This window comes from Leucoraja erinacea, chromosome 29, assembly GCF_028641065.1.
Source record: "Leucoraja erinacea ecotype New England chromosome 29, Leri_hhj_1, whole genome shotgun sequence".
Lineage (NCBI taxonomy): Eukaryota > Metazoa > Chordata > Chondrichthyes > Rajiformes > Rajidae > Leucoraja > Leucoraja erinaceus.
Window position 1 is genome coordinate 11,627,989 of NC_073405.1, and position 60,714 is coordinate 11,688,702.

General features: G+C 42.8%; 1 protein-coding gene and 2 long non-coding RNA genes across 4 annotated transcripts; 1 reads left to right on the forward strand and 2 right to left on the reverse strand.

Moving 5' to 3' along the window:
- Positions 1–954: 954 nt before the first annotated feature.
- Positions 955–13,592, forward strand: LOC129711159 (uncharacterized). Its single transcript, XR_008725786.1, has 4 exons — positions 955–2,692; positions 5,315–5,502; positions 10,143–10,254; positions 11,509–13,592. It is a non-coding gene; the product is annotated as an uncharacterized LOC129711159 (long non-coding RNA).
- LOC129711160 (uncharacterized) lies at positions 5,499–17,975 on the reverse strand. The gene is made up of 3 exons (XR_008725787.1): positions 17,488–17,975; positions 15,247–15,338; positions 5,499–7,015 (listed from the first exon to the last, which is right to left on the reverse strand). It is a non-coding gene; the product is annotated as an uncharacterized LOC129711160 (long non-coding RNA).
- A 3,548-nt stretch (positions 17,976–21,523) lies between these two features.
- LOC129711161 (MAP kinase-interacting serine/threonine-protein kinase 2-like) lies at positions 21,524–49,392 on the reverse strand. 2 transcript variants are annotated; one of them, XM_055658615.1, is made up of 14 exons: positions 49,218–49,392; positions 48,750–48,919; positions 48,216–48,303; positions 48,003–48,104; positions 46,265–46,362; positions 40,116–40,195; positions 39,634–39,707; positions 38,741–38,845; positions 37,504–37,559; positions 36,423–36,518; positions 31,816–32,010; positions 28,244–28,408; positions 28,104–28,147; positions 21,524–25,066 (listed from the first exon to the last, which is right to left on the reverse strand). In XM_055658615.1, the coding sequence occupies exons 2-14, from the start codon at positions 48,798–48,800 to the stop codon at positions 24,817–24,819; spliced, it is 1,404 nt and encodes a 467-aa protein (XP_055514590.1). In that variant the 5' UTR covers positions 48,801–48,919; positions 49,218–49,392; the 3' UTR covers positions 21,524–24,816. The 2 variants fall into 2 exon arrangements, with proteins under 2 accessions (XP_055514590.1, XP_055514589.1); XM_055658614.1 differs by lacking the exon at positions 49,218–49,392 and having other exon boundaries at positions 48,750–49,203.
- Between the last annotated feature and the right edge of the window lie 11,322 nt (positions 49,393–60,714).

A 60,714-nucleotide genomic window follows, 5' to 3' on the forward strand; every position in this document is an offset into this window, starting at 1 on the left:
GAATTCAGAAGTTTGGTGACACTCGCTTCTCTCTCATAGGTGTTAGTAACAAATCGAGCGGCCTGTCTTTGGACACGTTCGATGGATGAAATGTTTTTATCTGTGTATGGGTCCCAAGCTGCAACTGCGTAGTCTAAATGAGGTCTAACGAGGGTGAAATACAGCTTCTCCTTGACAGAAGCTGAACAATGATGAAAGTTGCACCTCAGAAAGTTTAGGACACCTGTTGCTTTCACTGTTGCATGATGAGTCTGACCATTCCAACGCAGATCATTCTGCAATTTGATGTCAAGATACTTGACAGGTACTTGGTTTGTTTGGATTCTACAAGGGTGACACCAAGTATGTTGTAGGATGTGACGCCTGGATTCCTCTTTCTGGTGACATGCATGGTTTCACATTTGGAAGGGTTGAACTGCATGCCCCATTGTTGTGACCACTCGACCATAGTATCGAGATCCTTTTGGAGAGCATCTTCATCATCAGTTGAATTAATTGGACGGTACAGCAAACAATCATCAGCGAATAGTCTGGTCGTACTTGCGACTTTTTCATGGATGTCATTTATGTAAAGCAAAAATAGGTGTAGGCCAAGTACTGTGCCCTGGGGTGTACTGGGATGGGGAGGAGTTTGGAGATAACTGCCATTGAGGTTGTGGTTCTTACATCTGCCCACTATCCTCCTGCAGTTCCTCAAAGGTATCCTGGACTCTGGTACAGTAGAGACAACTATTGTGGAGTCACTTCCATAATTGCAGAAGCACCTGGGGGGCACAAGAAACTGCAGATGGCAGAATCTTGACAAAACACAAAATAAAGGAGGAACTCAGCGGGTCAGGCAGCATCTGTGGGAGGAATGGACAGACAATTTTTTCGGGTCAGAAGGGTGCTGACCCAAAACATCGTCTGTCCATTCCTTCCACAGATGCTGCCTGACCCTTTGTGTTTTCTGCAGACACAACTGCCTGGAATCCTGAATAACAATTTCTCACGTGATCCTTTACCTCCCTCCCTAAACACTCTTGCTGATTTCTCTTTTGTATCAGAGTTCCAATTGGTTCATTCAACTATGCAGAGGGTATTATGTTGACCAACTAGCATTAATGCTTTTTAATTTATTCATTGCAAAACTACACTAGGAGATATTTACTGCAACTTGAATCTAATATAATTTTGCAATAAAGACACCATCTGGCAAGTTCAGATGTGAAAACCACAATGAGGTAAGCCCATATGGTGTCCTTCATTGACACTTTTTAGATGTTTTCTAAATTTCCATCTGTTCCCAGTCAGGTAGTCATTATTTGTGATTATGTCTCACTTCTCTTTGCAGTTTTCTGAGACAATTTTAGGCTCCTAAAGAATTGAGCTTGTAAAAGCAAAGAATATTGCAACCTAGATTGTCACTAAAGCTTTTGGAGGGATGTGTAAGATTATTTATTTTGTGCCACTCTTGGCATCATTCCTCTACGATTGATTTGATTAACACTAACAGGATACAACGCCGTACTGACTGGTTGCATCACGACCTGGTTCAGCAACTCGAATGTTCAGGAAGGAAGGAGATTACGGAGAGTGGTAGACACTGCTCAGTCCATCGTGGCTACTGACCTACCCCCCCATCGAAGGCAGCCAGTATCAACAGAGGCCACACAACCCTGGCCACGCTCTCATTTCAATCCTACCATCGGAAAGAAGGTACAGAAGTCTGAAAACGCGACTACCAGGTTCAAAAACAGCTTCTTCCCCACAACCATCAGGCTCTTCAATACAACATAGAAACATAGAAAATAGGTACAGGAATAGGCCATTCGGCCCTTCGAGCCTGCACCGCTATTCAATATGATCATGGCTGATCATCCAAACCAGTATCCTGTACCTGCCTTCTCTCCATACCCCCTGATCCTTTATCCACAAAGGCCACATCTAACTCCCTCTTAAATATAGCCAATGAACTGGCCTCAACTACCTTCTGTGGCAGAGAGTTCCAGAGATTCACCAGAGATCTGTGTGAAAAATATTTTTCTCATCTCGGTCTTAAAGGATTTCCCCTTTACCCTTAAACTATGACCCCTTGTCCTGGACTTCCCCAACATCGGGAACAATCTTCCTGCATCTAGCCCCTTAAGAATTTTGTAAGTTTCTATAAGATCCCCCCTCAATCTTCTAAATTCTAGCGAGTACAAGCCGAGTCTATCCAACGCAACACCAACCTCAATTATGACCCGAGGGCTTTTTTTGCTCAGGTATTGCAGTTATTAATTTTTGTTTGCTATGCATTATCAAAGTGTATTGTATTTATAGGCCTGCAAGATCAGCTTGGCTAGTTTTCTCATGATTCCCAGGTCCCCACTCCGAGCTGTCTGTCCACAGTCATAATTAACTAGTCACAATGTATAAAACAACTAAATGCACACAATCGTATTTTAAATATGCAATATCTATGTAACTAAACAGATTGTTTTAAGTACACTTGACTGCAAAATGTGTTATTTATTTTTCAGTTTTCTGTTGCAGTTGCTATGGGAACCTTGTTGGTAACAACCAATCAAGCAAACATTTCAGGTTACAGTGAGCAGTCAGCACTATTGTAACAGTAAGCTACCTTTCAGTCTAAAATGAATTCTCTGGATGGCAGCCTTTACATCCCACGAAGAACATTAGAAGCAGACTTTCCACGGACTTCTGACAGGTATGACAAGTGTTGGAAGGAACTGCAGATGATGGACACAAAATGCTAACCCGAAATGTCATCCATTATTTATCTCCAGAAGTGCTGCCTGTCCTGCTGAGTTACTCCAGCATTTAGTGACAAGATTACTTGTTGCACCTTATTACTTGAAAGGAAAAAGTAGTCATTTTTAAAAAGATACACACAGAAATGTTTTTGCTAATAATGTTGGTCAAGTTATTTCAATATCTTGCACATGTATTTTACCCATATTACATCTGTTGGGCAATGTCTAGTCACAGTCGATACTGTTCAATCAGCCACAATATGTGTCAGCCTCTTGAGGGAAAACCTAAAGTTTAATTAGCTTTTCCTTTTATCAGATTAATCAGCCTGAGAAACTGTCTCAATAAACAAAACACAACAAGGTGCTGGAGAAACTCAGCAGGTCAAGCAGCATATGTGGAGGGAATGGACATTTGATGTTTCAGGTTGGGACCCTTCTTCAGACAGATTCCGAGCATCAAAACTTCCCACCTCCCCCCACTTCCAAAGGATCAAGCTTTGCCGAGATTTTATTAATTTAGTTTAGTTTAGTTTAGAGATACAGCACGGAAATAGGCCTTACGACCCACCGAGCCCACGCTGACCAACGATCCCTGCACACTAACACTATCCTACACACATTAGGGACAATTTACAATTTTACCGAATCTAATTAGCTTCCAAACTTGTATGTTTTTGTAGCGTGGGAGAAAACAGGAATACCCGGAGAAACCCACGTGGTCACAGAGAGAACGTACAAACTCAGTACAGAGTAGTCAGGATCGAACCCAGGTCTCTGGCGCTGTAAGGCAGCAACTCTACTGCTGCACTACCATGCTATCCTACTTTCTTCAAAATACATCACCTCTTGATTACTGACGGAATTTGATTATGTCATTGTTAGGGTCATTACTCCATCTTATTAATGTACCTTTGCAGTGTTTTTTTTATCTTCCAAAGAATTGACCATTCCACCTAAGGAGAGCAAAATAGAATTAATATTTCATGTCAATAATACATAGATGTGGAGTTTGGCCATTTTTTGCTAGTAACTGCTGGCAGTTGTTAATGAAGCCATTGACATCTATTTGTTTGTGTGCCAGAAATTCAGGACTCTCTCACTCATCTACTGTCAATCAAGAGAATCTTGAATTTATGTGTAGGAAGGAACTGCAGATGCCGGTTTAAACCGAAGATAGACACAAATTGCTGGAGTAACTCAGCGGGACAGGCAGCATCTCTGGAGAGAAGGAATGGATGATGTTTTGTGTCCTGAAGGGTCTCGACCTGAAACGTCACACATTCGTTCTCTCCTGAGATGCTGCCTGTCCCGCTGAGTTACTCCAGCATTTTGTGTCTAATCTTGAATTTATCATCCGTAAACCTCCAGCATTTCAATGTACCCTCTTCCTAGGTTTCGAGTAAACCCCACTGAATTCAGAGAGGGTTATAGGATTTATAGAGAAAAATAATTTCCTGTCCCCTGTATTTTGTTTAATGTGACAACATAGTTGTTATGATAACTTATGATTCTATTTGATTAATAACCATATTTATTTTCTGAAGATATTACTGACCCTACATCAGCCAATGACGAGAGAGTAGATTTTAATGGATATTTGAAACATCATAGCAACTGCTTGCCATGGAATGTAATTTGACATATACCAATTCTTTCTCTTTTTCTAGTGAAATAGTAGTTGTTTGTGTCAGTTGCCAATGATTGTCATCGATTACAGGTGTGAGTCTTGGGATTTAGCGTAAGAACTGACAAGGGTTACAGCAAATCAAATAAAAAGTTAATAGAAGTTAGTGATTTGCATGCACATTCAAAGCTCAAATTCTGACGAGATTTAGATTTAAGTAGAAATGTAGCATAATTGTTGTGCAGAACGAAAGTTTAATTTGTCTTGCTATCTGAAGTTTTACTCTGATATTAAATTACAGGAGCTCACACTATAAAACTGTCAGGATTATTTTGAAATTATGCATGTGTGTTAAAAGTATATAAGATATAAAAACAATTGAAGTATATAAAATTATGAGAAACATAGAGAGTGTCGATAGTCAGAACCTGTTGCCCATGATTGAAATGTCAAAGCTCGAGAGTGAGAGGCCAAAGTTTAGTGGAGATGTGCAGGGCAACTTTTTTTTACAACTTTTTGGGTATTTCAAATGTGCTGCCGAGAATGGTGGTGGATGAAGATATAATAGTGGCATTAAATAGGTTTTTAGATAGACACATGGATATGCAACAAATGGAGGAATATGGATCATGAGGAGGCAGATGAGATCAGTTTAACGAAGGTATTATATTCGGCACAGACATTGTGGGCTGAAGGGCCTGTTGTGTAAGAAAGAACAGCAGATGCTGGTTTAAATCAAAGGTAGACACAACATGATGGACCGTTCATTCTCTCCAGAGATGCTGCCTCACCTGCTGAGTTGCTCCAACATTTTGTGTCTACCTGAAGTGCCTGTTCCTGTGCTGTACTGTTGTATGTTCTATGCAGTTCAGACAAATGTAGACAACGAAAACAAGAATCTTATTTGTCTTATTTCCTTCCCCCCAGTGTATATATTTTTTTATTGTTTCAGGCTCCCACAAACTGATTATGTAACAGCAAATGCTGCACCTGTCATCAGAAATTCAGTTTACTGGAAGGTCTCAGAGACGGTTCCTGGACAGATGTGTTATATGGAACTGACAAACTGCAACAGCAGATTGACGTACAACAGATGGCTCCAGTCTTATCGCGAGAGAGAAAAGGCAAGCCTTACACCAGGTACGGTAACATAATAAGGGGTTTAGAATGATTAATTGCATTAATTTCATGGGAAGAATATTTAAGAATAAATGCCATTGAATGGTGATAAATTGTCACACTCACATTACTCCCATCACGTTGATAACAGTCATACTTAAGATAATATCATTACATTTGCCATGCGTATTAAATCAATTGCACACACCATGTTATTACACGGAACTCGTTCATATTATCTTCAATTACAAGGTAGGGCTGAGCTCAGACCTAGCTGGCGGTTCTTCAGAGGTTCACAGCTAGCGTTACAAGTCAAGTCCAGTCAAGTTAAAGGTAGACACAAAATGCTGGAGTAACTCAACGGGTGAGACAGTATCTCTGGAGAAAAGGAATGGGTGGCATTTCTGGTCGAGACCCTTCTTCAGACTTGAAGGTCTGAAGAAGGGTCTCCAGTCAAGTTAAGTTTATTGTCATATATGCACAAATACAGCGAGGCTCAGGTGCAATGAAAATCTTGCCTGCAGCAGCATCACAGGCAAATGCACAAAAAAAAATAGTTATACATAAATTATACATACCATTCTGCAAGACAGTAGAAAGAAAAAGAGTGGGGAAAAAAATGCGATGTTATTGCAAAACATATTTAGAAATTGAAACAAAGGTAGTGCAAGGTGTGGTCCGTAGTGTTCCATTGCCAAGGTTGTATTAGGGTTGTGTAGGAAGGAACTGCAGATGCAGGTTTAAACTGAAGCTAGATACAAAATGCTGGAGTAACTCAGCGGGACAGGCAGCATCTCCGGAGAGAAGGAATGGGTGACCTTTCGTGTCGAGACCCTTCTTCAGACTGAATGTCACGGGAAAGTGAAACGAGAGATATAGACGATGATGTAGAGAGATATAGAACAAATGAATAAAAGATATGCAAAAGAGTAACAATGATAAAGAAAATGGGCCATTGTCAGCTGTTTTCTAGGTGAGAACAAAAAGCTGGTGTGCTTTGAGTGGGGGAGGGATGGAAAGAGATGGAATGCAGGGGTTACTTGAAGTTAGAGAAATCAATATCATACCCCTGGGTTGTAAGCTGCCCAAGTGAAATATGAGATGCTATTCCTCCAATTTGCATTTGACCTCACTCTGATTAGGGTTAGGGTTGTGCAGGTTGGTTCAAGAACTTGGTAGATGTACATAAATAGCTGTTCCTGAACCTGGTGGTGTGGGACCTCAGGCTTCTGTACCATAGTAGTGAGAAGAGGCCCTGATGGTGAGGATCCTTGATGATAGATGCTGACTTCTTGAGTCGATGTCTAATGTAGATGTCTTTGATGGTGGGGAAGGCTCGGCCGACGCTTGGATCTCTGCAGACCTGCGATCAAACATGAAGGTCCAAATATGAAGGTCCAGTCTGAAGAATAGTCTCGACCGGAAACATCACCCATTCCTTCTATTCAGAGTTGCTGCCTGTCCCACTGAGGTCCCACTTTGCGTCTCTGAAGGTCCAGGATTTCCAGGAAGTTAGATGTTGACATATCTGACACTGTTCCAATACAAAAACATTAATTTAAAAAAAATTACACGTATGTTTCGGTACATATGACAACTAATCACCCTTTCCCTCTCTCCAGAGATGCTGCCTGTCCCGCCGAGTTACTCCAGCTTTTTGTGTCTATCTTTGGATTAAACCAACATCTGTAGTTCCTTCTCACACTCTTGATTCTTGTTTTGTCCTTGTGGAACTGGGCACCGAATTCCGAAAGGCAGCAAAGCAATGTTTATCTTCTGCCAATAGGTGGCAGCAATGTGCCATCATCACAAAACATCTGCAGCAGCAAACAATCTGGCAAGAGTCAAAAGACCGTAGAGCTGTATGATCTTTGGTCAAGAATGTTCCTTTGTCATATGTACTGAAAACAGAACAATGAAATTCTAACTTTCAGCGGCAGAACAGGTCTGTGGACATAAAGATAGATACAAAATGCTGGAGTAACGCAGAGGAACAGACAGCATCTCTGGAGAGAAGGAAAGGGTGACGTTTTGGGTCGAGGCCCTTCTGTAAACACAGTACACTCAAAGATGGCAAAATAAACAAACAAAAGTTTAATAAATTACAAAAAGCATTAGTGCAAAACAAAACCCCGAAGTTCCTGGTTCAACTTAGACAGTTCCTGGCTCGTAGTTTGGTTGGTGTTCGTAGAGTTCGAGAGCCTGATGGTTGTTGGGAAGAAGCTGTTCTTCCACCTGACCATTCACTATTTTCAGACTCCTGTATGGCAAGGGTGAAATTAAAGCGTGGCCAGGGAGGTGTAGGTCCTTGATGATGCCAGCTGTCTTTCGGAGGCAGAGACTTCAAAGTGCCTGCAGGAGGAATTCAGTGGGTCGAGCAGCATCTGTGGAGGGGAATGGGCAGACAGATGCTGACTCAGAATTAGTCTTAGATTGAGAGATGAAGGGTGATGAGCGAGTCAAGCTGGGTAAGGGGTTTGGGGGGAGGTGGTGGTCGAAGGCAGAGGCAGGTGGATGGATGGAGGCAGACAGGTCAAAGACCAGAGGGCATAGCTTTAAGTTGAGAGGGGCAAGGTTTAAATGAGGTATGTGGGGCAAGTGTTTTTATACAGAGGGTGGTGGATATCTGGAACATGCTGTCGGGGGTGGTGGTGGAGGAAGGTACAGCAGTGGCATTTAAGAGATTTCTGGATAGGCGCATGGATTTGCAAGGAATGGGTGGATATGGATCAAGTGCAGGCAGAGGAAATTAGTTTAACTTGGCATCACGTTCGGCATAGACATTTTGTTTTGTTTAGTTTAGAGATACAGCGCAGAAACAGGCCCTTCGGCCCACCGAGTCTGCACCGACAGGCGATCCCCGCACATTGACACTATCCTACTACTAGGGACAATTTACGCATACACCAAGCCAATTAGCCTACATACCTGTACAGCTTTGGAGTGTGCCGCAGGGCCTGTTCCTCTGCAGTACTGTTCTATGTTCTAATTGTACAATCACCTTAAAATGAACCTGCATTTATGTGGAGGCTTTCACATCCTCATAAAAATGAAACCCAATAAATTACTTCAGCGGTGTAGTCACTTTAGTTTAATAGTCCATCACAGCAGTCAATTTCCAAAAGTCACATAAACAGCGCGAGATCACATTGTATATATTGAGTTACTTTGCTCTTCATGGAACAAATAATGTCAACACGCCAAGCCAGCTAAGACATTTTAAAGATGCAATCTTAACAATGTTTCTCTAAACTGAAAAATGCTGGAAACACTCAGCTGTTTCTGTTTCCCTTATCTTTTGTTTTGTTTCAGATTTCCAGCATCTGTACTTTAAAAAAATTTAATGAACAATGTGTGTGCAAATTTGATCACAAGCTTATACATGGTCAGACACAACATCTAGTCCCTGAGACAATTCTATCAAAGCAAGCGAAACCATTATCCGTGACAACACCTGGTGTTAAACACAAGTTCACCCGAATAGAAGATTAGAGAACGTAAAACAGGACAGCACAGGAACAGGCGCTTCAGCCCACAATGTCTGTGACGAATATGGTGCCAAGTTAACTAATATTATCTGCCTGCACAGGATCCATAACCCTCCATATCCATGTGCCTATTTAAAGGCCTTTTACATGCCTATTGTATTTGCTTGTTGTTCATTAATCTGCTGCCACCACCATTGGTAGCGAATTCCAGGCACTCACTATACAGAACTTGTCCTCACACATCTCCTTTAAACTTTGCCTCTCATCTTAAAGCTTCTCACCTCTCGCAGCTCCAGGCTCTGGCATTTCCACCCTGGCTATTCCCACTGCCTACTCTATCTGTGCCTTTCACAATTTTATTTACTTCTATCAGATCTCCCCTCAACCTCCAGCATTCCTGAGAAAACAATCTAACTTTGTCCAACTTCTCCTTGTAGCTAATACCTTTAATCTAGCGAGTATTCTGGTAAACCTCCTCTGTACTCTCTCCAAAGTCTTCATATCTTTCATGTAATGGGGCAACCAGAACTACACAAAATACTCCAAATGTAGCCTAACCAAAGTCTTCTAGAGTTACATCATGACGTCCTGACTCTTGTACTCAGATTACCCAGAAGGGCGACACATTGGTGCAACTGGTAGGGCTGCTGCCTCACAGTGCCAGAGACCCAGCTTCAAACCTAGCCTTGGGTGCTGTTTGTGTGGAGTTTGCACAATCTTTCTGTAACAGTAAAATTTCCCATATTGTATATGGAGTGGATGAGAGCATAGGATAATGTAGAACATTATGGTCAGTGTGGACTCAGTGGATCGAAGGGCCTGTTTCTATGCTGTATCTCTAAGCTCATTACCATTTGTAGAACTGTTCCATTTCAAATCTGTGCACTCCAACATTCACTAAGGTGCCTGTTGATTTTTAAAACATATCTCGGTGAACAATTTGAGAGGACCAGTTTTATTAATTGCAAAATTAACTTGAGAACGGTTAGATTAGCTCAAATTCATTCCACTGTTTAATTCAGCCTGAACAAGTTGTTTCATTAACTAAATAAATATTTTTAGTCTTTCAATGTCTGTAGCACGAGTGTTGCACGTGGCACTGCAAGGAAACTGTTTGTTCTGTTCTGCTGATTAACAATGAACTGACTTATTGTGTAAATTTTGGTTCAATAGCCTACACTGTGCAGCTGAGAGAAACCAACTGTTCTTGTGCTACTCTACCTACACAGTCCCTATGGTATCAAATGAGATGGCGAGACATACCTGTTCCCCGGTAACAAGTTTGGTAAGTATTGTACTGTAAATACTACGCACAGGAATATCATAAGAGGTTGTATGCACCACACATAAAGAATTAATATTTAGTTTAGTTTAGAGATACAGCATGGAAGCAGGCTCTTCGGCCCACCTAGTCCACGTTGACAATCGATCACCAGTTCACACTAGTTTTATGTTATCCACATTTCTTATCCAGAATATCAGGTGCTGTTCCTCCAGTTTGCATGCGGCCTTACTCTGGCCATGGTGTTAGCCCAGGACAGATTGGTCAGTATGGGAGTGGGATGGGGGGGTTAAAAGGGTTAGCAACAAGGAGATCCAGCAGGCCTTGCTGGACAGAGTGCAAGTGTTTAGCAAGGCTGTCGCCTAGGCTATGCTCAGACTCGCTGATGTAAAGGAGGGCACATTGGGGAGCAACGAATGCCTGTCCCTGCCCCTCAAATGCCACAATCATATCTGCCTTCACCACCACCCCGGCAGTGCGTTACAGGCACGCACAAGCCTCTGTGTATAAAAACTTGCCCAACACATCTGGTTTAAACCTCTTAGCTTAAACCTCTTAAAGCTGTGTACTCGAGTCTTTGACGTTTCCACTCTAGGAAAAAGATTCCGACTGTCTAAAGTATCTATGCCACTGATACTTTTATATATTTTGTATTAGGTCTCCCCAAAGCTCCAGAGAAAACAAAGAGCCGGTTGTCAAAAGGCCTCCTTTGGAATTATGAGTAAAACACAAAGTTCAGGAGGAACTGGTCAGGCAGTATATGTGGAAAGAATGGACAGTTGACAATTTGGGTCAGGACCCTTCTTCTAGACCCTGCACAGATGCTGCCTGGCCCACTGTGTTCCTCAAGTTTCCTTTGTACTTTGTTCCTTGTGTCTCCTTTGTACTTATAATATCTCATAACTTTAGTTCCTGATTTATCTAGACTTTCTTTTGCACTATTTTGGTCTTTGCTCATGCAATACAGACTTTCGCCTTTCACTTTGATTTCCCAATAATAAATTAAAGTTGATGTACACAACTCAACCACATCCACAGGCCACTATTCTCAGCAAAATTAAAAATGGCTGAACACATCCCCTACTTCCAGCTGGCTTTCTTCTCATCAGAAAATCGGGCACTGCTGCTCCCACTATTATTATGGGCGATAGGATTAGGATAGGAAAGAAACCAATTTTTACTTGAACTCTTGTTTTTCACGACATTTTATCCATTTGTATGTTTTTCTAATAATTGATTCTTTTTTTCACCTTTCAGTTTCGATCATCACAAGTTTGGTGGCAAATAAAAATGATCCACTCCACAGGCGACAATACAAGGCACCAACATTCCACTATCTCCTCATATTTAATATTCAGCTAATAACTCCATATTCAGCTAATAATTCCACATTCTGCTAATAATTACATTATTGATTGGACTGATTGAAAGATACCAGGTGGAAACAGGCCTTACGGGCCAACGAATCCATGCCAACCATCGATAGGCCCATCAGGCCTGGATAGAGTGAGCGTGGAGAGGATGTTTCCATTGATGGGAAATCTAGGACCAGAGGCCATAGCCTCAGAATAAAAGGACAAAACTTTAGAAAAGAGATGAGGAGGAATTTCTTTAGTCAGAGGGTGGTGAATCTGTGGCATTCATTGCCACAGACGGCTGTGGAGGCCAAGTCAATGGATATTTTTAAGGCGAAGATTGACAGATGTTTGATTAGTTAGGGTGTCAGGGGTTATCGGGAGAAGGCAGGAGAATGGGGTTGAGAGGGAAAGATAGATCAACCACGATTGAATGGCGGAGTAGACTTGATGTCCCGAATGGCCTAATTCTGCTCCAAGACTTAACAACTTATGATCACCCATTCACACTAGTTCTATGTGATTCCACTTTCCCATCCCTACACCTCAGGGGCAATTTACAGAGGCACAAGTCTTTGGGAGGAAACCAGAGCTTCCAAAAGATCATAAGATCAATGAGCAGAATAAGGCCATTTAGCCCATTGAGTCTACTCCGCCATTCAATCATAGCGGATCTGTCTTTCCCTTTCAATCACATTCTCCTGCCTTCTCCCCGTAACCTTTGTCACATTTACTAATCAAGAATCGATCAATCTCTGCTTTAAAAGTACCGAATGGTAATTGACTTTCACTGTACCTTAATTGGTACATGTGACAATAAACAAACTTTGAAACCTTGACAATGAATTCTACCAATTCACCACCCTCTGGCTAAAGATATTCCTCCTCATCTCCATTCTAAAGATACTTCCTTTTATTCTAAAGGGGCTGTCCCACTTGGGCGACCTAATCCACGAGTTCTGGCGAATTTGCCCTCGACTCATACCCGCAGCATAGTCGACACGAGGTCATAGGAGGTCTTTGTAACTCTCCTTCATGCTCGAGAGTAGTCTCCGTGTACTCGAGGCCTCAGCTAGGTCGCGGCGTATTTTTCAACATGTTGAAAAATGCCCACGAGTAAAAAAAAGGTCGCCATGGAAAAAATCAATGGTTTTTTTTTAGTCGTAGTATGTCAGCATGTTAGGCGTAGGTAATCGAGGGTAGTCAAAGGTAGTCGTAGATAGTCTTCATCATAATCGAAGGGAGGTCAAAAGAGGTCGTTTTCACTCTCCACTATTCGGTGTCCAATTTTCCCCGAAGTTAGTCGTAGCTAGCGAAGCTAGTCTTCAACATGGTCGAAGGATGTCTTCAACATTACATTTTTTCAAACTCTCCTAAACTCTTCTAAACTCGCCAATTAGGTAGCCCAAGTGGGATAGCCCCTTAAGTCTGTGTCCTCTGATCTTATACTATCTCATTGCTGGAAATATCCACATCGCGAAGGAAACCCAGGGAGAACGTGCAGACTTCACAAAGAAAGCACCCAAGGTCAGATTAAAGCCAGTCTTTTGATGCTCTGCTACATGATTTAACCAGTTAGTTCCAGAGTTTGTTAAGTTTCGGAGCCTGCATCAGACTGTCATCAAGGTATTCAGCAGGTATCTTTGTTACTGTAGAAACAAAGAACTGCAGACGCTAGTTTGCACAAATGGACACAATGTGGTAGAGTAATTCAGCAAGTCAGGCAGCATCTCTGGAGGGCATGGATAGCTACCGACCCAAATCGTCACCTATCCATGTTCTCCAGAGATGCTGCCTGACTTGCTGAGTTACTCCAGTACTTTGTGTCCCTTCGTTACTGTCTCTGATTCTCCTCATTCCGGTGTTGAATTACCTTTTGTGAATGTACGGTGTCTGAGTTACTGTTTAGTTTCACTGTAGTCAATGTAAATATATGACATTATGCATATGGATATGCACTGTTGTTACATAGTTTAATAAAGCAGTTGCACATATTCTTTGTGTTTTTCTATATATTCTGAAATCAGTGTCAGTGGCAAGAGATGTGCATAATGAACCAACAGCTTTAATTACATCAAAAGCTGCTATTGTTCACCCTTTTAGGGTGCAGTATGATTTCCATGCCACATATTTTAAGCATTTGTAAGGATCAAAGAAAATATGCCACTCTCTTAATTAACATTTACATTTTTTCTGTTTCATTTTTAAATTAAAACAATAATTGCCATTGTAAGTAAATGCAGGAGTGTCAAATTACCTCCAATGTACACACATAATCTTCAGTGTGCCATATTAAATTTAAGCAATAAATGTTAAAAATGCAAGCTAACGGTAAAGGGAGATTTATAATTATGAATTATGAATTTAATGTGCATAGGCAAGAAAGGGGCATTATAGATCATGTGTGAACAGATGAAATGAGCCTTCCTATCTACATATCCGTCCAAACGTCTTTTGAAAGACATCATTGTATCTGCTTCTGCCCAACACCCATCGTGCTCCTGAACAGTACAAAACACTAACTAAACCATGAACGATGGACTGTCTTTGGTTACACTAAAGCCTTCGGGCTTTTTTGCACTAGAATCGGGGTTATTCATTTATTGATATTTTTGTTTATTATATATTTTGTGCGTGTATTATGTTCACAGGCCTGTTAAGTTGCTGCAAGTAAAAATGTTACTGTTCCGTTGTCAGTACTTGGGGTTAATTCTGTTTCCCTCTCCAGACATGTTCGCTGGTCTGCTGAGTCTTTCTAGAATTTTCCATCTTTTTAAAAATCCGATGTGTGCACTTGGTGCATTTCCATTTATTTTACCAGCTGTGCTACGGCATCGATCGGACGCTGAATTATGGACAGTTTTGTGTTTCACGAGCCAGTGAGCATCTGCCCGATGTGACGAATGGGCTCACACAGACAATGAAAGAAGTGGCTCTTCATTGATCCTTACGCCAGAGAGGTTAAATGTAAGGTGGCAAACATTCAATTAGAAATCGACAAAGGGCCGCAAATTAGGGAGCTGGGGAATTAAAGATTGCACCTTGAGAGCATACAATGATATTTTTCTGGTTCACAGTGTCTGAATCTAAATAACTGATCAACATTGGGAGACAAAAGACTAGACACTCCTGGTTTTAAGAAAGGAGAACAGAAATGATTGATGGAATAGAAAATGAATATGTGGAATGTTTTAAAGGAGACATAATACATTTAATGAGGTAGTGAGAGACTCGTAGCTAAAATATAAACAACTATTGCGAAGGATGGCAAGTCAGTGCAATTATAAATACACTGATTAGTTGAAAGCAGCAGTGTGGAAACTGGCCTACCAAGTCCACGCTGACCATCGATCATCTAGTTCATTTTCTCATTCACTCCCTACACACTAGGGTCAATTTACCGAGGCCAATTATCCCAGATATCCGCATGTGTTTGGGATGTTGGAGGAATCCGGATCACCTGGAGGTAAGCCACACGGTCACAAGCAAGAACACGCAAACTCCACATAGGCAGCACCCGAGGGCAGGATTGAGCCTGGGTCTCTGACGCTGTGAGGCAGCAGCACTACCGGCTGTGCCACCGTGCGGCCACTTTTTTTAAAATGTTACATTAAGTGTTACATTCAATGTTAAATCTTACCTAAGGACCAAGAAGACCACAAAAAGCTCCAGGGACTGGGTGCCAAAGCAGGATGAAGATGATAATTCCCATTGTTCGACTTTTATTTGCACCTGAATAAGAACAGATTGTGGATTGAAAGATTTAGAGTCTTAGAGTCTTACATCACTGCAATAGGTCCTTCAACTTACCACGTCCATGTGTACCTCTGTGCCTGTCTATACTAATAATCAAATCAGATCAAGTATTTATTTTCCTGCAATGAGCCTCTCCACTAACCATTCTTACACACCTCAAAGCACTCCTAGCCCAAGCTGTTATTGTGTTGTGACCCTGGTAAGTACAATCAAGTGGTGTGTTCAATTTCCTTGCTCTTCATTTATTTTTAGGCTTTTAATTAATTTCCATTAGTTTAAATTATTTTAAAATAAATTTGTTATGCTATAATTTTCTTTTGAGTGATTAATTTACTTAAATCAAGTTGAATGTTTTTTAAATATCTCAGATTAATAATAGTATTTAAAAACAGTGGCAAAAGGGCAGTCGAGCTGCTGTCTCACAGCACCAGTGATCCAGGTTCAATCTGACCTCAGATGCTGTCTGTGTGGAGTTTGCATGTTCTTTCGGTGATGTAGGGTGCTTTTGTCACATTGCTATCTATCTTGCTGTCATGCACCTGTGGTCAAACAGTCCAATAATGTGTTAAAAAAAAATTAAATAATAATTAAAAAATGAGAAGGAATAAAAGCTAGTGGTGAGGCCAGACCCGGGGTATTTTGTTCAGTTTTGGTCACCCTGCTAGTTAGAAAGTGTGCAGTGAAGATTTCCGAGGACTCGAGGGCCTGAGCTATAGAGAGAGGGTGGGCTGGCTGGGACTTTATTTCTTGGGAGTGCAGGAGGCTAACAGGTGATTGTGTAACGGTGTACAAAACCATGAGGAGACTAGATAGGGTGAAAGCACAGAGTCTTGTTCACAGGTAGAGGTATCGAGAATAATGGGGTTTAGGCGAGAGGGTAAAGATTTAACAGAAACCTGAAAGGGTATGGATCACATGCAGGTGGAGGAGATTAGTTTAAGTCAGCATCATATCCGGCACAGATATCCGGGACCAAAGGGTCTATTCCTGTGCTGCAATGTTCCACAAACTATGCTCTATGTTTATTCTGGTCAGCATGGGCAAGTTAGGCTGAATGGCCTGTATCCATGCTGAATGGCTATCTAACTGTCCATCAATAATTCTATATGTAGGCTTGGATATTTGAAGTTCCACTTGCAGATTTGTAAAATGTGCTTGATTGAAAGCGACAACACAAAAAGATAGCCATTACATTGTTAGGCACACCAATTGACATTTAAATTTAGGATATTTTGAAGTTCAATACATTTTAAACATTTAACAAACTGTTCATTTGTGAAAATAACTGTGCATCTTATCAGAAAACACCAGAGGGAGCTACATGTTGACTGAGTAAAAGTTTAACGTTCAGTATTATCTCAGTGAAGGGCGGTTTCCGATTTTGTCTTCCAGAAAAATGGGACAGAAAGGATTTGTAAACATCTCTTTGTGGATGAGGAGAACAGTTGCCAAAGAAATCTTATTCTCTGCAAAGAGGGTAGTTGAGGCCAGTTCATTACATTTTTAAGAGGGATTTTTTAAAACATCACCTTTGGCAGGTCGGGCTCGAGCTGGATGATAATCGTTATTAAGATTACGCAGGCTCGATTCTTAATGGCCTAAAATGCAACTCTTCACAGTGCTATATCTATGTTTCTTTGTAAAATATTGTGCATCTTATCAGAAAACACCAGAGGGAGCTACATGTTGACTGAGTAAAGGTTTAACGTTCAGTATTATCTCAGTGAAGGGCGGCCATTTTGTCTTCAGAAAAATGGGACAGAATTTGTAAACATCTCTTTGTGGTGAGGCTGCAGTTGCCAAAGTTAATGTTATTCTTCAAATATTATTGAACATTACATTTTAAATGTATTTTTAAAACATCACCTTTGTTCTGCTCGAGCTGGGCTAATCGTTGAAGATTACGAGGATTCTTAATCATTAAAATGAACTCTTCATATATTTCTTTAGATATTATAATCAGAGAAAATTTAAATGTGGTATGTTTAACAAATATGCTGCCATGGGGAAATTATAACATTTATCACCATGCAATAATTACCAAAATCAATCCTCAAAGTTTTGACTTATTTCAAAGGATGTTGGCTTTGTAAACTGAATTTGTAAATTCTTAGTTTTATATTACCTTTAGGAAGTCATAGACAAATGATGCAAAAGGACTTAAAATGCTGGAGTAATTCTGCAGCCAGGCAGCATCTCTGGAGAACATGGATGGGTGATGTTTCGGGTAATGACAAAATAGGGTCTCAACCCGAAACATCACCTGTCCATATTCTCCAGAGATGCTGCCTGACCTGCTGATTTTCTCCAGCACCTTGTGTCCTTTTGTGTATTAACCAGCATCTGCATTTCCTGTTTCTACATAGGCAAATGATGTTTCATGACTCAATCCCTTTGCAAAATAAAATGAAGACCGCCTGCCAATTATAGACAATGAAGAACACACGTCTATATAGTGACTAGCACTGACAGCTCGTATAGGAGCAAGTTATCAATAGACACCTGAACATCTAGATCAAGTTCCTTTTTAAGTCAGATGTTCTAGGTTTTATGTTAGAGTCTCTTCCTATAGTTCAGGCCCCCGAGCCCAGGCAACTTCTTAATAAATCTTCTCTGCAGAGAGTAGAAATGAAGAAAATCTCAAATCTGTAAAATAAGTCTCTGCATCAGCAGCTGTTAGGGATCAGAACCAAAACAGGATCATTGCTAATCAATTGCAACTCTTTGCAAATGATTATGAATCATGAAATAATCAGCTAGTCTAGAGCTGATACTCAAAAGGTTTTATGATTCTATGGTGCTAATCTTTAGATACACCGATATATGATTTCCATTAAAGACAATCTCAACTTGAAATAAAGTAATTATACACGATAACAAAAAAGGAAGGTCGACACAAAGTGCTGGAGTAACTCAGCGGGTCTGGCAGCATCTTTGGAGAAATGGAATAGGTGATGTTTCGGGTCAAGACCAGATGCTGCCTGACCCGCTGAGTTACTCTAGCACTTTGTGTCTATCTTCAATATATACCAGCATCTGCAGTTCCTTTCTTAACAAAAATGAATATGAGAGTAGATTTGGGAATATGGGAAGAAATAAATAGGAATAGGAATTATTTGAAGTCAAGGGCAGATATTGGTCTCTCTTGTATGTTGCAAATTTTCATCTCAATTTTATTTTGCTCATGAATTGGTGTTAAATTACAAATAAATCCTGAAATGATCAACAAATCAGGTGGTGCCCATAAGGTTTTATTAGTCAGATAAACAACCTTTGCACACACCAACCCTTCCTTCCATTTAAGGCACCAATAAAATTGTTATCTGCTGGAAAATAAATGCTAACCGAAGAGAAAATGGCAAATGATATCAGTACGAACAGTAAATGTCACAAAGGAAAAAATAGATCCTTCTTACTTGTTGTGCACACTCGGCTATAGTTCGTTAGCAAGTCAAATATATTTTTAAATTGTTTTTTTATATTGCTCCTTAACTTTCCCAGGCAAATCCGAACCAGTTATTTGGTCTTTACCCAACCAGCTAAGTGGAACTGGTGATGTTGCAAGACTGACTTTTGGTCTATTGATGTTGCAAGACAATTACAGCATCAATGTCCCCCAATTCTCTCCTATCCTGTCATTGAAGGTGATATTAAGCTGCTGTCATTTTTATGTGCAGTCACTGTCCCTGTAGTAATGAGTCATCAACTCTAAGAATTGGTTATGTAACAATACCTGTCTCTCACTGAAGCAGACAGTTCACAGCACCGTTGTCAGTTAGATACTGAAATGAGCTTCCAACCACATATCTGCAAACATTGCTAAGACAACATGCATCTACCTCCACAATATCAACTGCTTCTACTCATTTGTGGCTACAATCCTCGACAAGTATTTGTGCCACTAAACCTGACTATATCAATGGATTTTGAGCTTGCTTCCCACACTTTCTGCAAAAATGGACATCCAAAATTCTATTGCATGTACCGTAATTTTCATCAAAATCCTACTCACACCCGATCTCACAATTCTACCTTGATTTTAAAATGTCATCTTTTTCCAACTCCCTCTACCTTGCTCCAAGATATCTCCTCATGGTCCCAAATGCTCCATGATAGCTCCTCTTTGGAATAAACAGATCCGATATACAGTCAAAGGACACAAAGTGCTGGAATAACACAGCGTCTCTGGAGAACATGAATAGGTGATGTTTTGGAAACATCATCTATCTATGTTCCCTAAAGATGTTGCCTGACTCCAGCACTGAGTTCTTTTGTGTATTAAACAGCATCCGCTGTTTCTAGTTTCTACATTGGCAAATTATGTTTTCCAAATCCTTCTTTTACATCTAGATTTAAGATCCTCTCTGGTCCGAAATGCTCTAAGATGTCTCCTCATGGCCCTAAATGCTCCAAGATATCTCTTTGGCTCTAAATGCCTCAAAGCATCTTCTCTTTCATGTTGCTGCCAGGTTTTAATCTACCAAAGTCCTGAGTTCATAAATTGCTTATCTAAACTTCTACACTAAGAAAAATACTTGACAAATCTTGTGTCATCTGCACCAGTGTTATTTTATGTGGTTCCAAGCCACAAAATATTTAAATATAGAGGGCTGGAATTTTCTTTCACATTGGACAATATTTTTGACCGCAGAAGGCATGTAATCCTAAACAGGTTCTCTAAATGAGATTGGGAGATACATGGTGCACGAGACCGCAGTTTCCAAAATCTGTTCCAGGTCCTTCCTACGCATATTCACACAGCCCAACATACGTAGATAGCAATGACCGACGATGTGGAATGCAAGCTTTGATGGTTTGCATGTCTGAGATCATTGATCTCAGCTGGCCACTTACACCAGACACCAACTATCACTTGCCAGGCTTTGTTCCACCACCGTCTCTTCCCAGCTTTCTCTTCTCCACCATAATTAGCCTGAAAAAGGGTCCCAACATAAAATGTCACCTAGCCATGTCCTCCTGAGATGCTGCCTGATCCACCAGTATTTTGTGTTCTACATTCATATCAGAGCAGATCATAACTGGAAATGTAAGACCTATTATACTGTGAGCCAGAAGCCTCCATTTCCTCTCAGCCAAGCCCTAGATTACGAATTTGGCTGAATGTTGATGCCCACTAGCCACGCTCAACCTTAAATTCCAACATCACAGGACCCGCCAATGTTCATCTATGAGCAGTTTTGGGCCCCATATCTGAGAAAGGATGTTTCGGAAGGAACCGCAGATGCTGGTTTACACCAAAGATGCTGGAGTAACTCACCGGGTCAGGCAGCATCTTTGGATAAAAGATTGAGACCCAAAACGTCACCCATTCCTTCGATCCAGAGATGCTGCCTGTCCCACTGAGTTACTCCAGTGTTTTGTGTCTATCTTCTGAGGAAGGATGTGCTGGCATTAGCAGGGTTCCAGAAGATGTTTACGAGAATGATCTGAGGGCGATTGGGTTAATGAATGACGAGCTTTTGATGGCTCTGGGCCTGCATTCACTGGAGTTTAGAGGATGAGGGGGTGGGGCAATTTCATTGAAACCTAGCAAATAATTCTGTGAAATACATTGCCACATATTTGTTGTGGCAGCCGTTGTTAGGTACAGTATTTCTAAAGCAGACTGGTAGGTTATGTGGTGTCAAGGGTTACGAGAAGGCAGGGGAACGGGATTGAGAGAAATAGGCCAGCCATGATGAAATAGCAGAACAGACTCGATGGGTCGAATGGCCTAATTTGCTCCTGTGTCTTATGACCTTTGGGATGCGTGAGAAAACCTAAGCATCCGGAGGAAGCTCACTCGGGAGAACGTGCAAACTCCCCACAGACATTATCCAAGGTCAGGATCTAACCAGGGTCTCTGGTGCTGTGAGGCAGCGGCTCAACCAGCTGTGCCACCCCGAAATTCAAACGTACTATCTTAGTATCTCAGACTGAAGAAGGGTCTCGACCTGAAACATCACCCATTCCTTCTCTCCAGAGATGCTGCCCGTCCCGCTGAGTTACTCCAGCTTTTTGTGTCTATCTTTGGTTTAAAAACAGTTCTTTCATACACATCTTTAAACCAGTGACGGGTATCAGTGGAGCACCAACACCCGGCGCAAAACGAACGCTGATTTGCATCCTCTTTTTAAAAAAAAAAACTAGACACGGTCACATAAGTTCAAAGCATTTATTCAAATTTTTATAAAACAATACAAAAATCCTGACAACAACAGTAAGTTTTAGAGTGAGCCTCATCAGTCACCTGGTGCATAAAGTGCTTTCGCTTCACGCCCCTTAGGAGCCAGCTAATATACCAACAGTGCTTGATTATGGCGGGTGCTTAACTAAACCGTGCCCTGCTGCTGCTCAGCACAGGCCTGCAGTCAGATGACGCAATGCATACAAAATTCAAGTAGTCTTAGTATAAGACAACAAGAACATATTTCAGCAAAAAGGAATAGCAATTTACAATTCAAATTGGCTTCATGTTCTACCAGCTTTTCATTACATAGTACCATACAGTTACTGATAATACTGTTTCAGGAAATAAGAGTCAGATTGGGCAATGCAACCAACTAACCCAAAAAAAAAAAAAAGGATACATTTACAAACCTTGCACATCTGCAATGAGCCAGGTTGTGATTAGTACAAATCCACCCAAAGTCCTACCACTTTTAGAAGAAACTCCAAAAAAGCTTTTTGATTTGAAGGCTTCGGAGATCCACCTGGACGTTTTCATGTCCTAATGGAACCCACAAAACTACAAAACACAGGGCTGGTGTTAGGTAGTTCCAACCTATGTTCCCCCGGCCAATGTGGGTGGCAAGTCTAAGGTTAAAGACATTCACTTCAACAAACGAGTCCCCAATGCTATTTTTTTTTTTTGTTTTTGTTTGCATAGATTCCACCAGGAAGACTCGATAGAAGATAGAAGACAGACAAACTTTTGCAACTTCGAAAATCAGTGGAAGTCACAATCAAAAGATACTTTCAAACCATTCTCCTTAAAAAGCAAAATCAAATGTGAACAGTGGATGGAGTGGGAGGTAGGAGGTGGAACACCTATGAAGATTTGATCTTTCTACCTCGGTTACTTTTTTAAAGCTAGAGGTACTCAACATAGTTTAAGTTGAAGGATATTGTTCTAATTCTTTGCCATCCCCAGACTCGCTGGAGACGGGCATTGCTTGCTTAACTATCCACCGTCAAACTGCACCTCTGCAAACTCATCAGTATTCTTTCCCTTGTGCCGACATCACTGCCCAGTCAACTCCCAGCTCCAAATGGCTTTGCATTTGCTACTTGCATCGAACAAGAACAAGAATTAGTTCCAAAAACCAGCAACTGTTTGCAACTTGTCCTATCGCTGGGCATGGTTGAGGCCAAATAATTCAGCACAGGCTGGGAAACACATCAGAAACTTTCCTAGTCCTGCCACCAGGAAGACATTTTGTTTTCTTTAAAATAAAAAAACCCTCAATCTTTGTGGGAACCCCCCAAAAAACAAAAAAAACAAAATAAAAAAAACTCTGCCAGATCTGGGTACTAGTTTCCATTGTGCAGATCTTCCATGAAAAGTGACAGTGGATTGCTACACCCCAACAGTACATTCCTCTGTGGTAGAGTTTTTACTTCAACGAGATTTTTGATGCACATCTCAGAGACCCCTGTGAAGGGGCAGTACATCCGGTGTTATCCAGATATCCCTGCAGTAGTTGGAGACCCAAGAGACCCCAAATGCTGGGATAAGGAGCAACACACAATCTACTGGATAGAGGGTCAGGCAGCATGTGTGGAGGAAAATGGACAGATGATGTCTCGGACCCACTGAGTTCCCCCAATACTTTGCTATTCTCACTCCTGCAATTGTTTCTGTTTGGCCAACGCTATTGCTACGGGGCAGAGAGTCGAGAGAAGCCATGATCCCTTGCTCCCCATTTCCCCCACATAAACATTAAACCCACACACCTCCACTGTACACTTTCCCCATGGCCTTCAGAGGTCAACGGTGACTTTGTACACTCCAGCACTGTGCTACAGTGAAAAGCTTCAAATATACATTCAATGGCTTTGAACACAATGGTCACCTGGATAGGGATAGGCAAAAGGAGCCCATGTCACATAAACACAGATAGCACCCACTTCAAGTTTCAAAATCAGTACGCAGCACTTTTCAGATTCCATCCAGAGATATTTGCAAAACAAAAAGGAAACGTAAACACATTAACATTTGGAAGATTTCACACAAATCTCAGAGAAAGACTACTCTTATTTCTGTATCTGGAATGCCTTTTTCACACTCAAACTCTTCTTTTTCTCTTCCCCCCCACCCCCCCCATCTTTAATATTATCTTCTTCCCCCAATTCTGCAAAATAGTTAAAAGAATCAACATAAATGTATGATACTTGTACTTCTGAACCTGATAGATATTAAGGAAACAGGATGATTTATCTTCACCCCCTCCCCCCCCACCACCACCACAAAATATGCTGGTCAGAGTAGCTGCAAGAATGGGGGAGGAAATGACAGAGGAAGATAGGTGTACAAATAGAGCTATTTTTCTTTAAAGGAAATTGAATGTATACATTCTCTCTCATGCACCGTTCTCAAATGTCTGGGATGCGCAAGTAGCCTGTTTTATTGGGACAAGATGGCATCGAATGGAAAAATGCAAGACCGAATGGTGGAGTGCCTTTGCGTTTCTTGCCTCTGAAGTGCAGAACTAATTCAGCTGTGGTCACCTCCCACGTAAGCCTTTAACTGCACGGTGACCAGTGCCCAGGGAAGACAATGGAAAAATACATCTGACAGCTTCGCACAGGAAGCCGTTGGTAAATGCAGAGATGCACAGTTCAAACCTAGTAACCCAAACTAATACAGAGTATAAAAGCAGCTAAAACTAAACTACAAATTGTTGTGAGGGCTATCACAGTACAAAATAAAGTTTAAAACCTGCTTTTTAAAACATTCCTTTGGTGAAGAGACTAAGAATTGCTTAAATTCTCACTATGTTTCTCAGCTGTTTTTGACTCTTAGCATCTTAAATTTGCATACTACCCCTTGCAGGTTTCAAATGTTGTAAACAGTTCCGTCTTGTCTGAAGCAGTATTGTAACATTGGAAGGCACAGAGTGCTGGAGTAACTCGGCGGGTCAGGCAACATCCCTGAAGAACATGGACAGGTGACTTTTCGGGTCAGGACCCTTCTTTAAACATAGCTGACGTTTCAGCTCGGGACCCCTCTTCAGACTTGCCGATGATTTGGGTCAGGACCCTTCTTCAGACCTTGCCGACGTAGCTGATCGCGACCCTTCTTTAGAATTTCCCCAGCACTTTGTGTCCTTTTGTTTTGTAAACCAGCATCTGCCGTTCCTCGTATCTATAGCATTGTAACATTGACAGACTTGGAAGCCAGCCAACAGAAGATCCTGGTTTAGTTGCTATGTACTTCGGGGACTAAACGACGTCACGCGCAATTGTCCACCAGGACTAAGGGTGGCAACAACTGTTGATTGGCTGCATTAATTGCATTGGTCTTCTGCCTCCGTTTGGCTAATTTAGATTCGGAGGGCGGAGAGAGACGTACAGAACATGAGGTAGCTTTGATGAGGATTGGATGATTGTGCTCGTCCTGATTCTCTTCATGCTGAGTCAGCTGCCTGTTAACTGCGATTGCTTCAGCTGCAAAGTACGTGAGATCTTTGGCACTGCTGTTCCTGGGAGGGGGGGGGGGGGGGGGGGGAGAGAAGACAGAACAATGAGTCAACACAGCTCTAACCAGGGCACAACACAAACCACAACCTCAACACTGCGACAAACCACTCGATAATCCACTCCCAGGCTTTTGTCTCGGCAGCTTAATTTTACGAGCCAAAGTCCTTCAATAAACAAACAATTCGTTTTTTTTTTTTAAATGGGGCATATGGACGGATCAATTTACTATTTTACAAACCCAGGCCCTTCAATAAACGAATAATTAGTTCTAAAAAAAAGAGCATCTAGAAGGTTCAGGTTACAATTTGGGCGGTCAAATGATTGTAACGTTTAAACAGAATTCCAGCAACAATAGTTTAGGCTACTGGCGTTTTGCAGCAGGTCAGAATATTTAAGAAGGGAATTGTAATCCTGTTGAAACTATTCTGGAACAGCCAACAAAGGCTGTGTTTTGTTTGCATTAGAATGCTTCAAGCTTGGCTCTCTCCCCGCATAACAACAGTCACAAAATTGGCCCCCAAAATTGTCTGCTTAAAGCTGTTTCAGTGCATTGCACAAAACATACAACCGTATGACACAGGAGCAGAATTGGACAATTCGGCCCATCAAGTCTCCTCCGCCATTCCATCACAGCTAATCAATTTTTTTCCCTTCTCAATCCCATTATCCTGCCTTCTCCCCATAAACTTTAGAATATAGAAGTATAGGAGCCACAAAGTGTTGGAGTAATTCAGCAGACCAGGCAGTATCTGTGGAGAACATGGATAGGTGACATATCTCACGGGACCCATTTTCAGACTCAGATGACACTTGCGTTGCCCATTCATAGAAATATAGAAAATAGGTACAGGAGGAGGCCATTCAGTCCTTCGAGCCAGCACCGCCATTCAAGATGATCATGACTGATCATCCAAAATCAGTACCCCATTCTCGCATTTCCCCCATATCCCTTGATTCCCTTAGCCCCAAGAGCTAACTCTCTTGAAAACATCCAGTGAATTGACCGCCAATGCCTTCTGTGGCAGAGAATTCCACAGATTCACAACTCTACGGATGAACACGTTTTTCCTCATCTCAGTCCTAAATGGCCTACCCCTTATTCTTAAACTGTGACTCCTGGTTCTGGACTCCCACAACATTGAGAATTTTTTTCCTGCATCTATCCTGTCCAATCCACTAAGAGTTTTATATGTTTCTATAAGATATCCTCTCATCCTTCTAAATTCCAGTGAATACAAGCCCAGTAGACCCATTCTTTCATATGTCAGTCCCGCCATCCCGGGAATTAACCTGGTTAAACTATACTGCACTCCCTCAATAGCAATAATGTTCTTCCTCAAATTAGGAGACCAAAATTGCACACAATACTCCAGGTGCCGTCTCACCAGGGCCCTGTACAACTGCAGTAGGACCTCCTTGCTCCTAAACTTAAATCCTTTTGCAATGAAGGCCAACATCCCATTAGCTTACTTCACTGCCTGCTGTACCTGCACGCTTACTTTCAGTAACTGATGTACAAGCACATCCAGGTCTCGTTGCACCTCCGCTTCTCCTAATCTGACGTAATTCAGATAATACTCTGCCTTTCTGTTTTGTTCTAATTTTGCACACTAATCTTGTGTGGGACCTTGTCAAAGGCTTGTTAAAAGTCCAGATACACCACATCCACTGGCTCTCCTTTATCCATTCTACTTGTCACATCCTCAAAAATTCCAGAAGATTAGTCAAGCATGATTTCCCCATCATAAATCCATGCTGACTTTGACTGATCCCGTCATTGCTCTACAAATGCGCTGCTATAACATCTTCTATAATCGACTCCCGCACCTTCCCCACTACCGATGTGAGGCTAACTGATCTATAATTCCCTGTTTTCTCTCTCACTCCTTTCTTAAAAAGTGGATCAGTTCCTGTGGACTGGAGGGTACCCAGAGTCAAGAGAACATTGGAAAATGATCATCAATGCATCCACGATTTCTAGGGCCACCTCCTTGAGTACTCTGGGGTGCTGCCCATCAAGCCATTTCCGGGAGATTGTTTGCACCTTCCTTAGTGAAGACAGAACCAAAGTACTAATTTAACTGTTCTGCCATTGCCTTGTAGCCCCATTGTAAATTCACCCGTCTCTGACTGTAAGGGACCTACATTCATCGTCACTAATCTTTTCCTTTTTACATACCTAAAGAAAATGTTAGTCAGTTTTTATATTCCACGCTCCCCCCCCCCCTTAATTAACCCCTTTGTCCTCCTATGTTAAGTTCTAAATTACTCCCAGTCCTCCGGTTTGCTGCTTCTTCTGGCCAATTTATGTCTCTTCCTTGGATTTAACACAATCCTTGGATTCCCTCGTCAGCCACGGATGAGCCGCATTCCCAGTTTTATTTTTTCGCCAGACAGGGATGAACAATTTCTTGAGTTCATCCATGCGATCTTTAAATATTGGCCATTGCATCTGCACCGTCAACCCTTTGATCAGGTATAATTTGCCAGTCTATCCTAGCCAATTCCCGTCTCATACCTTCAAAGTCTTTATTCAAGTTCAGGACCCCAGTCTCGGAATTAACTTCATCCTAATGCAGAATTCCACCATATCATGATCCCTGCTGCCCAAGGGGCCTTGCACAACAGGATCGTTAACTAATCCTTCCTCATTACACAGTAGTCTAGGATGGCCTACCCTCTAGTCGGGTTTGAAAAACCCATCCCGTATACATTCCAGGAAATCCTCCTCAGCACTGTTACCAATTTGGTTGGCTCAATCTATATGTAGATTAAAGTCACCCATGATAATCGCTGTACCTTTCTACAAGCATCCGTAATTCTTGCCTGATGCTATCCCCAATCTCCCTACTGCTGTTTGGTGGTCATGTTCTCCAGGCATGTTGCCTGGCCTGCTGAGATACTCCAGCACTGTGTGTTTTCTTTTGCAAACCAGCATGTGCAGTTCCTAGTTTCTACATGGAACGGTACGGCACAGGCCCCTTCAGCCCACAGTGCCCGTGCCGAACACTCGTGCTTGAGGGCGATTCGATGACTTACCTCTGGAGCAGACGGGGTGTTGGAAGGGTGTTCTCTGGAGCATGCTGAAAGCAAGAGAATCAGAGGGATCAATACAAATTCAGTGCAAGTGAAAAAAGCAAAAGGACAATTTGGGTGCTTGGCTGCTCTTGGATACATACCCCTTGCACCCACGGGTGCTCCAGCACTTGTGCTGCACTCAACCTCTTCTTGGCATCTCTGACTAAGAGCTTTGTAATGAGGTCCTTGGCACCGAAAGAGATGTGAGCCCAATCCTTCTCAGGGAACTCGTACTTTCCTTTCTGAATGCTCTCAAAGAGATTATTCTGTAAATAAAATAAAAAACTATTAACAAAGTGGGAGTAAGTTGCGCTTTAATTATAGAGTCTTTACTGTTTCTGCACCAAATTTTAGTCTGTCATACAGCACGGAAACAGGCCCTTCGGCCCAACCAAGATGCCCCATCTACACGAGTCCCATTTGCCTGCATTTTGCCCATTTCCCTACAAACCTTTCCTTTTTATGCACCTGTCCAAGTGTCTTTTAAATATTTAAACAAGAAACTGCAGATGCCAGTTTATACTAAGTCCTAAAGCAACTTAGTGGAAAAATAAAACAATGCCAATCCCGCTGAATCTGAAGGATCTTGACCCAAAACATTGTCCATTCCTTCCGCAGATGCTGCCTGATCCACTGAGTTCCTCCAACGTTTTGCTCAAGATTCCAGCATCTGCAGTTGTTCGTATCTTCCTTCCCAATCCCCAGTGCGGTCTGGCAATGAACTGCTTGTTCCAGCCCATCAGACTTATTAAACATCTCAATCACTGCTCTCTACGTCCTAATGAGGCCAGCTTTTCCAGCTTCGAAGCCGAACAACTTCCCTGCAATTCACAAACTTGTGCAGACACATTCAAGAAAGGGCCGCTCCCACTTCACAGCCACATTCCTGTCCTGCAACGGCAAGTGTTAGAATTTCCTCTTGAACCAGCATCAGCTCCTCAGCCTCTGCAGCATTTAATCCATCCTTCCACCCAAGTCAGCAATGCACAGCCTCGTCATGTCAAAATCTGAAGCATTAACCTTGAAAACCATTCTTACAAATCACACACAACTTTCTAAAAAAAAATAAATAAAAAAAAACAAAAGGCTGGGGGAACTCAGTTCTGTTCCATGCAACTGGAGTTTGGAGGACTCGGTGCCCTTGGGTAATAAATGGGGAAAAATATGACTGGAGTTATTAGAGACTGCAGATGCTGGAATGAGCAAAACACAAAGTGCTGGAGGAACTCAGCAGGTCAGGCAGCATCTGTGGAAGGAAGGAAGGAACTGAAGATGCTGGTTTTACTCCAGCATTTTGTGTCTATCTTCAGCATCTGTGGAAGGAATGGATAGGTGATGTTTTGGGTCGGGACCCTTTTTTCAGAGCAAGAATCATAGAGGGAGGGGGGGGGGGGGGGGGGGGGACAGCGAGAGAGGGTCTCACAGAGAGCTTTCCGGTCAGAAAACAGGAGAACCTCTTCAACGTGGTTCATACTTTGAGGTTCTACAATGGAGCTGTAAAGTGGAGACCTAAGGAATGAGGGGGGGTGGGAGGGGGGGGAGGGGGTTGAATGGCAGATGGGTTGAGTAAGTGAAAAAGGCTAAAGGTGAAAAAATTGTATCAGATAAGGAGAAGAGTGAAATGCAAATCCAGAGGGAGAGATAGAGATGCAAGGGGACGGAGAGAGGGGATCCATTTGAATTCACAACGCTGAAGGCTTGCATTTGCCTTCTTACTTCGTTACCCTATGAAACAAGGAACTGCGGATGCTGACTTACACATAAGATCACAAATTGCTGGAGTAACTCTGTGGGTAAGGTGGGTTGGCCACTCACAAAAAAAATAAAATAAAATAAAATAAAAATTTGGGTTATTGATAGGGGATGATCAGCCATGATCACAATGAATGGCAGTGCTGGCTCGAAGGGCCGAATGGCCTCCTCCTGCACCTATTTTCTACGTTTCTATCTCTGGAGAACATGGATCGGTGACGTTTCGGGTCGGGACCCTTTGGTGACAATAATAAAGATGCTGCCTGACCCGCTGAGCTACTCCGCCACTTTGCACCCTGTGATTATACTTTATTGGCATACTGCCCGAGCACTGAAGAAAGTTTCAACCTCACTGTAGGCCAAAAAGGGGTGTGACAAGGAGAGGTTTGAAGTCGCTGAATCATGTACAACTCAAAATGATGGCAGCAAACAACTGGCAAAGTGTTATGTTCACTTAGAACATGGAGCAGTACAGTACAGGAACAGGCCCTTTGGCCCACAAAACCCATACTGAACCTGATGCACTAATCTGCTCTGCCTGCACCTAATCCATATCCCTCCATTCTCTGCATAAATGTTGTATCCTTTATCTTTGCACTGTGCCTGGTTTGACTATATTCATGTTTTTGTTTAGTGGATCGTGTGCAAACAAAAGCTTTTCACTGTATTTTGGTACACATGACAGTAATAAATCATATGCCTACTTGAAATTTGCTTTCCAAACTACTATTGTATCTGCCTCCACCACTACCACCCCCAGCAGCAAGTTCCAGGCACCCTCCACCACTGTGTCAAAAAACTTGCCCTGCACATCTCCTTTAAACGTTGCCGCACTCTCACTAAAGCTATACCCTCGAGTCTTTGACAACTCCACCCTGGGATTCTGACCGTCTACCTTACCTATGCCCATCATCATTTTATACACATACATCATTTTATCAGCTCGCTTCTATAAGAAACACGAACATCTCATAATGCTAATTTAAAATAAAAATAAAAAAATTCTTTAAATGTTCGGCATCTTTGTTCCAATTAACTAAGTGCTGTCTTGCACATGGCGTTAGCCACAGCCAGTGATCACAGGAAGATGGCATTAGCCGCAGGATTTCACTTTTCAACCTAATGTTCTTTGCAACACTCATTTTGTGAAACCAACTCAGAAAGCAGTTATGCACGGCTGCTTCAGCTATCAGGTTACACGCCCCGCCTGGCAGCTCGGTGGTTTCCACAGCAGCTGCAGGGTGTCGCAGTTCCCAGCCCTGCATGTCATGGCCACAGAGGAGAAACACCCACGCAACTCATATCCATTGAATTACTGCTCATGGTAAGGCATTGACAAGGGCAAAAGATGAGGAGAAATCAATTAATCCCCAGTCACTGTGTATTTTGATATATCCATTCAATAAATCAATCCTTTGAACAGCAACTTCTGAATACAAGAGTATTTATCACACTGCTAATTCAGAATCACCCATTCCCAATGCAAGAGCTACACAGTGCCATCGAGAAATCCTTCAGTGGTATGTTTTAGTTTTAGTTTAGAGATACAGCGTGGAAACAGGCCCTACGGCCTACTGAGATCTCGCCGATCAGTGATCACTGCACATTAATGCTATCTACAAACACGAGGGACAATTTACAGAAGCCAATTAACCTACAAACCTTTGGTGCGCGAGAGGAAACCGGATATCCCGGTGAAAACCTACGCTGGTCACGGGTAGAATGTATAAACTCCGTCCGCACAGACATCACCCGTAGTCTGGATCAAACCCGGGTCTCGGGCGCTGTAAGGTAGCAACTCTACCGCTGCGCTACTATGCTGCTCTGATGACTTTGGTGCTGGTTCAGTTTCAATAACAAACCGAGTATAAAATGCCCAGTAATACAGTTAAAAAGCATGGGAATAAAGTTGGGCACTCACCTGACAGTAAGGACAGGCCTCACCACGATCCCAGCCACAGTCAGTACCACAGTTACCCACAAAGGGTGGATATCCGCTGAGCATGATGTACAATATAACACCCAGACTCCAGAGATCACAGCGTTTGTCGTATATCGAAGCCTCTTCGTTGAACGCCTCCACAACCTCTGGTGCCATGTACTCGGCAGAGCCACACTAGTATGGTTAAAAGAAAGTTCATAGGAATTAGGTTTAGCTTTAATTTTGCCACGTTTTACAGAGATTTGGTTTGCATGCTATCTAAAAAAAGCCTACTCTATCCATGCCTTTCATAGAAACATAGAAATTAGGTGCAGGAGTAGGCCATTCGGCCCTTCGAGCCTGCACCGCCATTCAATATGATCATGGCTGATCATCCAACTCAGTATCCCGTACCTGCCTTCTCTCCATACCCCCTGATCCCCTTAGCCACAAGGACCACATCTAACTCCCTCTTAAATATAGCCAATGAACTGGCCTCAACTACCCTCTGTGGCAGAGAGTTCCAGAGATTCACCACTCTCATAATTTCATAATTTAATATACTTTTACAGTAAGATTAAATGCTGTGGAGTGGGCGGGGATTTTTTTTAAACAAGACGCGTTCCGTTCACTCCCACCCACAGCTTCAATCGCCCTGACTGCGGATGGTTCAATTCCCCCGACTGCGGGAGAAAAGATGATAAGACTTTGCCTTCCATCACAGTGGGGAATGTGGAGCCGCTGTGGTGGATGTTTATGTCAAATTTTTGCGTAGTTGTGTGTCTTGTTGCTTTTTTGGTATGACTGTATGGCAAACCAAATTCCTCGTATGCTGCAAAAATACTTGGCCAATAAATGACGATTATGATATTCATTTGAAGGACGGTGGGTTGTTCTTGTATCCCATCAGGTGCTGTGGTTGCCTCCAGCAAGACAAGTTCTGCTCAGCTCAGATAGTCTGTTGCAAATCTGGAAGTGAGGTTGTTTCTCTGGGATAGAGCAAAGGACCCTTCAGCTCTGGAGTAATGAGGTCTTGCTGGTTGCACTTGCACTAGTACTCGCCAAGTCAAACCATTTTCGTTTTGTTAACCCTTTCTTTGCAATATTCGCTTTACTGTTGGAATCCTGGTCTGGTTTCCAAATAAGAAAACAAATGCAAGGAGATGTTGTGAAGAGGACAGAAGGGTCCATGGAACACACAGCCAGGGGTGGTGGTGCAGACACGATACAACAGTGGCATAGAAACATAGAAATTAGGTGCAGGAGTAGGCCATTCGGCCCTTCGAGCCTGCACCGCCATTCAATATGATCATGGCTGATCATCCAACTCAGTATCCCGTACCTGCCTTCTCTCCATACCCCCTGATCCCCTTAGCCACAAGGGCATTTAGGAGGTTTTTAGATGGGAATGGATCACGTGTAGGCAGAGATTAGTTAAACTTGGCATCATGCTGAGCACGGACATTGGGGGCTGAAGGGCCTGTTCCTGTGCAGCGTATTTCTATGTCTACCTGCTTATACCTTTTTGTTTTTGGAAGTGCAGTAGATATGACACAAATAGCAACATGCTCACTGATCTACATCTCAATGACAACTTGCATTTTTATAGCATCCCTGTTGTATTAAAATTGGGCCACAACACATCCCTGTACCCAACGGCAAGGGGTGCACTCGAATATCTTGTGAATGGTTTGGCACCAGGATCAACTTTTCCAATGAGCAAGGATGTTTGGAGCCAAGCACAGCAAGAATTCCAAACAGGGGGAAGAGTTTAGCAGAGATGTGCAGATCAAGTTTTGTTTTTAAACAGAGAGAGCAGTGGGAGCTTAGAATTGCTAGGGGTGGTGGTGGACTCAGATATGATGGTGGTGTTTAAGAGGCTTTTGGATAGGCACATGGAAGTGCAGGGAATGGATCATGTACAGGCAGATGAGATTTGTTTAATTTGGGATCTTATTCAGCACACACACTTTCCTATGCTGTACTGTTCCATGCTCTCGGTTTTCTTTCCAACTTAAGACTTGCACCCATTGTGAAATTTGCCCATCTGGAAAAGCAAACTTTGATTCTGTCCATCATTAAAACTTCAAGATTCAAGATTCAAGAAATTTATTGCCATGTCAACAAGTTGATAGGAATGTGTCTTGGTTCGCTCTCAGACAGATACAATACAGTACAATACAACCACCACATACACCACAATAAATAATACAGACAATACCGTACAAAGGACAATATATACAGGAAGGACAGTACCCAGCAGCGTCATATTAAGCGTAAGTGCAAGTGCAAAAGAAAGTGCAAAGTGATTAGTGCAAATTCAAATATCTGATGGCTTGGAGGTAGGTGCTGTCTCTGAAGCGAGATGTTTTACTTTTAATGCTTCTATATCTCCTTCCTGATGGGAGGAGATTAAAGAGGTAATGTGCCGGGTGAAAGTGATCTGCTATGATTTTTTTGGCCTTTCTGGTGAGTCTTGTTGAGTAAAGTGATGTCACTGAGGGAAGTCTGCTGCAACCGATGATCTTAGAAGCTCGGCGCACTATTCTCTCCAGCCGAATCTTATCCTGCGAGGTTGTGTGACCATACCAGACAAGCATGGAGAATGTGAGTATGCTTTCTATGGTAGACCTATAGAAGTGGGTCATGGCTGGTCGACCGACCCTGAATTTCTTAAACAGCCGCAGGAAGTAGAGTCGCTGGTGGCATTTACTGATTATGAGAATGGTGTTGAGCTCCCATGATAGGGATTGATGTATGGTGGTCCCGAGGAACTTAAAGGAGGTGACCCTCTCAACCACCTCTCCACTGATGAAGAGAGGGAGAGGGGGGTGGCCCTCTTTCTGAAATCAACAACCAGCTCCTTAGTTTTTGAGATGTTAAGTATGAGGTTGTTGTTCTCACACCACCTTACTAGCTCCTCTACTTCACTACGGTAAACGGTTTCGATGTTATTAGTAATAAGACCTGCCACAGATGTGTCATCTGCAAACTTAAATAACAAGACTGAGACTTTTCTAAGATGCAATCTGCCTCCCTGAAGGAAGTCCATAAGAGTGCCTGAAATTCATCGCAAATCGAAAAGTATTTGCACCAATGGTTTTGTGGGATTATGTTCTCAAGCTCCAAGCCAATGCCCCAACCCTCCTGTTCCCGAGCAGCCTATTAGTGCTTCGGAAAATACTCAGCCCTCCCTCCCCCAGAGGATTGCTGGAAACCTTTCTGAGAAAGCATTTATTGGCTAGAACACGCCGACCTTGAGCGAGAACCGTATCAAAACAGAACTTCACAGCAGCAAGCGAGTCAGCAACGATTCACAAGTTCATTGACACTGAAAGACTACACCACTATTGACAAGGATTACTCCTTCAAAAACATCGCAGGCACATGATCTTAAAAACTGACCCGAAACATAATCTCAAATATTTTAAAACCAGACTTTAAAATTGCAATAAAATGGTACAGACATTTACTATAATATTTAAAAGACTTTTGGGCAGGTACATGGATAAGAAAGTTTTAGTTGAACAGGGGCCCAAACACAAGCAGTTGGGAGTAGTGTAAATGGGGCATGTTTGGTTGGCAGGGGCAACTTGGTCCGAAAGGCCAGTTTCTGTGCTGCCTGACTCTATGCCACAAATGGAATATAAAGGTTGCCCAAATTGAAGTTGGATTCATAGTTCTGGGCCTGGTCTCACTCACATTCTCCATGGGTTTCTGAGGGTGATGGTCCCGACAGTGGATGCTTTATATAACTGTGGTGACTTCAGAAATTTAAAACGTTGAGAATCCAATGTTATGCTCCAAATTAGGAAGCGTATACAAAACAAGATAATCAGCCAATTCCAGCTGTTTCTCTTATCTTTAAACTACATAGAACATAGTTCAGCACAAAAAAAACAGGCTCTTTGGCTCAATGTTGGTGCTGAATACTAGACAATGTTAAACTGATCTCTCCACGACATAATCACGTCCCTATTTATATGCCTCTTAATCTATCGTATCTGCCTCTATCACCACCCCTGGCAACTCGTTCCAAGCACCCACACCACATTGTGTTAAAAAAAAAAACTTGCCCCGCACATCTCCTTTAATCTTTGCCCCTCTTACCTTAAAGCTATGCCTTCTAGATCACACAACCGACAAGATATTTCCAAATATAATTTTTTTCTAAAGTAGCCGAAGGATAAGAGAGAAAAGATTCAAAGTCTCCATGCGCTCTTGACAAATGATATTCAAGGGACTGGAGGGTTTAGAAAGCACCACAATAAATCTAGGTTAAGTGTCTTGTTCTCAATGCAACAACATTCTTTAGTTCTCAAGTGTCAGGCTTTGCCAAACTGGTGAAATCTGCAGCAAGCAGAGGTGCAGAGAAAGTTGCTGAGAGCAGGAACGTACAAATGGACTTGGGGAAGCCTCCAGATGACTTGCACGAGGTCTGTAGGTGGCAGCTGAGATAATCTCAAGACAAATGGATCGCTGCGACACGACAGAGTTATCTGTAGTCGATGGCAAAATATCAGGTTTTTAAATAGCCCCAGATTACACACCAGTGTAGACGCAGAGTGTAATACCATCTTACAGCCTTAATTAAAGCCCCTTCTTACCGGCGTCAGAAGTTCAGGGGTCGAGATGGGGGAACAGTCACCGTTCAATTTTATCCCACTTCCCAAGTCAAAGTCACAGATCTTTACAGGAGACAGCTGAAAGCCAAAAGAAAAATACATGAACCAACTGCAAACTGATGAGCAAAGCTTGGTTAGGTTTAAAAACAAAAATGACTCATCTCTGACTGGGCGTGTGCGTCAACGTACGTATCAATTAGTGTGTCAGTAAGTATGTGCATGTGTTTACACGTGTGTATTTACACATGTCAGTGTCTGTCAGTATGTGCGTGTTAACATGTGTCAGTATGTATGTGTGTCAGTAAGTGCGAGTTGGTATGTGTGCACATCTGCATGTGCCAATAAATGTGTCAATATGTGTGTGTGCGTGTGTCAAATGGGTCAGTGTGTGGGCACACCCACTCACCTGTCAGTGGGTGCATGCGTGTGCATGTTAAACAATTTCTCCCATTTGGTCAATCAAGCCCAAAAGTCACACTCAATGAACAGGGCAAAAGGATTGCCAGCATCACTCCAAAAGAAAATGGTGAACAGAGGTTCAAGTAACATGTCCATCCTCCAATTAGTCAGTAATCTCAACCTATTGGCACATAACCTCCACCTTCTTTTTACTTCAGGAACATGACTAAAATGCCCTGCATACCTTTCCCGTGGGTACTGACTGCCCAGTTGTATGTTCTTTGATGTAGCTGGAGATTTCTAGCAATGTAATGTTTCCCTGTGAATTTATACAGGTTGGTCTTCCTTTTCACCAGCCCTTGCAACCAATTCATTGCAGGGAAGGTGAAAACTTAATGCACCCTCTTGTGCAAGTAATTACAATGATGGACAAAGGAGACCATCCGGCTACAAAAGATTTAGAATCCAAACATTTAGCAATCGTCAATTAAGCCTTCATTCCGCATTAGTGAGTCTACGAGTTTTATTTCCTACATAGATAGACTCTCAAACTTACTAATTAACCAACTAGAGTTATCGACAATTACTCTCCAAACAAAACACTATCTTCATGTACTTTTAATAAGCATTCTTTGCAATTCAAAACGATTCCAACTGTGCATACCTGTTCTGGGTTTTCACACAAGATGTTCTCTGGTTTCAAATCACGGTGGGCCATGCCTAACAGAAAGAGCAACCTTGTTAGTGGAATTAGATCAGCAATTGCCATTTAAAAATATCCTTTGTCCATAAATGTTCTCATGTCAAACACAGGGACAGAGGGGAAAAAACACACTAAGTGCTGGAATAATTCAGTGGGTCAGGCAGCAGCCTCCCCCCCCCTTCCCACTACATCCCTTCCTCTAGCTTCACAATTTGCAACTCTTCAATCCTGATCCGACCCAAAATGTCTGTCACCTATCCGTATTTTCCAGAGATGCTGCCTGATTCGCTGAGTTACACTGGCACTGGTAAAGCAGCACCTGCAGTTCCTGTTTCTACAGAGGTGGAGGACTATGCAGACTAAAAATAAAATATTGGTGACTTTATAGTTTATTTTCTTATTGTTGACGCTACTCACTGTATGACAACACACACACACACACACACACAGTACACACACATATACATATACATAGCGTGTGCATTGTGTTTACAGGCCTATTATGCTGCTGTATGTAAGAGCTTCATTGTTCTGCTTGTCAGTATATATGAAAATTAAACACTGGACTCTTGAGATGTCGTGCCAGTTGGAACTTGTTGAATAAGGGCGGATTTGGATGAAAATAGACTGGGCTTGACAGTGAGTCCAGGGCAGGGAGGGGCATAGTAAGAAGTGATGCAACATCAAAGGCAGCACAGTGGTGCAGCTGCTGCCTCACAGCACCAGAGGCCGGAGCCCAATCCTGACCTTGAGTGCTGTCTGTGTAGAGTTTGCATGTTATCCCTATGACACGTAAGTTTCTTCCAGATGCTCCGATTTCCTCCCACATCCCAAAGATGTGCAGGTTTTGCCTCATATATATGTATGTAAAAATGCCCCCAATTGGTAGAGACTGGAGGAAAAGTGGATAATACAGAACTAGTGTGAATGGGCGATCGATGGTATGCATGGAATTGATGGGCTGAAGGGCCTGTTTCCATGCTGTATCTCTAACACTAAACTAATTAAATAGAATAGCTAAGAGACTTCCAAGGTTTCAGCACCTTATGGAGAGTTTTATATACAATTCAGCCAAGAATCAGATGGTCATTTAATCTCATGAAGTGACAAATAGCAGTAGCATCTTATGTCGGCGCTAACTGTAGCTGTAACCATATATCGGAATAAACTGTAAGTAACAGACCAGCCTGTTTGTTACCTTTGTTGTGAAGGAAGTCCAATGCGCTTGCAATCTCATGGACAACAATACTGGCTTCTCGCTCGTTGAAGTGCTTTCTCCTGTGTATGTGCGTTAATACAGACCCTGGAGAAAAAAAAAGTCAGGGGAGTTAGGACGTCAAAAGTGAATTCAATATCCAAAATGTGGTCAATAATAAAGGGCAATTCTGCAACTGATGCCCTGCTGTGTCAGAGAACAGGGTACGATCCTGACCTCCGGTTTAGTTCAAAGTTACACCGAACATCAATCTCCTGTTCACACTAGTTCTATGTTATAACCACTTTCTCATCCACTCCATACACACTGGGGGGCAATTTACAAATGAATCTACGAACCCGCACGTCCCTGAGATACGAGAGGAAACTGGAACACATGGAGGAAACCCACGTGGTCACAGGGGGAACATGCCAACTCCACACAAACAGCATCCAAGGTCAGGATCATGGGGCAGCAGGTGTATCGGTTGCACCACTGTGCTGCTCGGTGCTGTCTATGTTGAGCACTGCAGTACCTCAGCGGGCCAGGCAGTATCTCTGGAGAACATGGGACCCTTCTTCACCGAGATGTTGAAGATAAGAAGTAGGTGGTTTAGAGAGGACACAAGGAAGATTTGATTCAGCCAGATGGTTGGAGTTCAGAATGCAGTGCCCGAGAAGGTGAGGATGATAGTCTCATAGCATTTAATTACAATTCTGCTGTGCACTTCAATCATCAAGGCATAAAAGGCTTCAGACCAACTATTGATAGATAGTTACTTGATCAGCATTGACAGGATGGGCCTGGTTCAGTGCTCAATGAGCCATGACTATACCAATCTTTCAAACTGCACTTTATCTAAAAACACCCATCAGTTAATTAGTTTAAATTCATACCTCCTTTCATCTTTTCAAAAACCAAGTAGAACTTATCCTCATCTTCAAAAAATTCAATGAGTTCGAGAATGTTCCTAAAGGCAAACGATATTTAAAAAAAGGTTAGTTCTACAAGCCGAGACAGCACGAAAGTGCGCACCAACTAACGTGCCCAACTCATTTAAACCGCGCGATGTCACTTTGCACTGCATTTCTAAAAATGCATAAACAAATTTGCCGGCAAAGATAAATAAAAGATGCAGATGAATGAGAGAATGCATTTCACCAGCAAGATCAAAATGCAGTGTGACAGAAATAATTGTGCTGCTGATGCATTGTTTAGGCTTTGTTAAGACAAAGCCATTTCCTAGTCGCACATCAGGATTATCTATTTACAGCAATCACCTGATGGACTAAAATCGATCCTGTCAGCAAACAGCGGGTGTGCCGCAGCATTAATTGTCTCGTGCTGCCTTTAGGATTAAGTGAGAGCCAAGCTGTACCTGTGTCCCTGACACTGATAGAGCATCTCCACTTCACGGAACACACGGCTGCGACTACGGCCCGGTTGCTTCTCAATAATCTGCAACAAGCAATCAAAGTAAAACCCTTTAGTACAGCCACCGGCACAAAGTCCCATAACACCTTCGTGACTTATGGCCACACTCTCTTGTTCATACTTTTCTGTGAAAGGCAAGCGAGTGTTTAATTGTCACATGTACCAAAAACAGACCGATGACATTCGTAATTGCAACAAACAGCCCCACGGGTCTGTAAACACAAAACTCAATAGATAACACAAGAAAGAATAGATAATCAAAAATGAAATGTCGTTAATTTAACGGGCGGTACAGTGGCAGGGTTACTTCCTTACAGCGCCAGACACCCGGGTTTGAGTCTGATCACAGCTGCTCTCTTACGGAGTTTGCACGTTTCCCTGCGATAGGTGGGTTTTCTCCGGGCACTCCTCCCACATTCCAAAGACGTGCAGGTTTGTAGGTTAATTGGCGTGTAAATAGTTCCTAGGGTGTAGGACAGAACTCGCGTATGGATGATTGTTGGTCAGCATGGACTGTGTGGAATGCAGGGCCTGTTTCCACGCTGTATCTATAAACTAAAACACTCCAATATTTGTGCAAAAAAGCCCAAAGTCCTTAGTACAACCACGACAACTTGTAGTTTATAGTTGAGGTTATTGTAAAGTAACCATCTGCCCATCTTCAGACAATATTCAAGAAGATCATGGCTAAATCAATCATCTACTCAAGACAGCAATTTTTCTGCTTATCAATTTCCAAAGTAACTTTTCAGTAGTTTCCTTGTTCTGTATCAAAATTGCGTTATAACCAAAAATGTGCTGGAGCAACTCATAGTCAGGCAGCATCTACAGATGGATAGACAACATTTTGGGCTGGGACTCTTCTTAGACCCACAACCTCATCTATCCACAGGTCTGAAAAATAGACCCACTGAGCTACTCCTGCAAGTTTGATTTATTGTTGCCGAGCTTGTTTTTGCTAATATTAGCAATTCTGTTTTACAAATATTTCCAATCTGCATTATTGGATTGGCCACAGTAAAGCAACAGAAACAGTTAAAACTGATATATGAATACATTTAACTATTTAGTAAATATATTTCATTGTTCCGTTGTCTGTACATGTGACAATTAAACATTCTTGAGTATGATTTTGATTCAATAATGTCAAAATACATACATCATCTGCCAGTCAAAACCCCCTTCACCGATGTCCACCTCTCACTTGTCAGACTTTCTTCCATCCCACCCCACCCCCACAATCAGTCTGAAGAAGGGTCTCGACTCATAACATCACTTTTTCACGTTCTCCAGAGATGCTGCCTGACCGACAGAGTTACTCCAGCACGTTGTATCTTTTTTTTGTAAACCACACCTGCAGTTGCTTGCATCTATACTTATGCAGGTTCCTTTGTGGAGTAATTACTGTGTGTGTTTAAGGTATCGCCCTACATTGATAGATCTGGCTGAGCAAGGGTTAAATGAAGTTCAAAAAAGATATTGTTGTTATACACCACACTTAAGGCAACCCTATTTGAACAGTATGTACTGTTAAGACATATCTGGTATATCTAAGTTTATTACAAAGCACAAGAATTCTGGTCTAAAGATCACAAGAATTTAAAAATAGCATGATCAGGAACTGGAGATAAGAAATATAAAAATCATATTTTTCACCGATTCGTTGAGTCCCAGTCTAAAAGTCAGTCAGCTTCCTTTAGCACAAAGGAAATGATTTCAGCTGCCATTTAAAAAAAAAAAAATCCTCTTCCAATCCAAAACATTTGGTAAATTCTTCAGTTTAGCAACGCATTTCGAACAAAAAGCTCTTTGGAGTTCACTGGAGACTCAAATTAAAAACAGCTGCTTGCAGCAAAGTTTGCCCTCTGCCAGCGAGTTGTGCGGAGTTCCCTCCCCCACCCCACCCCTCCCCCCGCCTCGGTCGAGAACACTGCATTGTTTGGCTCTTGCTGCTGAACACAATGTCCTAGCTGCCAGCTGCCTATAGCGTTGCCTGGAGGCAGGCAATCCCACCCTCTTCAATCACCAATAAACTGAGCTTTGATTACTCTGAAGACAAAGGACACGGACTCTGTAAAAGTGGCGGCTGGGCCAGAATACCCTGCTGCAGGGTCAAAGACCCACCGTGATTGTCTCCTAGTTGAAGCGTCTAAAACTAGAGGGCGATTATAGGGCTATGTGCAGGGAAAAAGAGGGGCACCAACACTAGTGGGTATAAAAAAATAAAATAAAAGGCAACCTGCTGGAGTAACTCAGCCGGTCAAGCAACATCTCTGGAGGACATGGCTAGGTGACATTTCAGGTCAGGACCCTTCTTCCGACTTTTACTGCAGGGTATACCACTAGCAATACCGAACATACAGACACACTAAGAAATGTATTAGGAACTTTGCATATTTTTAGAAGTAGATACAAGGTACTGCAGATGCTGGTTTACAAAAAAAGACAAAGTGCTGGACTAACTTAGCGGGTCAGACATTGTCCCTGGAGATCATGGATAGTAATCGGTACCCGTCTTTAGACAGGTCTGATGAAGGGTCCCGACCCGAAACGAGGCCTATACATGTTCTCCAGTGATGCCGTCTGATCTGCTGAATTACTCCAACACTTTGTGTCCTTTTCCTGCATATTTTTTCTTCTGTATTGTTTATTACAAATAAAGTTTATTTTTGAAATTAAAAAAACATTGAATTCATTTTGTCATGTTGTTACATTTAATGTACCTGTAAAAGCTGCAGCAAATAAGAATTTCTGAAGAAGGGTCCCAACCCAAAAGATTGCCTATTCATTCACGTTCTCCAGAGATGCTGCCTGACCCGTTGAGTTACTCCAGCACTTTCTGTCTTTTTGGGCGAAGCAATATCTGCAGTTCCTCGTGTCTAAGAATTTAATTTTTCTGTTCCTAGTGCAAATGACAACTAAACTCTTGCATAGGTTCACGATAAGGGGATGTGGGTTTAGAAAGGAACAGATAAAGATTTTCTTCACACAGGTTGAAATCTGGAAGATTCTGACCAAGACACACCCATAATAGTTTAGTATCCAAACACAGTAGGCACAGTAACCTAAGGGGCAGGTGCAGTTGAATGAGGATGGGGAATGAGGACTTGATTCTAAGCTCCATTTCCTTAAAAATAAATCTTTACAAGGGAGACAAAAGCAAAAGCCCACTGCACCTTGCAAAAATTGCAATCGAAACACAAATTATTTCAATAAAAATCAAAATGGGAAAAAGCTGAAATACTCAGCAGGTCGGGCAACATCTACATGGAACAATAGCACACAGTAACAGACCTTATGGTCAACATATTGCAAAGTTAATCTCACTGCCTCTGCCTGCACATGATCCGTACCTCTCCTTAGCCATGTGTCTATTAAAAGCTTTTTAAACCCCAGATTTATGTCTGCCTCCACCAATGTGTTCCAGGTACCCACCTCTGTGTTAAAAAGAATCTTGCCTCCACATCTCTTTTAAACTTTGTCCCTCTCAAGCTACATCCTCTAACCCTTGACATTTATAGATTGCCGTGTAGAGTAAGAAACCCAAAATGTTAACCATTTCTCTTTCCACAGATGCTGCCTGATCCACTGAGACAATGGCACAGAGTTTTCTGTTTATATATCTTGTACTTTCATCATCTGCAAGCCCAGAAGACACTTTATAACATCTACAACAGGGCTCAATTTTCAAACCATGCTGCCTTCTGTTTGTTATATTAGTTTATTTCCCCATATAAACCTACAATTTACAATCCCAAAACTATTTTCACTGCTTCTACTAATGATACCAAAATACGGTTATCTTAAAATAACTTCCACAGTTGTCGCACCAACTCATTTAAACCTCTTTTTCATGTTGTGCCCCATATTACTGAAGAAAATGAACCATGTACACTGGTATACTGAGGTTGAGAGGGGCAACGTTTAAAGGAGATGTGCAGGCAAGATGTATTCGAGAGAGAGTTAGATTTAACTCCAAGGGCTAACAGATTCAAGGTATATGGGGAGAAAGCAGGAGCTGGATACTGATTTTGGATGATCAGCCATGATCATATTGAATGGTGGTACTGGCTTGAAGGGCCGAATGGCCTACTCCTGCACCTATTTTCTATGCAAGATTGGACATGTTGGGCCAAAGGGCCTGTTTCCATACTGCATGACTATGACTCATTGCTGGCTTTCATTGTATAATTCACAATGAGTTTCAGCAAATCACATGAATGGAATTTGATGGGTTAACTTAGACTTTAGCTTGCCTGCACTACATTTAACCTCCTCCATAGAGGCCACTGCCAAGTATGGAAAAAAAAACCTGAAATTACAATCTGGGCTGGAATTCAAACTGCAGCCTCCAATTATTATCCTAACCACCAACAGACACCGGGTGTCAGGGGTTATGGAGAGAGGGCAGGAGAATGGCGTTAGGAGGGAGAGATAGATCAGCTATGGCAGACTTGACAGGCCAAATGGCCTAATCCTGCTCCTATTACTTATGAACTTTTGAACACGTCCACCAATATCGCAATAGACTACAATTGGTCAGATAGGTCTCTATTCTCTTTGTTCACCCCTGAATCTACTAGCTCCACGACCTCTCAGCCAACTGGATTTCTCTTATCCGCTCTCCGTGACTGCAATTGTTGCTCTAGCTGTAGAATGAACATTTATTCAGCTTGCACCCATTGACATAGAGTACCATCAACAAGAATACCATCACCCATCTGTCAATTTAATAACCCTTGGGGCACTCTCCGAGCTATAGGATAGCTGAAGTTATAAGGAATAGGCTATTTGAACGCAAACCTATCTTTGAGTCCTGATATTTCTGTTAAATTCTGTTTGCTCATTTAAGTGCGGCTACACACCAAACTAACACTCTGAAAAAAGACACAAAGTGCTGGAGTAGCTCAGTGGGTGGAGAACATGGGGGGGGGGGTTATCGGGCTGAGACTCTGCATCAGGATGCAACATATAAGATTCTAAACTTACTGAAAGATCTGCGTTTAGTCAAGGGTATCAAGATTATTTATTGGCCATAAGTACCAGGACAATGAAATTCTGAAGCAAGGTCCCAACCCAAAATGTTGCTTGTCCGTCCCCTCCACTGACGCTCCCTGACCCGCTGAGTTCCTCCAGCACTTTGTGTTTTGCTCAAGACTCCAACTTCTGCCTTGTGACTCCACAATGACATCCTTGTTTGCTGCAGCTTTACAGGCACATTAAACACCACCAATAAATAGGCAATAAATTATTAGTTACACAAGTAAACCAGACCATAACAGTGCAAGCCAAAGCACACAGTGATCTTTTCCAAGTGTCCCCAGTGGGCATCAAGTTTAGTTTAGTTTGGAGATACACCATGGAGACAGGCCCTTCGGCCCATTGAATCCACGCTGACCATCGATCACCCATTCACACTGGTTTCTATGTTATCCCCCTTTCTCATCCACTGCCTATACACCAAGAAACAATTTACAGAGGCCAATTAGTTCACTAACCCATGTGTCTTTGGGATGAGGAAGGGAACCAGAGCACCCAGAGGAAACCCACGCAGTCACAAAGAGAACATGCAAACTCCACGTAGACAGCACCCGAGGTCAGGGTTAAACCCGGGTCTCTGGCGAAGTTAATTTTCAGAAACTTTCATTAGATTTGGGGACAATATATTCAAGGCAGATACCAGTCATTCTTATTAGCTAATAAAAGACAGTGCTGGAGTAACTTAGCAGGTCAGGCAACATCTCTGGAGAACATGGATAGGTGATGTTTCAGGTTGGGACCCTTCCCGACCCAAAACTTCACCTATCCATGTTCGCCACCTATCCATGTTGGTCGGATGCTGCCTGACCCGCCGAGTTACTCCAGCACTTTGCCTCTTTTTTTTTTGTAAACCAGCACCTGCAGTTCCTGGTTTCTACATTCTCGATGACTTGCTGCCAAGAACGCTTTGGCTGAAATATTATAACCAAGGGAGAGGATAAGATTTCCGAGTAACTCCTCCTAATACAGCCGCGCCCTCAAACTAACCCAGATTGCTTAATCAACAAGCGCGTGATGCAATTTACATTCAGAGTTACTGAGCACACAACTCACCTTCACAGCATATTCTTTGTTGGTGATTAGGTTCCCACAAGTCTGCACCCTGGCAAAAGATCCTTCCCCCAACATCTCTCCATTGAGTTTGTAAACATCTGCGAGAACAGCAGGAAAAAAAAAAGGCAAAATAAGAGACACACAAGGAACTGCAGATAAGACACAGAACATAGAACAGTACGGTGCAAGAACAGGCCCTTCGGCCCACAATGTCTGTGCTGAACATGATGCCAAGACCAACTCTTACCTGCCTGGGCATAATCCATAAACCTCAATTCCCTGCATATCCATGTGCCTATCCAAAAGTCTCTTAAACACCACTATCATATCTGCCTCCACGATCACCACACACCACCCTCTGTGTAAAAAAACAATTTGATGTTGGAATTTTGAGCAAAACACAGAGTGCTGGAGGAACTCAGCAGGTCAGGTGCAGGGAATGGACAGACGACATTTCGGGTCAGGTCTGAAGAAGGATCCCATCCCGAAATGTCACCAGTCCATTCCCTCCACAGGTGCTGCCTGACCCGCTGTGTTCCTCCGGCACTTTATGTTTTCTTTGAGTAAGAGGGTCTGTCCAGACATAATCCTCACTGTCCAACATGAGGAACACCAACCAAATTTAAAATTTGTGAATAAATAATTTACTAAAGTTCAAGCAAAGGTAAATATTACTCCTACAAAACTCAACCTTGTTCAAATAAAACCCTTGCTCACATACAAGAACAGTTACTGGATTATGCAGCCTCTAAATAATCAAATTTGCTAAGTATCTGCAGCGCATTTAAGCAGAAAGTCAAAGGAGAAAAGGTTTTTAATTACAGATACCCCTTTTAACAAACACCCAAGAAGCTGCAGATGCTGGAATCTGGAGCAAAAAACAAAGTGCTGGAGGAACTCAACGAATCAGGCAGCATCAGTGGAGGGAATGGACTGGTGACCCTTCAACTAAACCGAAGGGTCTCAACATGAAACATCACCAAATTCCTCCTTTCCCCTCTTTTCTTTTAAACCCCTTTTAATGCTCTTGCTAAGCTGAACAAGATCCCAAACCATGAATCTCCACTTCAGTTGCATCTGGTAAAACAAAACGCAGTTACTGATATTTCCTGTACATTCCACTGCAAGTCTGGCAATTTCAACAACATTTAAGCCCTTCCTGACTGCCCATTGTTTAAACACAGGGATTTAAATTGATTGATGTGAAACATACAGCATGGAAAAGGTCCCTTCGGCCAACTGACCCATTAACACCAGTTCTATGTTATCCAACTTTCCCCATCCAAGCCCTACACACTAGGAGTGTAGGAAGGAACTGCAGATGCTGGTTAACACTGAAGATAGACACAAAATGCTGAATAACTCGTCAGGTCTGGCAGCATCTCTGCAGAGAAGGAATGGGTGACATTTCGGGTCGAGACCCTTCTTCAGAAGGAGGGCCTGGTGTCCACACTAGGGGCAAATTACAGGGGCTGATTAACCTACAAACCTGCACGTCTTTGGGACGTGGGAGGAAACCAGAGCACCTAGAGGAAACCTGCACAGTCACAGGGAGAACATGCAAACTCCACACGGACAGCACCCAAGGTCAGCATCAAACCCGGGTCTCTGGTGCTGTGAGGCAGCAGCTCTCTCAGCTGTAAATGTGCACCTAGCTGTGACCACAGGAAACAATTGTGCACGTGGAATGCAATCTGCAAATGCAGCAAAGTAACACATCCGGCGAGAGAAAGCCTACCTTCAAATTTGCCACTGAAGCTGTCTGTGGCGCGACATCGCTTTTTCTTCTTGTTTCTTTTCTTTGCGTCTGGGATGTCAATGGGCTGACTAGAGGGCATACCTGCAACAAACCACACTCGGTTTTAATTTCACATGTGAGCAGACAGGAAGGATAAAACACAACTCACACGGGCAGTATTTTAAAATACTAATAAGCTCAGCAACAACTTACCAGGCCTGGCAGGACGGTCGAAATTAAACACCTTCTCAATATGAGATGGCCCACTGTCATCACAATAATCATCAAAAGGTGTCTGGCCCTGTAACACAAATACAGGTTAATATTACAAATTCTTAGCTGGTGTAGGATGCAGTGCAGTGCAGTGCAAGAGGTCTAAGGGGCTTTTTGTAACCAGCTAGTCAAACCAAAACAAAGATCACAGTTACAAGGAGAGCGCCTACTTGGGGTTTGCATCAGCTGATGCCTCAAAATGGAGCCTGCTTTAAACCTGAAAGGTGTCCAGGACATTAGTCCTCCCACTGAAAAGCTTCATTAAACCCAAATGAACAGGAATTAATGCAACAAGGGCGCGGTGAAAATTAATATAGGACAAGCTCCCTGGTCATTTCCCTGCGTTATGCTCCTTGCCAGCAACACCATTCACTCCGAGATTTTAAATGCCGCTTGACAAGCAAATGGAGGAAAAATGGGTTTCTGTTTATCTTCTTTCTCTCCGCCTCACAGACAAGGCTCGGCAAGTTTTACCTTGAATGAACGGTGGAATCCTTTCAACTCTGCAGTCTTGTTCTGAACCATTTTTTCCCCCTTCACAGTAACAATTTCCACGCACACACACAAAAAAAAAATCAGCTGAAGTCTCAGAGAGGATGTAGTTTGAAGGTGGAAGTGCTCGCTATTGTCCCAGTGTATATGGCCTGCAATAACAAAAATAGAACGATACATTTAGATATTTAACCTTTCCTTGAAATCGTTGCAAATCCAACCTACAGCCACCAAATAAACGTCCAACCCCTAACTAGATCACACCACCTTCCGATATATCCACACACCGATCGCTTTTCCTAATACATGTTGTAAATGCAACTTATAAAGTGCATTTTCAGATTGCATCAACGTCTGTTTAAAACTGCTGACAGCTTGTATTAAATGGAAGCAGTTTCAATCTGCATTAGAAAAAATATGCACCTTCCATTTTCCAACACAATAACTTACCAGCACAACACTCCTTCACTAGCCAGCCAGCAGCCTAGTGCTAATCTACAAGCGGCAGCCGTAGGGACACGCTCATTTATAACCTCCCAGCTGTAAACATGCAAGGCCGCCTACGTGCCAACCCGTCAGTGCTGCGTAGCCAGAGATTAGCCTGGGAACAGTGCGCTGTACTGTACAGCAGCAGCCCCAATCACAGTGCTCATGGCTACGTGCACTTAACTCCTTCCTCGCCGGAGAGTTTCACAAACTCCGCCCCGGTTGCATCAGACAATGGAACCGCTGGGACAAGCTGTCCCTCCACTTCTGTGCATTTTGTTCAACCCTTCCCCTTAGAATGTTTGGTCAGAATACAAAATGTCACCATTTCCACCATCACAATGATCTAGAAACAAAGGGCTGGCTGGTTGATACACAAAGTGCTGGAATAACTCAACAGGCCAGGCAGCATCTCTGGAGAACATGGAAAGGTGACGTTTCGGGTTCAGTCTGAAGAAGGGTACCGATCCAAAACGTCACCTATCCATGTTCTCCAGAGATGCTGCTTGACCTGCTAAGTTACTCCAGCACATTGTGTCTTTTTATCAGAATGATCTAACCTTGTGTTGATATATCTGCAGTTGTAGAATGACAGATATGGGCGACACCCAGTGGCGCAGCTGGTAGAGCCGCTGTCTCAAGAGTGCCAGCGAGCCCAGTTCAATTCTGACCTCGGGTGCCGTCTGTGGAGTTTGCATGTTCTCTCTATGATCACGTGGGTTTCCTCCCACATCCCAAAGTTGTGCCGGTTTGTAGGCTAGTGTGTAGGGAGTGGATGTGAAAGTGGAATAACATAGAACCAATTTGAACGGGTGATCGATGGCCGGTGTGGACTCAGTAGGTCGAAGGGCCTGTTCATATGCCGTATCTCTACTAAACTACATGCCAACTCCATTAACTTAGAAACACAAGGAAATACAGATGCTTTTGGAATCTTATCTTAGAGTCGTACAGCACGGAAACAGGCCCCTTGATCCAACTTGTCCACACACTGACCAAGATGCCCCATCTAAGCTAGTCCCAATTTGCCTGTTGTTTGCCTATATTCGTCTCAACGATTCCTGTCCATTTACCTGTCCTATAGGAAGAGGTTGGGTAGACTTAAGACTTTATTTGTTGGAACACAGGAGGTTGAGGGGTGATCTTATAGAGGTGTATAAAATGAGGGGAATAGATAGGGTGAATGGACGGAATATTTTACCCAGAATCAAAAGGGGAAAGAAAAGCCAGAGGTCATAGGTGTATGACGTACTCCCCTACCCAGAGTAGTGGAACCTAGAATCAAAGGACATGAGTTTATGGAAAGATTGAATAACTTGAGGGACAACTCTTTCACAGGGGGTGGTAGGTATATGGAACAATCTGCCAGAGGAGGCAGTTGAGGCAGGATTTAAAAGACACTTGGACAGGTACATGGATAGGAAAGGTTTAGAGGGTTTCTGACTAAATGCGGGCAAATGGGACCAGCATAGATGGGGCATTTTGGTTTGCATGGATGACCTGGCCCAAAGGTCCTGTTTCTGGACTATATGACTACGACTTTAACATGTTGCTGAAAATATGACATGTTCTGCCTTGGTTCATGTAGCAGACAAGAGGGATATGTAGCCACCCTGCCACAGGGGTATGGAATCTCACTGGGTAAAATGCTTCATGGCTGTGGCTTACCCAGTTTGATAGAATAACTTATTTTTACTATATTAAGATAAAGCATGTATGATTCATTTTCCTCCCACATCCCAAAGATGTACTGGTTGGTAATTATCCGCTGTAACTTGCCCCCCCAGTGTGCAGGTAGTATATGGGGGGAGCTGAAGGGAACGTGGGCAAAATAAAATGGGATTGGTGTAGTAAAAGACAAAGTGCTGGGGTAACTCAGCGGGTCAGGCAGGCAGGGAAGAGTCAGGCGATGTTTTGGGCTGTGACCCATCTTCAGACTGACTGACTGACTGGGGAAGAAAGTTGTAAAAGAGAGATGAGGGCAGCACAGAGCAGGACGAGTGATAGGTGGATACAGGCGTGGGAGGTTTGATTGGTAGTGTAGAATTAATGCAATGGTGGGTGTTGACTCGATGGGCTGAAGGGACTGTTTTCCATGCTGTATGACTATGACGTTGACCGCTGGGGAGGAATTCTGCTCTAACTGATATTGCACGTTTCTAAATGCACTAAGCTCTCTCCCCCTCTCTCTGCAACATTCTTGACAATTGCATCATTCTTTGCAACAACTGATAGACCTTGCTGAATTATGACGGTGCAACAAGGGGCAGGTGAAAGTGTCAGAACATGGCCAACATTCCAAAAAATAAAGCACAACACACACATCAGGCCCAAACCCTCGATTCTCATAGAGTGTTCAAACCCTGTACCACTTGGGAGCACAGTGCCCATGACATTAGTGCGAGCAAGTCTACACAGGGTTGTTGTATTATTTATAAACACGTTCCACAGTGTGCTGTCACATCTGTGAGCTGCATGAGGAGCACCATGGCACAGCTGGTAGAGCTGCTGCCTCACAGCGCCAGAGATCCAGATTCAATCCTGATCTTGGGTACTATCTGCGTGAAGCTTGCATGTTCTCCCTGTGACCTCACAGGTTTCCTCCAGGTGCGCTGGATTCCTCCTACATCCCAAAGATGTGTGGGTTTGTAGGGTAATTGACCCAATGTAAATTTCCCCCAGTGTGCAGGGAATGCACTTGACAGTGGGATAATATAGAACTAGTGTGAATGGCTGAACAATGGTCGCTGTGGACTCGGTGTGGACTTTACTATCCGTGTACCAGTCCAAATATCTTTTGAATGCTGTTTTTGTACCTGCCTGAACTGCCTCCTCTAGCAGTTTGTTCCATACACCCACCACCCTTTACAGGGAATAGTTGCCCTCAGGTTCTTATTAAATCTGTCCCTTCTCAGCCTTAAACCTATGTCCTCTACGTTGACTCCTGCACTGCAATGAGGAAGATCCCAGCCTATCCAACTTTTCACTGTCACTGAAGCCTGCAAGCCCAGGTAACATCCTGGTGAATCTCTTCAGCACCCTGTCCAACTTAATGGCATATTTCCATATGTCCTTATTTCCTACAGCAGAGGAAGGGAGAATGAGACATTGGGGTGGAGGGATGGGGGGAGGGGGGGGGGGGGGGGGGGTGGAGTGGAGTTGGGGGAATTGTCACCCGCATGATAAGGTTGTGGAAGAGGGTTCATCGGACGAGCACTCTTGAGTCTGGGTAGAGTAGTACACCTTGTGTGTAATGACATTAGCACTAATGACATTGGCACTTTGACCTCAGGACCAAAGAGACTCCTTGGAGGACCTAGAATATGTCAGGACGCTGGTCAGCGGCCCATTTAACTAATGCCAAAGCACGCTTGAATGCTCTGATTTAGGAATGTATTCCTTTTATACACCTCCTTTAAGTGTATAAAATATATTTAAGAGGGAGTTAGATATAACCCTTGTGACTAAAGGGATCAGGGGGTATGGAGAGAAGGCAGGTACAGGATACTGAGTTGGATGATCAGCCATGATCATATTGAATGGCGGTGCAGGCTCGAAGGGCCGAATGGCCTACTCCTGCACCTATTTTCTACGTTTCTATGTTTCTATGAGGGAGAATAGAGAGGAAGAATGCACGGAGTCGTAGTGGAATCAAAAATGGAGGACCAAGGTTTAAGGTGAGAGGGGACAGATTTAATGGGAACCCGAGGGGCAACCATTTCACTCTTATAGAGGTGTATAAGATCATGAGGGAATTAGATAGGCTAAATGCACAGAGTATTTTACCTAGAGAAAGGGAATCAAGAACAGGGACACAGGTTTAACGTGAGAGGGGAAATATTTAATAGGAACCTGAGGGGGAACCTTTCACTCAGTGGCTTGTGGATTTGTGGAACGAGCTGCCAGCGGAGGTAGTTGAGGCAGGTACTATAACAACATTTAAAAGACTTTTGGATGGATGCATGGAAAGGAAAGGGTTCAGAGGGATGTGGGCCAAATGAGGACTAGCATCTACGGTGTGGATGAGTTGGGTCGAAAGGCTTGTTCCTGTACTGTATGATGCAATGGCTCTATGAATCAGTCCTGACCTTGATGGGCTTCAACTGCACAAATAATTCTTGCACCATCGAAACCCGTGACACATGCACCTCTGCGTCATTGTGCAAATGGTGTAGTCTCCGTTTGTGTGCCTTACACAAGGAGAAAATTGTGAAAGTGTTCTATGTGCATACAAAGCATTCGATGACAAGTTTTTTGAGGTACAAATTCAGTTCTGAAGCTCAGAAGAACAGTACAGGAATCACGAGAATTCTCAGATCTTTCAACCCAAATGGAACATTGTAAAGAGTCAAGAGTGGTTAGAGACATACGGCATGGAAACAGGCCCTTCGGCCCAACTTGTTCTCTCCGATCAACACCTGTCCATTTACACCTGTCTGTGTTCGGCCCATATGCTTCTAAATCTTTCGTATCCATGTACCTGTCCAAATGTTGCGATAATACCCACCTCAACTATCTCCTGCAGCAGCTCATTCCATACACCTACCACCATTTGTGTAAAAAAGTTGCCCCTCAGGTTCCGATTAAATCTTTCCCCCCCCCACCCCCCTCCCCCTTACCTTGAACCCATGTCCTCTGGTTCTCGATTCCCCAACTCTGGATAAAAGACACTGGGCATTTACACTATCCATTCCAAATTATAGTTTGCAACGACAACAGAACAATGAAACTCTTACTTGCAGCAGCATAACAGGCCTGCAAACACAATAACATAAATTAACCAAAGTTCAATAAATTAATAACTCCTATACTAGTGCAAAAAACCTCACCAAATCCTTATTGCAACTAAAGGCAGCCCATAGTTCATAGTTTAGTTAGTTTTGAACTAATGTAGGTTTGAGCAAAAAAGAGAAAAGGAGATGGGAGTAGAGAATTACTGTTAAAATTACTGTTAAGTTCTTGTGCTATAACACCAGGATAAGCACTCAACCAAGAAAACCAAGACCAAAGCCAAATTTGTATCTAAACAGCGTAGACACACTTATGCTCTTGGAGGTGCTGTAACAAGTCCCATCTGTGACATTGCTGTTCTCATTTAACAGGGTTCCTTATTATTGCAAAATATTAAATGCTTCTTATTCTAAATTCCTACCAAATCACATTGAGAGTTTTTTGTTGGCACTCTGCTCATGAGGAATATAATGGCTGGCTGGTTGAGTGTTTAAAAAAAATATCCGTGGAATGTTCTTGAGGCTCCGTTTAATCTCAGTGTGGATTTCAGCCTTAATGAACAAGCTAATGAAAAGCATATGTATGTCAGTCCTGACGGGAAAGGAATCTGACTCCCCCTCTGGAGAAGGCCAGGTTTTGTGTTCCTAGAACCTTGGCGAACAGACCAAAGCTTTCCTGCCGCTGAGGATCTGCGTGTACCTTTTTCTAAGCAAATACGTCTACTTTGCTAAAACAGAGAGTGTTACAAAACCACTGGTCAAAAGGTCATGGATTTGAGGCACGGATTTTTAAGCAGAAGATGAGCAGAATAAAGTGTTGGTGTGATGGCAGAGAAGATCAAACTCATTGATGATTCAAGATCCTGTTTCCCCTTATTTCCTAACAAAACCAGAGACCATCTGTGTAGGAAGGAACTGCAGATGCAGGTTAAATCCGAAGATACAAAAAGCTGGGGTAACTCAGCGGGTCAGGCAGCATCTCTGGAGAAAAGGAATAGGTGACGAGACCCTTCCTGACTCTAAGTCTGAAGACGGGTCTCAACCAGAGACCATTGGGTCCATTGAGTCTATACTGACTCGTAAGATTATTCCCATCAATCCTACTTCCCCACTCACCTTCCTGTAACCTATTCTCTCTCATTAACTTATATCAACCCAATTATGGAGACACAAGGAACTGCAGATGCTGGAACCTTGAGCAAAACACAAAGTGCTGAAGTGAACTCAGTGGGTCAAGCAAGTGGAGGTATAGATTAGTCTGAAGAAGGACTCCGACCCAAAACGTCATCTGTCCATTCCTTTTGCAGATGCTGCCTGACCTGTTGAGTTAGTCCGTTAGTTATGTTCGATGCTGTTATGGTCTGTATACCGAGTATAACTAGGATAATTCATTGTATTATTGATTAACGTTGCAGCTAGGTAGAATTTCATAGTTCTGTTCCTGGTCCATATGAAAATCAAACACTCACAACCCTTTAGATTCTTGCTTCTTCCCCGCTGTATTCAGACTACTAAACAGTCCTCCAACAAGCTAGGGTGTAGCCCAGATCTTCCAACCTACCTCATTGCACACCTTGCATTTTTCTCTGCAACTGTAACACTATAAAACTGTAACACTATTCTGCACTCTGGTATTTTTCTCTTTGCACTACCTGTTGTACTTATGTTTGGCTTGATTGCACTCATGTGTACACAAGGATCCGCAGTTGCTGGTTTAAAAAGAAAACACACACAAAGTGCTGGAGTAACTCAGCGGGTCAGGCAGTATTTCTGGAAGACATGGATAATGTTTGGGGATGTTTTATGTCAACTCTATAGTGTGTTGTGTCCTGTTGATTTTTAATGTATGGCTGTATGGAAATTCATTTCACTGTGCCATTAGGCACACGTGACAATTAAAACTATCTTGTATCTTGTATCTTGAAGCGATGTTTCAGGTCAGGACCCTTACTCAGACTCTGAGAGGAGGGGAACTTCTTCAAAGTGGACATAACCTGAGGAGATTCTGCAGTGGAACGGTAAAATATAGATACTTAGAGCAGCAGATGGGGGTTTACGAAAAGTCTGAAGAAAGGTCCTGACCCAATGCAGTCCATGTCCCCCAGAGATGCTGCCTGACCTGCTGAGTTACTCCAACACTTTGCACTTCGTGTTTTACTCAAGATTCCAGCACCTGCAGTTCCTTGCGTCTCTCATACACGACCTACATATTACAAAACAAACAATAAATTCAGAACAATTCTGAAATTCTTCCAACAATTCCACTGTTTATAATATATGCCAGCACTTTGTGCATGTTTTTTTTGTATCCATGTAGAGTATGATTAGACTGGATAGTATGTAAGCCACGATTTTCTACCATATCTCAGCACACATGACAATATTAAACCAATACTGATACCAACCACTGTGCAATGTGATAGTGAAAAACGAATGAAAGTGCTATAATCCTCTATAAATATATTTACTAAACAGAAATAACTTCCACGCTAGCAGTGCATGTGTTTATATTTTTTAATTCAAGGTCATCTTTTTCTGATGCAACTTTGGCTGCGTGTTTGGTAATGTCTACATTGGCCATATAACCTTGTAAAATCCCGAAAATGTGACTCATGTACCAAAGTGAGTCAATAACCACGACACTTCCTGCTCAATGCCCGATTCCCTCAGCAAGTGGGGATATCACTCCTGATTCTATTGAAAATGCTGTAAAGTCGATTTATAAACCTTCTGCTGATGGATTGAGCCAATGGATTGCATGTAAATTCACTCACTGGTATAAAATAGTGAATCCTGAGTAGTTCCTCCTTTGTTGCATGTATCCAGATTTTGCACTTGGTGTAACAGGTGCCTCTACAATGGATTGGGCCAATCCCCATTATGAGAAGGATGTTGTTAAGCTATGGAGAAGATTTATGAGGATGTTGCCATGACTTCATGGCCTGAGCTATAGTGAGAGGTTGGGCAGACTAGGACTTTATTCCTTGGAGTGCAGGAGGCTGAAGGGTGATCTTAGAGGTGTATAGATCATGAGGTGATTAAAGAGGCCAGATGCACAGTCTTTTACCTAGAGTAGGGGAATCAAGAACCAGAGGGCATAGGTCTAAGGTGAGAGGGCAAAGATTCAATAGGAACCTGAGGGACAACCTTTTTTAATCGGAGGGTGGTCAGTGTATTGAACAAGCTGCCAGAGGAGGTAGTTGAGGCAGGTACTATAACAACATTTAAAAGATATTTGGAGAGGTACATGGATAGAAAAGGTTTAGAGGGATAGGGGACAAATGCAGGTATGTGGGATTTGTGCAGTGGGGCATCTTGGTTGGCGTAGGGCCTGTTTCCATGCTGCATGACTCTATCACTCTATGGCTTTCCAGTTCATTGACACTAATCATTACCAAGGACCCACGCCACCAAGGCCGCGCTCCCATTTCACTCCTGCCTTTGGGAAGAAGTTACATGAGTCTGAAAACTGTGGCCACCAGGTTCAAGAACAGCATCATTCCAACAACCATCAGACAAACTCCAACTAAACTTCTAACTATCGACTGTGTAGGAAGGAACTGCAAGTGCTGGTTTAAACCTAAGATAGACCCAAAAGGCTGGAGGAACTCAGCGGGACAGGCAGCATCTCTGGAGAGAGGGAATGGATGACGTTTCGGGTCAAGACCCTTCTGAAGAATTCCTTCTCCCCAGAGATGCTGCCTGCCTCGCTGAGTTACTCCAGCTTTTTGTGTCTATTTCCAACAATGAACTGTCTTGTTCGCACTAGGGACTTCGGGCTTTTGCTCTATCTTGTAGTTTTTATTTATTGAACATTTTTTTGCATGTTTATTTTGTGTACTATTGTGTACTACATTTACAGACACGTAATGCTGCTGCAAGTAAGATCCTCAGTGTTCTGTTGTCGATACATATGACAAGTGAACACTCTTGACACTTGGAGACCAAAGATCACGTGCCTCTCCAATGCAGAGACCAAACACTTTCCAATCCACTGACACACACGTACAGACCAAAAAGGACATGTTCATCGACTGTCCTCTGTTTTTATTGAATCTAATAAACTCTCAAAACATCGTACCCGATGAGAGAGAGCGTGGGAGAGAAGATTCACCAGGAAGTTGCCAGGACTTTAGTCATGGGCACAGCTTGTGCCACCTCCAACGGGATCCCAACACTGGTCATATCTTCCCATCTCCACCCCTTTCCACCTGATTAACTCAAAGATAGACACAAAATACTGGAGTAACTCAGCGGGACTGGCAGCATCTCCGGTGAGAAGGAATGGGGTGACGTTTTGGGTCAAGTTCCCTGGTTAACTCATCCCTTCCCATCCAAACCAACCCCTCCCCAAGTACCTTCCCCTGCAACCGCAGGAGATGCAACACCTGTCCCTATGCCTCCTCCCTCGACTGTCCAGGGACCCCGAGAGTCCTTTCAGATTAGCCAGAGGTTCACTTATACCTCCTCCAACCTCATCTACTGTATCCATTGTGCAAGAAGCGAGACGAAAGGTAGACTGGGAGATCGTTTCGCTGAACAACTTCGCTCAGTCCGCCTGAACCTACCCGATCTCCCGGTTGCTAAACACTTTAATTCTCCTTTCCATTCCCACACTGATCTTTCTGTCCTAGGTCTCCTCCATTGTCAGAGTGAGGCTAAACGCAAATTGGAGGAACAGCATCTCATATTTTTCATGGGCAGCTTACAGCCCAGTGGTATGAACCACTGTTGGAGATTTCTCTAACTTCTAGTAACCTCGGCATTCCCACTCTCTCTATCCCTCCCCCACCCAGGTTGCACCAGCTTCTCGTTTTCACCCAACAAACAGCAAACAATGGCCTGTTTCCTTTATCATCCTTACATTTTTATTGTATATCTTTAATTCATTATCTCTCTACATCATCATCTATATCTCTCATCTCCTTTTTCCCAGAATGGTCTGAGGAAGAGTCTCAACCCGAAACGTCACCCATTCCTTCTCTCCAGAGATGCTGCCTGTCCTGCTGAGTTACTCCAGATTTTTGTGTCTATCTTTGGTCCAAGGTGGAGATGCTTTCTTTGGAACAAAGGCAGCTGAAGGGAGATTTAATGGACGAGTATGAATCCATGAAAGTTTGAGACAGGGTAAACAGGAAGTGCCCAGTTCCCTGAGCAGAGATATCTACACCCAGAGGACAGAGATCAAAGGAAGAATGGTTGGAAAGGAGGTGAGACTATTTTGTTTTCAACCAGCAATGTCTGCGGTGACTGTCTGAAGGAATGGGGATGATCATAATCATCAGGGTATTTAAAAAATACTCAAATTAACACAAACTTAGAGGCAGCACGGTGGACCTCTGGGTCCACAATGTTCAATTAAACTAATCTCCTCTCCTGCACGTGAACCATATCCCTCCATTCCCTGCATATCCATGTGCCTGTCAAAAAGCCTATTAAACATCATTATCGTATCTGCCTCAAGCACAACCCCCGGCAGTGAGTTCCAGGCACTCAACACTCTCTGTGTAATAAATGTGCCCTGCACACTTCTTGAAACTTTGCCCCTTGCACTTTAAACCTATGCCCTGGGAAACTAGAGGGCAAAGAAACTAGAGGGCAAAGAAACTAGAGGGCAAATAAACTAGAGGGCATAGGTTTAAAGTGAGAGAGAAATTATTTGAAGAAGTTCTGAAGGGTAAGATTTTCACACAGAAGGTGGTAGATTAGTGGAACAAGCTGCTGGAGGAAGTGGTAGAGACAGATAAAATAACAACATTTAAAAAGCATTTGGGCAAGTAAGTTTATGTTCATAAGTAACAGGAACATAATTAGGCCATTCGCCCCATTGTGTCTATTCCACCATTCAATTATCTGTCTATTCAATCTATCTTTCCCTCTCAACTCCTGCCTTCTCCCCATAATCTCTGCCCAAGTACATGGATAGATAAGGAATAGAGGGATATTGGCTAAACGCAGGAAATCTCATGCAGTATGGATGAGTTGGGCCGAAGGGCCTGTATCCTTGTTGTATGACACTATGACCACAGTTCTATTTACAACTGGCCAAGTTACGGGAAGATGTATTACATGTCATATTCTCGGGTTAACACTCTGTTTGAAGCATTTTGTTTGAGTGTTGCTTTAAAATAGGTTTTACAACCAACATGAAATGTGCCGATCTGGGGGGATTTATTGATTAGACCCATGTGTAAACGGTCACACACGCTTATTGATAAACAGCTGCAAACCTCTCCAGCATCACAATATGTTTATCACATTCCAGCCTTTAACCAGTGCGCAGGGACATGGATAGGAAAATAGTTACTCCAGCACATTGTGTCTTCTCTTGAGTAACCAGCATCTGCACTTCCTGAAATCCACTTAGTAAAGATTTAGATGGATATGGGGTAAGAGTTGTAAACGGGGTTAGCTTAGATGTTAAATGTGTCCAAAAAGGATTCTTAAAGCAGAGAGTCTTGTTCAATGGTGAGCTACATTCATAGATTCATGGAATGGAAATATGTCCTTCGGCCCAACTCACCCATGCCGACCAAGATGCCCCATCTAAGCTGAACCCATTTACCCGCATTTGGCCCATATCCAAACCTTTCCTATCCACGTACCCGTCCAAATGTCTTTTAGATGCTATCATTGTGCCTGCCTCAACCATTTTCTCTGGCAGGTAGTTCCATACACCCACCACCCTCCTTGTGAAAAAGTTGCCCCTCGAGTTCAAATTGGTCTCCTAA

Bases quoted from the DNA above. Each gene is read 5' to 3' on its own strand.
- LOC129711161 (XM_055658614.1), bottom strand. From the start codon at position 48,947: ATGTATCGTTCTATTTTTGTTATTGCAGGCCATATACACTGGGACAAT. The intron at 39,708-40,115 runs GTACAGCTTGGC...GTTTGCCTTTAG, and splicing joins TATCAGTGTCAGGGACACAG to GAACATTCTCGAACTCATTG. The intron at 28,409-31,815 runs GTGAGTGCCCAA...TTTTATTTACAG, and splicing joins AGGCCTGTCCTTACTGTCAG to AATAATCTCTTTGAGAGCAT.